Source organism: Pezoporus wallicus, unplaced genomic scaffold (assembly GCF_028554395.1).
Source record: "Pezoporus wallicus isolate ANWC-B61680 ecotype Strahan unplaced genomic scaffold, APGP_CSIRO_Pwel_v1 contig_9719, whole genome shotgun sequence".
Taxonomy (NCBI): domain Eukaryota; kingdom Metazoa; phylum Chordata; class Aves; order Psittaciformes; family Psittacidae; genus Pezoporus; species Pezoporus wallicus.
The window spans coordinates 215824-267676 of record NW_026642910.1 but is presented as its reverse complement, the minus strand read 5'-3'; the positions used below and the strand labels follow the sequence as shown (position 1 = coordinate 267676).

The 51853-nt window shown below is 52.4% G+C and overlaps 1 protein-coding gene across 6 annotated transcripts; it reads right to left on the bottom strand.

Moving 5' to 3' along the window:
• Positions 1 to 1924: 1924 nt before the first annotated feature.
• On the bottom strand, positions 1925 to 51017 carry B3GAT1 (beta-1,3-glucuronyltransferase 1). Of its 6 annotated transcripts, XM_057433201.1 has the most exons (8): positions 51001 to 51017; positions 24818 to 24965; positions 10624 to 10742; positions 10323 to 10469; positions 7768 to 8276; positions 5519 to 5815; positions 3521 to 3636; positions 1926 to 2369 (listed from the first exon to the last, which is right to left on the bottom strand). In XM_057433201.1, the coding sequence occupies exons 3-7, from the start codon at positions 10625 to 10627 to the stop codon at positions 3550 to 3552; spliced, it is 1044 nt and encodes a 347-aa protein (XP_057289184.1). In that variant the 5' UTR covers positions 10628 to 10742; positions 24818 to 24965; positions 51001 to 51017; the 3' UTR covers positions 1926 to 2369; positions 3521 to 3549. The 6 variants fall into 6 exon arrangements, with proteins under 6 accessions (XP_057289185.1, XP_057289184.1, XP_057289186.1 ...); XM_057433202.1 differs by lacking the exon at positions 51001 to 51017 and having other exon boundaries at positions 1925 to 2369; positions 7768 to 8240; positions 24818 to 24973; XM_057433203.1 differs by lacking the exon at positions 51001 to 51017 and having other exon boundaries at positions 10607 to 10742; positions 24818 to 24973.
• Between the last annotated feature and the right edge of the window lie 836 nt (positions 51018 to 51853).

Here is a 51853-nt window from a genome sequence, read left to right as displayed (position 1 = left end):
GGAGTGAAACCAAACATACAGCCGGGAGAGGACGCAGCACTTGGAAACGATTCCAGTGGCACGAACACTTGCTGCGGTCCTTTAAGTGTCTCTTTGCACTCTAGGCTTTGCAGACTGAAGTGAACTTGGAGTCAATCTGCTTTAATAGAACACCCCCCAATTCCCATAGAGCAGCCAGCAGCTCTCTAGCCAAGTAGCTCTTCAGCCAGTGCACCTAAAGGAGCATTTCTGTAAGGCTTCGGGAGTGGGAGCTGGGGAATGCCACTCTTCCCAAGGGATGGATACACAGTGGGAGAAAATAACTTACCAAAAATAGATTGTTTGAGATCTGAGGAGATACACCACGTCTGCAGGGTTACTTTTCCCCTCAATTCAAAGGTAAAATTGTGCTTCAGACCTTTTTGAAGGAATTGGGACAACGGTGGGAAGGGTTGATCAAAGGTTTAAATACAGCAGGAAGGGGGAGGTAAGTTCTGGGGGTTGTTAATGGGGAGGAGGGAGGTAGTGTACCTCAAGTGTTCCTCAGCAAGGGTGTCAGTCTATCTCAAACAGAGCTACCCAAGGTAGCAGCACCCAGGTTCTTCTGCAGTGCTCAGTCCTGTGTCTCACTGAGGAGCAGAACACAGTTTCATCAGAGACCACGCTTCCATCAGTGCCATCTCGGGTCCTCTGATGTTCAGAACACACTAGAGGTGACTCACGTTTTACAGGGATAGTTTATCAACCTACCTCGAGCCAGGCGCTGAAGAGCACTAAGCACAGGATCCCTTTACAAGGGTGCTGCTCTATCACAGGTTACCTCTGGAACTGCTCCAGCAGCTCTGCAGTAGTGGGGCCCGGCTCTGAGCAAGGGGCTGGGGCTGAAGCATACATCCCGGTATGCACTAAAATCAGCTTTTATCATTAAATCCCTCATTTTAAGCAGTTAACATTTTTAAGGGTGGAAATTAGGCTTTGGGGAAGAGAATCCCACACCCAACGCTCACGTGAACCAGGATTTGAGACTGGAGCAGGGATTATAGTGTATGGCCACCCCACTCTGGTTAAAACCCACTCCCAACTGCTTTAGCATGGATGAACAGCGAACCACATGCTGTAACCATAAATCCATCCAGGAATGACCCTGGAGCATGAGCAGCAGCTCAGGGAGGGGATCCTGCCCCTCTGCTGTGCTCTGAGACCCCCCCCCTTGCAGCCCTGATCCAGCTCTGGGGCAGCAGCACAAGAGGGACCTGGAGCTGTTGGATGAGCCCAGAGGAGGCCATGGGGATGCTGCAAGGGCTGGAGCAGCTCTGCTCTGGGGCCAGGCTGAGAGAGCTGGGCTGGGGCAGCCTGGACAAGAGAAGGCTCCTGAAGGGGAGACCTGAGAGCAGCTCCAGTGCCTAAAGGGGCTGCAGGAAACCTGGAGAGGGGCTTGGGACAAGGGCCTGTAGGGACAGGCCAAGGGGAATGGTGTAAAATGAGAGGGGAGATTTAGACGAGATAAAAGGAAGAATTTCTTTAACAATGAGGGTGCTGAGGCGCTGGCACAGGGTGCCCAGAGAAGCTGTGGCTGCCCAATCCCTGGCAGTGTTCAAGGCCAGGTTGGACACAGGGGCTTGGAGCAAGCTGCTCCAGTGGAAGGTGTCCCTGCCCGTGGCAGGGGTTGGGACTGGATGAGCTTTAAGGTCCCTTCCAACCCAAACCATTCTATGAACACAGAGGTACATCAGTGCCCCCCAAACCGTGAAACTAATGAAGGGAAAGGAGAGGGAATACAAAGAGAACAGAGATATTTCTTGGGCCTGTTCTAACCTGCCTTGCTTTTCAGCCTCCCTCAAACCCTTCCTGTCTTGTAATGAACACTGATTGAAGTAGGTTTCGAAGGAAGGGCTAAGGTGCCATCTCAGAAGGCGGCTGTCCCCTCCACGAGCAGGGAGCTCTTAGGCACGCACAGCCACAAGGTACACGTGTCTCAGAAACAAGTCACCAGGGGCCAGCATGCTCCTGTGGCCATCCTCACCCTCGCCTTCAGGTCCTGTGGAACAGCCCCTTCGGTCTAACCCACCATCGCAACGGTGCCACGGCCTCAGTGCCTCCTGCCCTGCATCCACTGCTCCCGAACCGAGCATCTCCTCTCGCAAGGCAGTTGCTCTGGTACCAAAGACGATGGCAGTCCTGTGTTTTCTGTGCTTTTTCTCCACCTCCAGTGTCTGGTTGTTCTCAGAGTCCAGGAGGAAGGGCAGGGGAACCTGGGCAGTTCATGGATGCAGTGGTGCTTGTTTGCAGTACACTAAGAACTCCTGGAAGTCAGCAGAGGTCTTGGCTACTGCGCGTCTGGCTGCTTGGATGCTGTAGAGAGGAGCTTTGCAGGCTGTGCATGAAGAGATCTGCAACAGAGACACAAGCAGCATGTATATCACCCTCCTGCCTCGCTGCAGTCAGCTGCCACCCCTTGGAGCTAGCCCAAACCCCATCTCGGATCCGGAGTACTGCTGCTAGGCAACTGGGTGCTGGTGACAAGGAGTTGTGACAGCGCCGGAGAGCTGTGGCCTCTCTGCAAAGCTGCTATATATAGTGCAGCTGATGTGCTCTCCTCTGCTGGCCTGCCAGTGGGCTGCCAAGAGGGCCAGTGCAGCAGGCAGGGCTCCAGCCGCTCAGCCTGAGGGCATGGGCTGTCCGAGAGCTCACTGCTGGGCTAAACACACTGATGCTGAGCACATGGACCCTTCCCTTTGCTGCTGAGCCCATGGACCCTTCCCTTTGCTGCTGAGCCTGGGACCCTTCCCTTTGCTGCTGAGCCCATGGACCCTTCCCTTTGCTGCTGAGCCCATGGACCCTTCCCTTTGCTGCTGAGCCCAACGACCCTTCCCTTTGCTGCTGAGCACAGGGACCCTTCCCTTTGCTGCTGAGCCCAACGACCCTTCCCTTTGCTGCTGAGCACATGGACCCTTCCCTTTGCTGCTGAGCACATGGACCCTTCCCTTTGCTGCTGAGCACAGGGACCCTTCCCTTTGCTGCTGAGCACGGGGACCCTTCCCTTTGCTGTGCTTACTTCCCTGCATTCCAGAGAACAAGAGAACAAGCAGCAGCTCCCTCTCCCCTCAGTCCTGGTGGTGCACTCCAGTTAAAGGGAGCTGTGCATTTATTTTTCCCTATAATCATGAAATGCAGCAATATGGTTTGGATATGGATAGGAGTGAACAGTCCATCCTCCACTTCAGCAAACCAACTGCAGCCTAAGTGCACATCCTGCGCCCTTGTGCTTTGGCTCTATTAGTACAGTTCATAAGGCAACCTTGTTGTTTGGGCAGAGGTTTGGTTATTTAAGCAAGTAACCTGTGCCTAAGCTCTCCTGCCCTGGTTTTCTCCCCCCTTCAGCAGCTTGTCTTGAAGATCAAATAGAGATTCTCTACTTGTCTCAGGACGTTCTGCACAAGGGGAAGGTCAGAATGTGAGAAATGGCACTGAAAAAGCACGTTTAGAAGAGTCACTGCCTGGTGTTCTCCTCCCGTTAGGGTCCAGATCCGAGAGCTCTCACCTCCCGTTGGTCTCCGTTCAGCCACGCAGTCAGATTTCCACGTTGGGATCTGTGAATCCTTTCTTCCCCTCATTCACCAGCACCGGCTTCTCTGTCCTCGTGTGCCAGACCAGGATCTGAGGAAGCAACAGAAGTCATTGCCTGCGCTAACAACTCTTCCTGCGCCTTCCATCAATGGTGCGGTTTCACCGCCTGCCCTGGTGCACCCAGAGCCCCGGAACAGCGCATCTCACAGCATGCTGCCTTGGGACATTAACCTGCTCCTTCCAGGGAGCCAGCAACCAAGAGGCTCAGCATCCCTCGCAGTGATGTAGGGCAGCTCCCTCATAAGCACGTGTGCTCCCCACGTGTCGGTCCCCTCCTTCCTCCTGTTACTACACCCTTGGCCAGTGTGGAAACAGTAAAGGGAGTTTTTCAGTGCATCCTGATCATCCATCGCTGCAGGGAAGCCCTGGATGCAGGAGGTAGGTGCAGAACGCTCCCCACCTTCCACGTGCACGTGGCCCTTCCAGAACCCAGCAAGCATTTGTCTGCCAGATCACCCCAAAACCCCGTACACGTCTCTTGGTGTGCTGGCCTCGCACTGCCGCTATCTGTACCATGTACAATGCGTCGCTTAAAGCCCCTCTCCAGCTTAAACCAGAACTGAAGCTTCTGCTAAAGCATCCATACGGTCTTAGCAGCAAAACGCAATATGGAATCACGACATGGTTCGGATTGAAGCCCCTCTCCAGGTTTCCTGTAGGCCCTTTAGGCACTGGAAGACTGTTTAGGGATGACCCTCTGTGGATGAGAGCTGGAATCCATATAAACTGAAGAGGAGGGTTACAGGTAAGCAGCCTCAGGCAGCTGTGCCGTTCTGCTGCATGGAAGCTCATGGAACCCTCTCCCGTCACCGGACTCAATTACACTCATTGCTTTGCTCCCAGAACCTGGATTGCTGGGAGCAGCCCCATCCCTTCACTTACAGCTTCCTGCTTCCCTTCACCTGCTCTCGCTGATGTTTGCTGCCTTGCCGGGGTTTCCCCTTGTTGCTATGACAATGCTCTGCACGGTTAATCCAGGGATGTGCAATCCCATACCCAGGCCCTGCTCTTCGGGAGGAAACAAGGGCATGTTCTGCTTCTAAAGGATGAACAAAGCCCTTTGAAAACCCCTCAGTTAAACAGGAGCACCCCAAGAACCTGTTGGGCCTCTGGCACGAGCCATCACCTCCTGTGCAGGGCTCAGATCTCACCAACTGGGGCAATAGAGACCGGCTGCTGCCTGGAGCTGGTCCAAAGCCCTGTTTTATTGCTCCCCACAAGCCTGTTCATCCATGGCAGACGTTGCCTTCTAACAGGAAATGAGAAAGCCGACAGGCAAGTTGACCTGGAGGGGTTGCAGTGGCTCTTGTTTGAGATGGGGACTATACAGCATGAAGGAAAAGAGACACCGAGGTGCAGTGACAGCTCAGCTTCCTCCCAGCTTGTGCTAACCCGAGTTCCTGCATCTCTAAGGCTCTCTTCAGCATTGTGGAGATCCTCTTCCCCCAGAGCACACCCACTGGTGTAACAAACACAGCTCACTTCTCCTCTAACTCTTGCTTTTCTTCCGTGTCAAGCGAATCGAGGCCACTGCTATTAAATGAGCTCAAACTAATCTTGAGCTGCGCTTTGTGCCTTGGGATGGGTGTTAGAGACGGAACACACTGGACCACGAGAGAAGAAAAGGTTACAGCAGCCTGATTCGAGCTACTGCAGCTGCAGCATAGAGCTCCATGTCGAGTGCAGGCAGAGAGGGCTGCAGCATCCGAGCTCCTCGGGTGTAAATGACAGCTTTACAGGGGACGGCATTGCAGAGCAGCGCTGCTGGTCCCCAAGCACGTCAAGGCAAGGCCAAGAGAACCCTCCACGCCTGCCATTCACACCCACCTACATGAAAGGGGAGGGGGGAGCCAAGTGATGGAAGGATGGGGCCGACGAGGCTTTGTGCGCTGGGGTGAGGAGCAGACCGTACCTTGGTGCAGTTGGCAGCTTTGGGCTCCAGGTCGTTGAGGGTGACGAGCTCCCGGAGCAGGCTGCTCTCCTGGTAGCCCCCCTTGACTCCCCGCAGCTTGAAGTACGCCTGAGGTCTGTGGAGGATGAGCCTGAGGTTCACAGCGAAGCCGGCCATGTCTATAGCGAAGGGGCGGTGCGGGTCGAACACCGTCTTCCAGCCATAGACCTTGCCGGCGGCGTTCACGCGGGGCGACTCGTAGCGCAGCCCTCCAACAAAGGCCACCGGCCACACCGACACCTTCCTGGTGCTGCGCATCTGCAGGGGCACAGATGGGTGAGCTGCAGGGGCTGCCAGCACCCCGCAGGGAGCACGCATCCCGCTCGGCACCGCCTCGAGAGACGAGAACCTGGGCTGTGCTCCCGAGCCGCGGAGCTCGACGCTCACCGGTACGAGGATGAGCACCGGGAGCTGCAGAAGCAAAGTGGCACCATAGGAATGGAGCTGAAACGAGCATAGAACCATGGAATGGGTTGGGGTGGCTTAAAGCTCATCCAGTTCCAACCGTGGACACCTCCCACTAGAGCAGCTTGCTCCAAGCCCTGGCCGTGATGCTGAGCACTAACCCCTGAGCTGCCAATAATAAACGTAACAGACTGAAGAGTGGGGTTTTGTCTAAAGGCTTTAGAGCTGTGGGGCATCATTGCCCCGCACGGACAGCACAGGGCACATAGGAGGGAAGCAGGAGTGGCATATGGAGGAAGCAGGGTGATAGCTAAGGAGTCTGAGCTGCAGTCTCAGCCCGTGATGCAGAGCAAGACTCAAAGCATCTCTAGAGTGAGGCACTGCAGCTGCAGCCCACACCTCAGGGCCAGCTGAGCCTCTCCAGAAGCTCCCAGCCTGCAGGATAGGGCTTTGTACCTGCTCCTACCTGCATTGGAATGGTGCTGGATGCCTCCCCGCCCTGCAGAGTCAACAGGCACAGACAGGAGCCACGAGGGGCCACTCGAGATGCCTGCACTTGCCAGGGCAGATGCTCTGAATGCCAGGCTGCCCCCTCACCCAGGCCCTCTCTGCTGGCAGGCTCAGCCTCCAGCCTGCTCTCAGCCCAGCCTCTCAGCTCAGGGATCTCCCAGAGCTAATCTCATCACTGCCAATGGCAGCAAACAAGACCAGAGGAGCTCTGGCGCTTGCCCTCCCGCGTTATAGACAGGCTAAGAGCAGCCCCTGCCCACGGGGGACGCTGGTGCGTGTCTTCTGCATTTCACAGCACGTTCCAGCAGCTCCGTGTGACCTTAAACTGCAGCTCCGCATGGGAGACAAACCTCTGCAAGCAGAGCCCGCAGGGGAATGGAGGAACCCTTCCTGCTTTATTCACGTGTGGTGTCTGTCCCGAGATGCTGCCAGAGCCAGGCTCAAAGGGGACCGTGGAAGAAAGGCATTCATCTGGATTTGTTTCCAGCTTTAAAAGCTGCATATTCCTGCGGCTATCGAAGCTAAAGTGAAAGGCACCAGGGGAGGGAAAGGAGGCAGGTGTGGAGCAAACAAACAGCAGCTCCCTGCTATGGAGCTTGGCAGCTGCTGGGGAAGGAAGCAGTCCCCCGTTCTCCTCCCTTGCTGCAACACAGCCCTTTCCAAGGCAGTGTGAAGGGCTCCACCTCCCCGGGAGAAGGACCAAGCCCAAACCCGTGCTCCAGGTGTGTGCAGCAAGGCAGAGCCATTGGGGAAGATGTCCTGCATGACGCCACGCAAGCATAGCGCTGAAAGGGCACTGGTGCCTTTCAGGGCAGAGCAGGCACCGTGCTCCTGACGGCTCCAGGATTCAACCAGTGGGCACTGTGGGATGAGAGCAAGGATGTGCAAAGAGCAAGCAGGGAGGAGAAACCCCAGGAGCTCCTCAGACAAGAACAAACACCAACTCACAGGCAGGCAAGTGCAATACAGAGGGATGGTGGAGGAGAAAAGTGGGTAACATCAGCCCAGGAACCAGCTGGGAATCTGCTCCAGGGTGGTGCACGGAAGGAGGGTGGATGTATGTGTTGTGATGTTCCACTCCTCCAATACACCCCGCAGGGGAAGGCAGCTCCTCCTTAGCTTTCTTTACAGTAAAACCTACCCGATTTCATGGCACCGGGGTTCCCATCACTTCCCACAGGACGACCGTGGTCCAAGAGCTCAGGAGAGGACGCACACAGCATCCCCTCGGCTCAATACACAGCATCCTTTACCCGCCACGTCCCAGGCTGCTTGTGAGCCCAGCAGGGTCTTACCTCCTCAAAGAGCTCCAGGCTGTAGGTGTTGTCGTCGTCGGCGAAGTACACGATGCCGGGCTGGCTGCTGTTCTTGTTGAAGGTCTCCCTGAGCCACCTCAGGGCGAGGTTCCTCTGCATGGTCCCGCGGGGGATGCGGGGGTCCCGCATGTCCCCCCGCAGCTTGTAGTTGCGCGGGGTCTCCACGTTGAGGTGGGTGTAGTTGAGCCCCGTGTCCCGCAGCAGGCGGGTGATGAGGGGCGTGCGGCGCTGGGAGTCCTCCACCAGGATCCAGTGCAGGTTGGGGACGTGCAGGAGGGTGTTGGCCAGGCGGGTCAGCTCTGCCTTCTGCACGGGCCGGCTGTAGGTGGGGGTGACGACGTGGATGGTGGGGAGGGTGTCTGACCACGGGGGCGGGCGGGTGTAAACATACTCTGTCCTCACCACCTCCACTATGTCCCGCTCCGACAGGCAGTATTCCTTGGAGTCCAAGCCTGCAGCGAGATCACGCTGGGAGTCACCACCATCATCTGAGCAAGGGTACGAGAGAGAAGAAAGAGCTGCATGGACTCAGTCCTCCAGCATCCCCCCCCCCAACCCGGCTGAGCCTGCAGGCTGGTTGCTAATAGCAGGTCACCCTCCTGGGTGCAGAGGATGGGAAACAAGCTCGGATGGAGGCTTCCATCAATACACAAATAAATAAAGGCATCGGGGACAAACATACAGGAGGAAAGAGGGTTCTGCTGTTAGAAAAGCAGCACCAAGCAAGGCCTGAGTGCTCAGAGCAACTTCCACAAGCACCCAGAATCAGAGTACCAGGCTGGAAGTGACCTCGAGGACCACCCGGTCCAACGTTTCCAGGCAAAGCTACAGAGAAGACAGGCTTTTGTTGTACAGCACTCAGATCTAGGTAAAGGAAACAGCAACGGGGATGGATGAGGTGTCATTCCCAAAGGGATCCAGTGCTCTGGGCACCACGTTCAGTGGGACAGGACACCGGAACACCTGGACTGGGAGGCAGGGAGCTAACTGGTGGTAATATCAAGGCAGTGAAGATCTCCCAGCAGCATCACCTTGTGCGACTCTGCAGCACTGACAGGCCTGGGATGGGGCATGTGGAAGCAGGGAAAGACACACTTTGAATCCAGAGATGGAGAGGGGAATCAAAGCCTGCAAGTGCAGGCATTGTCCTGCAGAGACCCTCAGGAAGGCCCTCCCAGTCTCTGAGCATCACACTCAGCAGAGCAGAGTGAACAATAGACAGCATGTACATAGGATACAACGATCCAAACCATTCCTTGCAAACAAAACCCTTCTTATTCAGCTAAAGGGAAGAAAAGGTCCTGCCCCTGTTGCTTTCCCAGGGTGTACCACTGCAGAGCAGCAGGAACACCACAGTCTGCAGTCAGGAGCTGCAGAGGTGAAGGGACACTTCCATTCAGTGTCTGAGGCAGCTGCTCTCTAGTGGGCACATCCTACTTGGGTTTGCAAACCGAGCGACCACCAGATGAGAAAGAAGAGGCCAGACATTAGATGTGACCCAGCAGGGTCATAGCATGTTACCCTTCCAGCATCACTGACTTTGATAGCAGCCTTGAACTGAATGAAGGCCCCCAACTCCATGGCGCTGATGGAGGGAATGGACAGGGATGAGGTGCCTGCACATGCTGGTACGAGGCAAAGCGCATCAGCAGACTGAACTGACAATTCCAAGTGTTCAGCCAAGGAAGAAGCATCTTTGGAGGATGGGTGCAAACATGACATTGAAAAGGGGAAAGAATCCTCCATAGAAAAGGACCAGAGAGGGGAAATGAAGTGGCTTTCTTCCCCTCACACAAGCCTCCCCATAATGACCTGCAGCAGAAGGGCAGAGTCAAGAATGAAGCCTGCAAGAGCTCTCACAGCCTATAGGTATTGCTGCTGTGCCAAGAGCAGGGTAAAAACTAGGACCTTCTGGCCAGAGGGGATCCCTCAGAACTTCCTGCATCAATCTGATTTGGGCCAGGGCTCTGTTTAATGCTTTGTGTGACAGGTAGCGTGGGAGCTGATGCTCTCATAGCGTTGGAACTGCACAGACACTCAGGTGAGAGGCTGCCTCTTGCCTTCTTCAAGTGCAGGAGCACCAGCTGGCTGCTTTCCTGAGGACACTTACGGATGCTCTTTGCCTCCCGTCTCCCAGAGCTGTCTCAAGTGGCAGCTTTGTTTCCTCTGCTCTCTTGCTTCTGCAGCTTTCCTGCTCAACTGACTTGTGCGCAGAGACAGCAGGAAGGGACTCCTCTGCTGCGGACCATCATCCAACCAGAGCAAAGAAAAGCATCTTCCTTCAGAACCCTGGATATAGGCCACAGATTGCTCTCCAAGTGCAGTAAGCACACCCCATGGCTTGGAGTTTGATGTGTGTGAAGAACCTCTATGAGCACTGGGCTGCTCCTACAGCACAGGTGGGGAGGCTTCTGCATGAGCATGGACTGGGAGCTGAGATGAGCATGGCTGCCATGGGGAAATGAAATGAGGGAGGAGGTGAAGACGAGGGAGGGATGCACAGACCGGGCATGGGCTGGTTTGAGTTCTCTCACCCTTGTGCACTGCAAGCAGTGGAGCAATGGTGCTCTGGTGCCAGACGGTGATTAGTAGTGTCCAGGGCAGAACTATCAGCACGATAGCCAGGATGTCTCGTCTCTTCGGCATCTCCAAGACTGACTGGACCCACAGCTCCTCATTACCTGACAGTGAGAACCCCAGAGACAGAACAGCAGAGCACATGGAGAATAGAAATAAATGGGCAGGAAGGAACAAGGACACAAGAGAGCGAACGCGAGAAGGAGAGAGCAGCAGCGGCGACACGACTCGTGGGTCTTACCAGTGCTTACAACCCACCCATTGCAGAAGCAGGTTTGGAGGGGCCTCGGCTGCTGACACCCGGAGCAGGAGGGCACTTCTGCAGCGCAGAGCTGGAGCTGGCAGCAGGAGCCTCAGGGACTCACGTGGAATGAAACCTGCAACACAGCACAGAGGTGAGGAGGCAGAGAAGAGCACTGTGGAGCTGCTGCACAGGGCTCGCAGCCCTCCTCAGGAAGAGCAAATCAAAGCTGGGCACTGAGCAGCAGCAGCAGCAGCAGCAGCAGCAGCAGCAGCGTGTCCCAGCCCTCCAGCGTGCTCAGAGCCTTGCTTCCCTTCACATCCACCTCCTCAAGCAGAAGCTGCTCGGTGCTGCATCACTGCTTGACCATGCCCAGCAGAAGAGGACCCTTCATCCCCCAGCCAGCCAAGCCTCACACCACCACGTGCCAGGCCCATGCCCTGGGAGGAAGCAGGGACCATAATGATCCTGGGACCCACCAGACCCCCTCCCTAGGCCAGGCAGAGCACTTGGGCTGCCTGTGCCTGCTCCCTTGGGAATACAGCTCCAGTGAACTGGTGACCCTGTGTTTTGCCCATCACCATCTTCCCCTCAGCTCAGACCATCCCACTGGCATCTCTGAGGCAGCTCAGGCTTCCAATGGCTCATTTCTTCCATCTCAGGGGTGTTGCAACTGGAGCATATTAAGCTGCCACGATGGCTCAGGCTGATTCAGTGTAAGCACATACAACATTTAAGCAGACTGTGTTTTATCCAAGTGTCTCGGCAAGCAAAGTACATCACTTAGGGATACACGCGATGGACACTCTGCAAACATGGGTACCACTTTAGTACCACTGCTCCCATGCGGGGCAAGGCATTAACCTGCTGCTAAAAGGGCTGCAGAGAGATGCTAGAAGAGTGCTGGAGAGATGCAGGCTCAAATCCCTGATTTGGCTAGATGTGGGTTTCCTTGGCTGTGCCTTGACTATAGAGTCAGCCTCTGACACTGAGCCCAGCGGAAGACCTGAAGTGAAGCGGCTCCAACAAGCCATGGCTTGTCCTTTCGGAGTGGGATTCAAGTTGCTGGACACAACCAGATCAGCACTTCAGTCACAGAGGGGTTAACTTACCAGGGAAAACAAGGGGAACCTGCTACCTGCCATAGAGAAACCTGTGCCAGGGATCATCTATGGAGCTGGGGACCCATCCACCTCCCATGCACCCACCCTGGTAGGGTCTCCAGCAGCAAGAAGCCCCCAGACACACCTGGTTCTACAGAGAGGCAGGTTTCCTGCAGGGAAGAACAGGGAAGCAGCAGGGAACAGCTTTCACAGCTCAAGGAGCTGCTCGGTGCAGCCACTTTCAGGGAAGCATCTCTCAGCAATGCGGATTTGTCCCTATTTATGGTCAGGACTGGAGAAAGCAGCCAGGGAGGAAGAAGAGGAGTTATTCCAGCGCATCCCAGCCTGCTGCTGCATCCCTTCTCCAGCTCTGTGAGCCAGAGACATCCCGCTGGCCCCACGCTGCCAAAGCACACAGTGCCCTCAGGAAAGAGCATCCGGCCTCATCCTTGCTGTCCCTGCAGTTGCTGTCAGCGCCCCGACAGAGGACACTGGGAATCCTATTGTGCATCCCTTGGGCATCCCTATAGGGCAGAGCTGGAAGGGGTGGCTTTGACAAGCCTGCCCACCTTAGCTAGCTGCAAATGCATCCAGGGAAGGCCTCGGGCACTTAGAGGGGCTGGGAGGAAAGGACAAGCAAAAAGAGCTGCTCAGAGTCAATGCAGAGCTCTGGCAAGCTGCCACAGTGGCTGGCATGCAGCAAATGGCCCTTTGTCAAGGGCAGCTTCCTCCCAGCACAGCGCTCATACCTTAAAGATGCCTTTTCCCTGCCTCCTGCCAAGCCAGCATCCTCCCACAGGACAAGCCTGAGCCTGGGCTTCCTAGGATGGAGCTTTTCCTCTCCGTGTCCTTCTGGGGCTGGCTGAGCTCCCTTTGCAGCACCAAACCACGGGCTGTAGGGGTGAATGAGGTACCCACACACAGCGACTGTTCCTGATGTTCCTTCCCTGCACACAGCACACTCCGCATGCCCAAAGGGACACAGTAGGGATCCCAACAGCAGATGGTGCTTGTCTGCGCCCCTCACTGGGAGAGAGACATTGAGGGGACCTTGTTGCTCTCTACAACTGCCTGTCAGGAGGATGGAGCCAGGAGGGGGCTGGTCTCTGCTCCCAAGGACCAAGGGAATGGTTTACATCCTGGTTGATCCTATGATTCCATGGCTGGGGAGAACGTGAGGACACAGCCAGTGCCTTCTGTGTGTGGGATCCGCTGCTCTGCAGCAAAGCCGTTTGCTCGCTGTTAATCCCTGGAGTGATCTGAGTGCCTGCACGACCCCGAGAAGCCTGACTGATGGACATGGGGAGAACTCCCATGGGGCTGCCGTGAGCAGCAGCAGCAAACCTGGATCCAAAGTATTTCCAGCGTGAGGCCAGCTCCCACTGTTCCAAAGCCCTGCTCCTGCCTCACCAGCACGTGCTAAGGGGTGAAATCCATTTGCTGCTGTGAACAGCATCAGCCAGGATCCCATGGTTGTACCCTGCTGGTGACAGCAGTCGCAGCTTCACGGTCAGACAATGAGGGCTTGCTCTGCAGCAGAGCCCCAAAGCCCCTGGTGCCCAACTAAATGATGCTTTTTGCTGCTCTTTATGGCCCAAGGGAGGCTTGCCAAGAATTAGAATGGGAAAGACGATGCTCCTCCTCCAGGTATTCGCTCCATCCCTTCCCCATCACGTACAACTCTCCTTTTCCCAGTGCATAGCTTTAAACCCAAACCTGCCTTTGTTCAGATTGTCCATGTGAGGCTCCTGCTACCTCCTCCTCTGCAGGGAAAAGGGGGAACAAAGTGAAACAGGAAGTAACGGAAAGAATACTTCCTTTTGTTTTAGGCAAAAGACACAAATCCCCAGCTTTTGAGTGATTTGGGGTTAAAACACTTCTAACCCAAAGGCGTTTGGGATGGCTGGAGCAGGGATCTCTTCCAACAGGCTGGAAGCAGGAGGGCTGTGGCACACGGTGGCAGAGATTCCCCATTCTCCGGCAGAGGGCAATGGTGTCAAGGCATGACAGTAGGGAAAGGGCGTTCATCTGGTAACGCAGCTGTAATAAACCCTGGAGCCACGCGTTGGGAGCCGGCTGGGTTGTCAAACACCGAAGGTTCGTCTTCAAAATGGAGTGAATTTGCCTCAGTGCTGGCCCTTGCTGTAGGAAACACGGATTCCACCTGCAAGCCGGTTGTAGTTATCCCTTCTTCCGTCCTGTGGGGCTGGTGAGTGTCATTACTCCTTGGTTTTCCCCCCATGGAACAGGAGTGATTTAGAACATGTTCACCTAAAGACTTGCTTGGGTTGAGTTTGTGTGGATGGATGGATGGATGGATGGATGGATGGATGGATGGATGGATGGATAGATAGATAGATAGATAGATAGATAGATAGATAGATAGATAGATAGATGATAAATAGATAGATAAGTAGATAGATGTCACCAGAGTTGACTAGATGCCTAGATGTAAGAAAAACACAGAGAACCCCCCCAAACAAACACAGTCAAACACTTCCTTGCATTACAACCAGCCAGGAAATAGCACACACCGTGGCAGATCCTGCAACAAAAGCTTTACAAAGCAAATGAACACGTCAGGATACAAAGCATGTTCTCACCGATAGCTTTTCCCCCTGAGCAAAGTGTCCCTGAACCTAAACACAGGGTTTCTCTCACCCTGGGGATGGGAACAGGTCTGATCCCTGCTGGACAATGGCCCCTGACCAGGATAAAGTGCATCTCCAGCCCGGCAGACACTGGGGACACGGGCACTGTCACAAAGCCTCTGTCAGAGATGCTGGTGTTTGGCAGCAAAGGTCTGTAAAGCACAGGCTAAGAAGAAAGGCGGTGATAACTCTTGCTCACTAGTTACTCCATAAGCCATTAATGCCAACAACCCCATAACTTTAATGGGGGCTGTTATCAGTGTAGTAGCAAAGCTGCGGAGCTAATTGCTGTTTAGTTATTAAGCAGAACATGGAGCTGAGTAATGAGCACATGGAATTGCTTGTTCTTCCAGGGCTTCTTCCCTGTGAGGGTGCTGAGGCGCTGGCACAGGGTGCCCAGAGGAGCTGTGGCTGCCCCATCCCTGGCAGCGTTCAAGGCCAGGTTGGACACAGGGAGCAAGCTGCTCCAGTGGAAGGTTTCCCTGCCCATGGAACTGGATGAGCTTTAAGGTCCTTTCCAACCCAACCCAGGCTGGGATTCTCTGAGCCCCCCCCCCCCAGAGGGTTGCACATCACCGCGACCAGCCTTGCACCGGAGCTGATTTGCACATCCCAAAGCTGGAATTGCAAGTCAAGAACAAATGGGATCAAACCCACAGATTAGCTCACAAGAAGAAATAACATGAGCCCATCTTCTCAGAGCAACACTTACCATTTACAGCAAGCGTGAGCAAAGTGGATCAAGGGAGCTCAACACCAGCACAATTAGCTTCTGGAACTTATTGCCACAGGATACGAAGAAGAACAAGAACTTAACAGGATTCCAAACAGGATTAGTTGTGTGTGTGAATAAAATGCATATCCAGAATGAGAATGAGACACCCACCAGTTCGGGAAACAGAAACCCTGGAGCTTCAGAGCTTCAGCCATGTTTTAACACACATCAGGAGCTTCCTTTTCTGCAGATTCATCTTCCCCCCATGCCCGAGCTAGGGACAGGACAGGAGACGTGATGCTCTCAGGGGATGCTCTCGTTGTCATTCCGGGTTGGCAATGCTTGCTCCAGGCTCCCTCCCCAGCCAGGCGAGCTGTGGGTGACAGGTCTTGGCTGAGAAAGCATTCCGAGCACTCCATGCTTCTTCATCAACGGCTGCCCTTCACACATGGGTTTTAGAAAGCATCCCCATCACGACGGAAAGCTGTTGGATTTACAGCCCACTTCCAAAGGGAAAGACAAATGGGAGTTGTTTTCTCCAGGGAAATGCTGATGACACCCATGAGAAGCTGTTTGACTTTCTTTAAGCTTGAATGCTGAGTGAGTGCTCCAGCAAGTAGCTCCTTCTCCATCAAGCCTCCTCAAGCTGGTGACACCACGATACCTTGAGTCATACCTTCGCTCAGCTCAGACCACATCCACGCTGTCAGAACCACTCAGAGTCTCTATTTCCACCCCTATGGTTTCCATTGCACCGAGTATTTTGCTCACTGCTACCTTCCATAGATGTTAAAAAGTGACATTAACAAAGGATGACCCAATTTCAACAGGACTGGACTCGTTTCCATAGCTCCATAATACGCTTTGCATATGCTTTGTCCAAAGGGTTGGAAGACTTCCATGATACCCCCTGTGTAAGGGTGGCAGTGGGAACTAAGGACCAAGCCTCACCTTGCCAACCTGCAGGCAGAAGGCTGCTGTCTCAGAAGCTGCAATACCCCAATCTGTTGTTATCGTTCCCTTCTGTTGTTAGTGACGGAGAGAAGCCCCAGGCTTTGACAGTGCCTGAATGAGGGGTGTAGGATCCTGTGGCTCAGTCCAGGTGGTGGGGTACACTGGGGGCTGCCTCTGGCACTGGGACCATCACCCACGAGGAGCTGTGCCCACAAGCCACAAGCCCTCATTGACTCTCCCTGCTGGCTCCGCACGGTGTTCCCGATCCCAGACCTGGAGCTGAGGCTGCTCACCCCACACGCTGCTGCCTCTTGACCCGCTGTGGAGATGGGGCTGGGGGAAGACCCGCTGCCTGGCTGTGGGTCAGGGCACACAGTGGCGCAGAGCTCAGCACCCCCATACCCCAGACCTGCCTCGGCAGCCTCCAGCACTCCCTTTGAATCACTGAGTTCTTGCCTAGCCCTGAAAGGAATTAAATCCTGCTCTATTTAAAAAGAGTTATTAATAACCTGATTCCAATGCATGCAAGGAGAAGGCTGGCAGTGAGCGAGCCAGCTGGCCCTCTCCACTGCAGCAAGCCACCACCGGGCACCTTGACACCTTAAAAAGGGCTTTAGTTTGGGAAAGCATAAATTCCTTTCTTTTCAGGAGCAAAATCCAGGATCTTCAGGGTTGGATTTTGAAGGCTGGAAGCAAAACCAACCTGCTGGCATCCAGCTTCCCCCTGAGCGCTGCAAACACTGTGAGCACCGTAAGCACCAGGCCCTGAAGATGCCACTGAAGGAATACTGCTGTCGCTGAGTTGCCTGATGGGGTGCACATGTCCAGGCTGAGGGGAGCATCCACTGCCATGGTGCAGCTGCTCAGGGGATGCAATGTGTTGTCAATGCATCTCCTCCACGCTCCACACTCAGCAGAGTCCGTGTTAGCTGCTGCCTGAGCAGCAACCCCTCCAGCAGCTCAGCACCGGCACCTCAGCATCCCTCGGAGCTGCAGGATGGATTCCTGTGCCAGCAGCAGCGCTTGCAGGGGCAGGGCTGACTCGCAGCAGCTCTCTCCTGCGGTTTCCTCTCCTCTCCCAGGACAGAGCCAGCAAAGATAAAGCTCCTTGGTCAGCCAAAAAATCCCAACCAAGAGCACCAGGGGAAACCCCAGCTCCCGTTCCCTGCTAGATGGCTTCTTTAAAGAGATGAGCCTCAAATCCAAACGCTGCTCAGCGCTCGGTGTCCCTGAGTGCAGCCACAGCCCTGCTCCTCGGAAGCAGGAAGGTCATTTGGAAGGGATCTCCTGCTGGCTTTGGGCAGGGTCCCCAGGATGCGCTCATCCTGCTTGCCTCACCTCCTGTCTCCACAGTGCACACGAGGCCTCTGCCTGGCCAGGACCCTTTGCCAGGTCAGAATAACATGGACTCATCTCCCACCTGGGAGGCATTTGGAAGGAAACGAGTGCCTTTCCTTTGCCATGCCCCCCTGTGCCAACGCAACAAACCCAGGGCTATTCCAGCCCTGCAAGGAAGCGGGATGCGGCTCTGGGTCTGTCTCTGGGTGGGACAGACTGATTCTACCAGTGTCAGCAGCTTCCAATGGAAGCCTGGACCCAGCTCCATCCTGGGTCATATGGACACAGGAACTCCAGCCTGCAAGAGGCATATGGAATGTGCCACCGAGCTCGCTGATGGACAGACAGACTCCCCTGCAGTGCTTTACTTGCAAGGTGAGGAGCGAGACGAGCCCTTGGGGAGAACCTGGAGGGGTTTGTAATGGCTGCTCTAAGAATACTGTAATCATGCAGTAATTACAGTGCATCTCAAATCAGCCACACAAATTGCAGCCTTATTATGCCTGTCACCTACCTTGTGTGGCAGGGACACAGAGACAGGCCACCCCCTTGCCCAAGGAGGGGACAGGGTTAGGAGACTCCCCGCACAGCCCCATCACACGCCAAGCCATGTGAGTGGCTTCCTCGAGCGAGCAGGAGCACATCTGTGCCTTCCTGCTGCATCTCAAGGTACAACACTCCATTAGCCAGGTTGGTTTTACCTTTATGCGATGAAACAAATACCTGCAAGCACCAGAGCAGCCCTGGGTGTTTGATTGGAGCTGTCAGTCTTTCAAATGGCATTCCTGCAGAGGAGTAAGCTTTAGAAACAAGTTACTGAGCTCTTTGAGTCAGCTGATAATGAGGGAGAGCTGGGATGGGGGGGGGGGGAATCAGTGCTGCCTGCTTCCAGAGGGGCTCAGTGCTACATGGGGCCCTAAAGCAGCGCTGCTGACCAATGCAGAACGCAGGCGGTGAACACGAGGGGTGCAGCACATCTGGGAGGACATCCTGGCACACCTTCCCTCCGTCACGTCGGCATCAAAGAGAAGAATTTCCTCTTTCAGTCCCTCTGGATGTGTTGCTTCCCATCCCGTTCCAAGCCCCTGCCACGGGCAGGGACACCTTCCACTAGAGCAGCTTGCTCCAAGCCCCTGTGTCCAACCTGGCCTTGAAGCGCTGGCCTGAGCCCAGCACTCCTTCACCAGATAACGGTGACAATAACCCCAGCATCCTCACAGTGCCATGGACAATTACTCCTCCACAAAAGGCAGGGATGGGCAGCTCCCCCACTACCATCCTTTGGGCTTTATTTATGGAAAGGCACCTTTTATTGCCGTTTGTGCTGCTTCCTGAGGCTGCTGTGCCAGGCTGGAGGCAGAGACAGGATCTACACCTCCAGCATCCAGACAGCTCCACCTTGCTGCCAAGGGATTCATCTTGGAGTGCTGTTATTCACAGTTATGCCTGCCAGGCCCCTTCTCAATACTCTTGGCTGCTTGCACTCGGAGTGTTTCAGAGCTAAAGTCACTGGTAACTGATAGAATAACGATAAGGTACAAGCCTGAGCCACCCCACAGCTGAACTCTCACCACACCACATCCTCTTTTAGCCATCTCCTGCCATGCCTGAACCCTGCTGCTCCGGCCAGGCTAGCCCATAGAAATCCATCAGCATCCTTCCCTGGGCACACCAACAGCTTCCCACACAGGTAGAGCTGCCCTGGCCTCACCCTTATCCCTCACATTCCACCCAGACTCTTCAGTTTTAGCACTTCCTGATAAGAAGCATGCCAGGAATGATGCTCATCTAACTGAAACCCAGCGACAGCTCCTCCCAAACCCTTGCAGAAGGTCATCCCAGCAAGCTCTCTGGAAAGGAGCATGCTAGAGTCATGTGCCACTGTTACCAGACTCTTCACAAGTGACTCTGCACCTCCAGTCTCCCATTCATCCCAATGGATGAACCCACCTGACTAAACCTTTGCGTGTCCATACAACCCCACATCGCCCAGGCAAAGCCGGCCCCTCCTGGGGCACTGCATCCCTGCAGCTCCTGCAGGAGGCTGGGAAGGACACCGTGTTCCTGTATGTCCGCAGGGCTGCAGGGAGCATGCAGGCTGCAGGGCTGGCAGGCCTGTGCCACATTCCACTCCTCTCTCCCAAATCAGAAGCAAAACGTGCCACTAGAAAGCCAGGGGAAAGCAGAAGGCTGCTTCTCAGTGCCATCGCGTGAGGCAGCATCTCAAAGCATCCCCAGCTCGCGGGGTGCTGCCCATTGCCCCGGCACACACATGGCATGGGTTGCCGTGCTAGGGATTAATCACAGCTCCCCTCTCAGCGTGGCCTCAGCGGGAAGAGAGCAGAGCTGCTCCCATGCTCTGATCCCTGCGGAGGCTGCTCCAGCTTTGTTACCGTGAGGGACAGGAGTTCAGGGCCCCGTCAGGCTGTGTCACCGCTGCCCTGGGATGGGTGACGGCTCCTGCACCCGAGGAAGCACTGGGAATGATGGGTTCCAACAACAAGCAGAGCACAGCAGTGCAGACCACGAGAAAGGCGCTTCCCACGGAACCAATTCCTGCCATTGGAATCGCATCAGCACGAGCCTGGAAGACGTGAGCTGGACAAAGCCCACTCGGATGCACTGCAGGGTGTCGGTGTCTCAGCACAGCTCCAGGTTTCCTCTCCGAGCCCCGGGCTATGGGATTCAGATGGATTTGCACACTGAGAAGCCCCAAGCAGCCTCCAGGAAGTAGAGGCCTGGCCCTCCCAGGCCTCCAGGAGAAATCCATGGATACACATTTCTTCTTTAGCTTTAGAAGCTGCTAAACAGATGGACAAACAAAGGATGGGCTCTAAGGCGCCGAGCCAGAACGCTTCAGCACCACGGTGGTATTTATAGAGGAGCCCAGGGGGAGGTACCCCAGCACCCACTCCGCTGTCACACTGCAGCTCGCTCAGCACCCACACACATATGCACCCAGAGCCACTCATTCCCAACGGAGCACAGGATCGCCTTCACCCTCACTTCGTGCCTCCAGGACAAGAGACTGGGATGTGCAAAGCTGCACCTTATCGGAAGTGATGGGGAGGGGAGCGATGCTTTTGCTGTACTGAGAGCTGGAGTGGGCCCCGAGTCACACTGGCATTATGGTATGATAATGCTGCAGGTATTAGAAATGCTTTGCATGCCAGACGAATCCTGGAGCAGGCTTCCAAATCCCCTCCAAGCCCCACTTGCACCTCTGCAGTCATCCATTCATGAAATCCAGAGCGGAGCCTCGCCATCCATCCTTTTGCTCCTTGGCTCTTCCCAGCTGGGTGGAAGTGAGGCAGAGTCAAGCTGGCTCTTCTGGATTAGCCTCCTCTTGTCTTTCAGGCGCTGAACCTGAGCAGGAAACAGCTGGAGCATTCCAGAATGCACTGAGGAAGGCAGCTGAGCCAAGCCCGTGCCCTTTCCCCGGCAGGAAGTGAAGTGTCTCATTCTCCATGAGCTGTGGCACCGGTGAAACTGGAGCGAGCGCTCACCAGGCTGGAGCAGCCGTGCACACCAGCCTCCGGGTGAATTCCCACTCACCAAAGGTCAGATGGGAGCTGCGCTGGCCTCGCAGTGCCCATCTGCAGGGATTAGGGTAGGAGACACACACCCCTGCCTCCTGCAGTGCCACGGCTGGGCATCCCCATAGCAGAGCTCGCTGGTGGGTTCTGCCTGCAGCCAACAGGGACAATTCCAATTCCCATTGGGAGAATGCCTTCACGTGAGCTCAGCTGCACCCTGGAGGTGCCCATTTCTCTTTGCTGAACTGAGAGCCACGTCTTCAGTACACTCCAGCAGGAAGGGAAGCAGAGGCTCTCAACTCTGCTCTCCACAGCGCACCATCAGGCACAAGCTGATGCTGTTTCAGGGAGGACATCCAGCCTCCAGCAGGCACAGTGGAAGGAATGTGGGGCTCAGTGGACATCTCTCTTCTGTGCTTCTCAACAGCCCCGAGCTGAACAAGGGAGTCCTCAATCACGATGTGAAGATGTAAATCCCCTCCCTGGAGGTTTCAAAGACAGGGTTTAAGCTCCTTTCTGAGGTCAGTCCCACTTTAACTTCTCTCCAGCGTTCCCAGCACCAAGGACTCTGCAGTATCAAACCACATCTCGGGCACTAACAATAAGGAGCATTCCAGGGCAGTGTAGAGGCTGGAGCTGGGCCAGCAGTGACCAATGCATTAGCACACCCTTGGAGAGAGAATACATCACCTGCTCTTAAAGACCAGCACAGGAAGCCTTGCACAGAAGATGAGCTCTTGTTCCACCTTTAGGAAAACAGCTCAGATCCAGGCAGGAAGGGGATTTGGAGCCTTCCTCTCTTTATTCTGCTGTCGCTGCCAGGCACATCAGCTGGATAGGATAGCTGTAGGAGGGGTTTGTGAGCTGGCAAAGCGCTTGAAGCCATGTGCTGCTTGGGCAGGACAGGGCATGGCTTCTCAGAGAGCAGCCCAGGGTATGTGCACATCTGCACACAGCTGTACTGGGGATGGACACACACTGCTACAGGCATGGATACCGGCGGTGCGCATGGATAGAGGAGTGGGAAGTGGGACCTGGTACAGGCTGAGAGAGCAGGAAGGAAGGACTAAAGTGGGACAAAGCCACCAGCACTGCGAGACAGCAGGAAAAGTGTTCCAGTGATTCCTTCAAGCCCCCAGTGCCTCAGCTCCCAGGAGCTGTGGAGTCCCCATTAAAGGATGTGGGAGGCTATATTCAACAGGGACTAACGTGCAGTATCACTTGGGGCTCTTGGGGGTGTCCATGTGTCCAGATGAGGGTGTGAAGACTCATTCACCCTGAGGTCTCCACTCAGCAAAGCCCTTCTTACCTCCTGGAGGTGAATCCAGCCAACCCACACGCAAGCAGCTGGGGCTCACAGGAGGGAAAGGAGACTCTGTTCTCACTCTTCAGCCCTTGTGCTTGGCAAAGATCACTCCCCCTGCCACCAGAGAAGGCAGGGAACTGGTTCAGGATCTCCACGAGCAAAGCTTAGCAGACAACACGATACAGAGAACACGGACTTGTGAAAAAGACACTGCAGATGTCACTGCTTCCAGAAGATGCTTTGCCTTTGGGTTGGTCTGAGCCACACCAAGTGCACCTCCAGCCGTATCCTCAAATGAGACCTAGAGCTACAGCCCCCCTCCCTTTCCCAGGATGCTGCATGCAATGGAGGGTGAGAAAGCCACAGAGGGCATCAGCCACAGGGAAAGATGCTGCCCGAGGCCTGGTGTGTCCCCAGGAATCAGGGGTGTTGCTGGTGAGCCCCTGGAAAGCAGGCGCTGCTCATCCCTGCAAGGCAAACCGCACAGGGAAGCAAGAAAGGACCATCTCCTGTCTGCCCATGGGCTCACATCTGCCCACTGGGTTTGCTTTGAAGACTCCAAACCTGCTGGGTTTGAGCTGATAGAAATAGAACAAGGGCAAGAGAGAGCAAAAGGCAAGTCTCCAAGAAACACCAAACCATCAGGTGCAACACTTGCCCTGCTGTTCATCCCAAGGCTTCCACTGGTGCAGCACGAGGGTGCTGGAGGAGATGAGCAGGGCACACACAGTTTTCCTCTCGGGAAGCATCGCTCTGACGTGGAGCCAGCTCAGGACAGCGTGTGCTCCCACTGGGAGGTTCCTTGGGCAGCTCAGGATGGTTCTCCCAGCTCCAGGCAAAGCCAAGCTGTTCTTCTTGCCTCGGGAGGTGCCCAGCTGTAGAGGGAAGACTGGGAAGATGCAGGTCGGGAAAGGGAAGAGCAAATCCAGGCCTGGCTGCTGGATGGATCCAGGCACTTCTCTTCCTCTGTCTTTCATATTGAAGCAGGAGAATGACACTACTGCTCCGCTTCCTTCCCACTCAAATAGCATCCACTGTCCTGCTGGCTCTGGCCATTTCCAGAGCCTTGTTCCCTGCCACAGAATTAACCCTCGTGGGTGAAATCTCCTTCTCATTCCTTCCCCAGAGCACCTTCTCTATTCCCAGCGCTCTGAAGCTGACACTGAGCTGGTGCTACATACAGCAACATCTTTCACCCTCTCTTCCCCAAGTGCCTCCATTTTCCCACACCTTTCTGATCCCAGTTCTGTCAGCTGAGCCCCAAATCCCAACCACCGTAAGCTTGCAATTGGCATTGGAGAGCTGTGCCCAGAGAAGTACGTGGACAGGGCAAGCAGGAGCCTGGGTGAGCAGGAGAATTCCCTGCTACGAGCAAGGAGGAAACAAAGGAATGTGTTGGAGCTCCACAGCCCTTATTCCATTTCCATGGGCACCCCCTCCCCCCCATTTACACAAGTTCCCTGCAGTTTAGACAAGCACGGACAGAGCCACCCAGCACACTGCAAAGGCTCCCCCAGTCCCAGCACTGGACCATCGGCTCCTTCAGTGTGCAGAGACGCCAAGGGATGGCTCCCGACTTCCTGCGCTGGGTGCACCCAAGTGGGTACTTGTGTGATGCGTCACTAAACCCCAAAGCAAATGCTTCCTAACCTCATGCCAAGAGCCGTCAGGAAGCCCCTGAAGGCAAGGGGAGGATGGACAGCACAGAACAAATGCTTATTGCAGCAGCAAGACAGAGGGACACCCAGCCGAGACCTCCACTGGCTGGGATTAACCGGATCTGGGCCCCACAGCTGTCAACATCAGGCTGTCCTCAGTGCTTTCCCAAACATCTGGGCTGAACCACCTCCCGGTAGGAGCTGAACTTGTTTCTGGTCTGGGAGAGGAATCAGGACTCTCAGGGTCAGAGAGCCCAGAACTGAGTCAGACAGAGGCCCAGCCGGGGAAAGGGAAGCAACATTTGGTGAGGGCTTCATTGGTCACCATGGGCTTCCTCCCCCATAATCACTGTTTTTCACTCACACAGCATAAGACGACACAGAGATCACCTCTCAGCTGGCAAAGCATTGCCCAGCCATCTCCTATTCCTGCACAAGACAGCACTCAGAAAGCTTTTCCCTTTAAGCAGCCTCAAAGTTGGCTCTCGCCACCACTGGCACGAATGAAAGGGATTTCAGTTCTCCCTCCTCCTAAACCCATCCCTTTCTGTAGCGAAGAAAAGGCAGAGGATGACCAAGGGGAGGGAAAAGCAACTCTCCCTGTGGCTTCTCACCTCTCATCCTCCTGCACGGAGGCACTGGAGAGCTGGAAGGGCGCGGGGCCATTGTATTCCCCATGGGAGGAAGCCCACGGAGCGAGTGCAGGTCTGGGAGCACAGCGTATATTATCCATATCCCAGCCTGAAAAAGGGGGGGGGGGGGGAAGTAAAGTGATCTCCAGCAGCTCCCGGAACCCCTCTCAATACACGGCGAGGGGGAGAGGAATGAGTCTTCCCTGCTTCCTCCCAGCCCCTGCCCGCTGCATGCACGCATCCACACACACCCTGTGCATAAAGGAGCTCTGTCCTGCCCAGCTCAGCCATGCAATGCCTGCAAGAGGCAGGAGTTACCTTATTCCCACAGCCTGAGCCTCCTCCTCCTCTCTCCATCGTGGCTGGGAAGCTGCTCCCATTCATGCTTTAATCCCTGGGAACAGAGGCACGATTCACAGCGGCTCTTCGCCCACCGGAGCGGGCTCCCCGCAGCCACCTCCTCCTCCTCCTCCTCCTCCTCCTCCTCTCCTTCCTGCCTTGTTCTCTCGGGTACGTGTTCCTCTCAATCCAGGCAGCCACCAAGACCTTCCTGCGCTGCCTCTGCCTCCCGTTCCGCTCGCCAAGCAGCAGCGCTGGAGAGCTCCTTCCTCCTGCTCCGGGCACCTCCGCTTCCCAGGTCTGCAGCGTAGGGAAGAGAGTGGGAGAGGGGGGGGGGACGTGCAAACAGGGAGGAGGAGGAGGAGGAAGAAGGAGCCGGAGCGTGGCTGCTTTGTATCCAGAGCAGTGCCCTCCCCCCTGCCAGAGGAGGACCTGTGCCGCTAATGGTCTGTACCAATTGATTCCACTTGGGCAGGGGCGGCGGGAGAAGGGCGGGCAAGGCAGGGATGGCTCCGAGCGGGCCCCTTCGGGAACTGCTTCCTGCCCTCCGCACTCCAAGCATCACCCACGAAGGGAGGGGACGGAGGTGCTCCCCAGCCCAGCAGGCAGAGGGGAAGTGAGAGGGAAGGGGCTTGGAGAGGGAAAGCGGCGCCCGGATGAGGGGTGGAGAGCCAGGCTCTCCTCCAGCCCCGCTGCTCCACCTTCTGCACACACACAGCTCTTGGTGGGTGCCTCCATTCCCCACCTGGGCTTTGGGAGTCCCCCATGTCTTTCCATGCCTCCCCTCAGCCATCCCAACCCCGACAGCAGCTGACTGAGGGTCTTGGCACTAGGAACGTGATTCCCCCATGAGAAGGAGGCTCTGGATGTGCCGAGGGCTGTCCCTCAACTGGGGACAATTGCAGACAGGACCCCTGGACCTCTGACAGTGCAGCAGGACCTTGTGTATCCCCTCCTTCAGAGGGACCACTTGGAGGATGCGGGAAAGAGCTCGCCTCCTGGTACTGCCCATCAGTGGTTAACGCAGGCAGGGCTGCCTCATGCTCACAGCACAGCTCTCCAGGCTGCCTCAGCACTACAGTCCCTGTGTCTCTGAAGGCCACACTCACATCTGGACAGTCTAACAGGAGCCAAAAGTCAGTGCTGGCGATGGGGGTGAGTTACCTTTCAGCTGTCCTGCTCCTGCTGCCTTCCAACCCCATCAGCCCCTCCGCGTCCCACCATCTCCTCCTGCCTACGTGTTCCACAGAGGACATGCACAGATCCACAGCTACTCCCCTGTTACTCCCTCTCTTCCAGATCGGGTAAGGTTACAGTGCCATGGTAACCTGTAGGTATACACACGTTTACTTATGCTTTACCCAAAAAAAGGAACAGCAAAGGAAAACCACAACCTTCCAGTTACTGTGGAAAGCTTCAGCACGCGAGGAGCTGAGGTCCCCGCTGGGGAGCCTTCTCAGGGATATTCCACAGTGATTCCCATCGTTGCCAGGGCCAGCAGCTCCCATTGCTCTTCTCTCCTCAAGTGCAGCAAGCTGGGGGACCCCACGTGTGGCTCCAAGCCACTGCTTCAGGTCTGCACTGCACAAACCAGGGAGACGATGCCTCCATCCACAGAGGGCGATGCTTGAAGGAGCTGCTTTACAAGCCTGTGGATGGACGAGCATCAGCTGCCAAGCCAGAATCCTTCCTGCACAGCCAGGCCAGCTCCTGCTGCAGAGCAAGGCAGTTCTTGCAATCAAAGGGAATGTGGCCTTTTTGTCCTTGGTCTCATTTCCTGCGAGGCACAGAGGGAGAGCTCAGCTCCAAAGCCTGGGAATGTCGTGCCAATTGAGCTAGTATTAAAGGTTTCACTGAACCCCCTGCCTGTTAAAAATCCACAATGCCCACTTGCATCAGAAGGGGGGGTTCAGACCAAGCGCTTCTCCAGTATGTCCCAGGCTACCTGCTGTTGTGGAGGAGATGAATAGGAAGGAACTGTCCCTTGAGGAGAAAAGAAAGGGCCTCTTCTTTGTTTACTTCAGGGCTGGGTGAGAAAACAAGGGAGAAGAGACTTAAGGATGTTCTTGCCATAGAACCTGAGCCCATCCAGACTCAGGGAGGAGGGCAAGGGGATGTGCTACACCTGTGAGATGCGGAAACACGACGGGTGAGCAGTAACACTCGAGGCTCAGCTCCTCATCAGCGTCTCTGGAGGCTCACAAAGGTGAAAGGTGTTGGGGAAAGCATCAGAGGCTCTGGAGGGACACAGACAGAGGGAGGCAGTGCTGTGTCCCTCCCCGGCTGCACACCACAGCCTGCCTCCCCCGGAACACTGCTGCAGAGCCGCTGCTCTGACACTTCCCTTCGCGTAGCCACGTGTTAGCAATGCCGGCGATGGAGTGGGCCACATGCCCCAGGGCCGTGTGCCAGCAGAGAGGGATGGAGGAGAGGCTCGGGCAATGCAGCCGAAGGATCTGGGATGAAGGTGGGAAGGGAAGGGTGTTGTATGCCTGGAATCCAGCGTGCTTCCCAGAGGATGCGCCTGCGAAGCAGCAGCCTCGCTGTTGACAGCAGTGTACGCAAACAGAGCAGCGTTTGCCTATCCCTCCCTCTCCTTATTGTAGCACAAACCACCCCGAGTAAAACACACAAACACGACAACCCACTGTAAATGGAAAGCAAAGCCCCAGGCGCAGGCACACGCACCCGTGGGTGCTCTTCTGGAGAGCACAGCGCACATCCAGCACCTGAAACGCCGTTTTTAACCACGAATGCTGTGCCCCTGTCAGGGATACTGCCGCACGTGTGGGGACGTGGGGGAACCTGACCTAGCCTGCCTCAAGCCTGCTCCTTGCCCACGCTCCATCTCCCCATCCCAGGCTCTCCATCCCAGCCCCACAGCAGCAGAGCCCCCAGGCTGTGTTACCAGGAGGAGGCAGAGCTGCAGCTCCTTTCCCCCTCTTCCCACCATCTGGCACTGCCAGGATGATCCCTGCCTGGAATCACGCTGCAGCCAGGCAGGAACACGAGAGTCTCCAGCTCATGCTGAGGCAGCGCAGGCAAGGGCAGAGCACGAGGGCTCACCATGGAGGTGTGCTTCCATGTGCACAGGGCTGGCAAGGAGCACAGCTATCCACAGGAACAGGGTGAGGGAGGAGATGGGCCAGTTTATGTCAGAGCCAAGCTGAGCACTAGGTAGGGAGAGCCTCATCTGAGATCCCATTTCCCAGATAGCCCCAATGCACTGGGAGAGGCCACGGAGAAAAGCCCCTCCAAGTCTGTCTCCTTTGCCAAACTAAGACAATTCCCGTTCTTCCCACAGGAGGCTGAGCGTGTAACCACAACTCAAACTACACCCATGATAGCTCTCAGTGCAACAAAACCTCTCAGCCCTGGTGCTCCCTTTAAGCACCATGGTCCATGCCACCCTCTGGCACGGATCCTTGCTCCTACATGTACGTACTGGTCACAAAGATCCCACCCGAATTCTCTTTATGATCCGCTCAATGAGTCCATCTCATGGGCTTCACCGACACAAGCCATCAGAGATGCTTCCTCATCCCTCAGCTCCACCTTGTGCAGCTCCACTTGACACGATGATGTCCAAAAGGACCTTTGGAGGAAAAGCACTCCCTGAGTACAGCCCATCTTTCCCTTGGAGCCGGGGCAGGGAGATCCTCTCTTCCCTGGCAGCAGTGCAGTGATGCTTCTTAACACCTTGGCAGGAGCTCTTCACGGGCTAAAGACCCAGCGCAGGTAACCTCACCCAGGGGAACACCGAACAGGGGATGCTTTAGCACACTGCTGGGAGCTGGCAGCAGTGATTCAATAACCCCTCACCTCCTTGTCCAGCTACAGCCCTGCTCCGATCGATGCCCTGGCCGGACTCCAAGGCAGAGACTGATCAGAGACCGGCACAAGGCAGACAGTGCTAAATCACACGCATCCCAAGTGTTCCCTGAGCGATTGCAATTCACTGGGAAGCACCCTCTTAGCAAACAAGCAGCAGCAGCGATCCAGCTCTCCCCGCATGGCTTTGTAACCAAGCTCTGGTTCTAAACCCTCCGTCACAGAGGTCAGAAACTCTTGTCTTGGCTCTGGATGCCGTCACTTGAGGCCAGAAGAGAGGAGAGGAAGCAGAACCATGCAGGGGTTAATGCTGGGTCTCTCAGTGTGTTGAGACAACCCCACTACAGAAGCACAGGCCTTTTTGGATTTCAGGGCTCAGGAGACTCCCCAGCACGTCCAAGCCAAAGACCTGCATTTCTCTCTGCCTTTATCCTTCCGCTGTGCTGTTCACACGTGCTCTGCCCCATTTCCAACCCTGCTGTCCCCACGTTTCCTACCACTGCTTCACCAGGCAGCTTTGGACCTTACAGAGAGAGCCAGGATCACACAAGCTATCGAGGCTCTTTTGCCCTGTCCTGCTCATTTCAGATGTTTCAAACCAGCAGAGCCTGCTGCAGAATGCCCCAAAAGCAAAGCAAGCCTCACCTCACCCCGCAGGTCGGCATGGTCCTGCTGCCTCTTGCCTGCAGGTATTCATGATAACACAGCACAAAAGAAGCTGCAGCAAATCTCAGCTGTGGCAGTCGTGTCCTTGCCAGATGCCCATTCCCTGCTACTAATCTCCATCTCTGAACTAGGATGTGGGAATCACGTCACCTTGCCTGGGTTTCCCAACCAGCATCAATTGGATCTGTGAAGAGCCGTTGTGTTCATGCCTAGGAAGGAAAAATGAGGATGCAACCAGAGCGATAAATCCTCTGCTGTGCATGTTTCTGGTTTTATCATGTAGTTAATCAGGAAGGAGTATGTTCAGTTTAGCCACAGCTCCACGCTCTGCCTCTATAATCTGAATCCCAGAAGGGCCTTATAAAACCATAATCTGCAATGCAAAATGGCAAAGCATATGGGAGTGTCTATAGATTTTCCAAATCACCTGTGCCCTAATTTAATCTGAATAACAATTAGTTTACTCTTATCAGTTAATTGTGCCCCTTGTGGATTCAGCAACACTGCAGCTCCTCACCAAACACCTTTGTCTGAGCACGCTGTGATTACACTCCAGCTCTTCCAAGCCTCCTCGCAGCTTTGGCAACAAAGGCAAAGCTGCTGCTAAACACAGCCCCAGCGCCACTGACAGCAAACCTGGGCTGATAGAGCCGGAGAACTAAGCAAAGCAGGCTGGGGTTAACAGCAGGTTACGCCAGTCCCTCCAGCTCAGCAAGGGCAGCGTCCCCACAGCATCCCGGATGAAGGACATGGAGCTGTGGGAGCAAGTCTGGAGGAGGCCACGAGGATGCTCAGGAGCTGGAGCACCTCCTGTATGGAGCCAGGCTGAGAACATTGGGGCTGTTCAGCCTGGAGAAGAGAAGCTGCGTGGAGACCTCAGAGCAGCTTCCAGTGCCTGAAGGGGGCTACAAGGATGCTGGAGAGAGGCTCTTCATCGGGGACTGCAGTGATAGGACAAGGGGTGATGGGTTCAAACTGGAACAGGGCAAGTTCAGGTTGGAGATAAGGAAGTTCTTCCCTGTGAGGGTGCTGAGGGCTGGCACCTACTAGATTCAGGCACCAGAGGCATCTCAGCAGCAGAATTAGATGCTGAAGCCACAGAAGATGAGCATCTTCACACTAAGGAAGCTGAAAGGCTTCTCCATCACCTGTGCTGATGCCTGCTCCTGCACAGCCCTGCACACAGACAGAAAGGACACTCACCCGGCTGGAGTCAGGGAATCCATCACCTGCCACATCAAATATGCTCATCATCCTTCTATAGAGTGACCTCTGCTCCTCTCCAAAATGGGATATCTCCACCCTCACCAAGGAATAAGCTGCTGTGAAAACTTAAGCACTTTTATTACTCTCCTGTAACTGTTACCATGACCTTTCCGTGCTCTGTTTTGGTGTGCCTCTCACCAGGTCATTGTTTCTGAGCCATAGGCTCCATTGGAACAGCACCATTCATCTCCCACAGACAGCAGACGCAGAGCTCATGGTGTTTGACCTCTCCTGGGAAGAGATGATGCCACAAGCAGGGCCGGGTTGAGCTCTGGCATTGTGGCAATGCCATGAAAGATCTCTGATGCTCCCCAATGGATCCTCCCTCTCGCGTTGACCAACTCACCAGCTTGGTAAGCAGCAAAGAAGGTTTTAAACAAGGCCAAGTGTCACTTGAGTAGCAACACCAGCGTGAGTCCAGGCTGCAGTGGCTGGGATAATCCTCAGGCAGCATCAGCTATTCTGGCAGCAGTGAGTCACTCGCCAGACTAATTCCCAGCTAAAGACAGGAATCAGGCTTTGATTCTCTATGGAGCTTCGAGCAACACCACCTGTGCAGCCCTCATTGCTGCTCCAGCCATCGCACACAGGAAAACACATGCAGCACCAGCCAGGGTGAGCTGGCAGGTGAGGACAGGGCCTCTCTTTTGACCATCTCATGCTCCTCAGAGCAACGCTTGCAGCTCAGGCACTTGGGCAGGAGGAAGAAGCTGGAAGCACAAAGCAAACCAAAGGTTGTTCTGGCAGCTAAAGCAATCTTACCCGCAGCACACACTGGCGACACCGGCAGCAAAAGGCACTGGGACATGAGCACAGAGCGCAGCCGTGCTCTCCTCCTGCAGGAACACAGACCTGAGCCTTGCAAGCCGGGCTGCCTCCAGCACATGGAACATCTCTGCCTGCGGACGTGTGGGCTGTGCGTGGCACTGACCCCCAGCAGCACCCTCTGCCAAGGGGCTGAGCACCAGGAGGAAAACAACAACCGTCTCCCTGCTAAATAACCCCTTTGTTGCTGAATCTCAAAGCCTTTGGCACAGCTGCTGCAGTGCTCTCTCCCACAGGCAGAGACAGGAACGGGATCTGCACCCTGCATGGGGGCTTCCATTTGCACAGAGGATGCTTTCAAACTGGCCCAAAGTGTGCCTAGAACTGCCTAAACCTGGGTCTGCCCATGCCCAGTTTAACGCTGTGCTCGATGCTGACCTGCTTTCTCACCCCTGTAGCTGTTCAGTGCCAGCATAAGGCATTGAACATAGAGGCTTCTCCTGTCCTCTCCTCTCCTCTTCTGTCCTCTCCTCTCCATGCTCGGAGCAAGACATCCACTATATGAATAATGGAATAGTCTGTAGCAGCTCCATGTTCAGGTTCGCACAGACATTTGCACTTAAAGCAGCCTAAAATCCCTCTGCTTCACACTTCCCTGATTGAATCCCTCATCCCAACTCAGCACAGTGATTCCAAGGGCACTGAAATGTCTCATGCAACTGAAGTAAAATATTAACTGATATTTGTAGATGATTGCTCTCTAAACGTCCACGAGAAACAGCTCTGTTGCCCTGCATCTTTTAGCTCTCCCCCGGTTCAAACATCACACTGGATCAGGCTGCAGCTGAAGCAGCAGCAGCCAACAGAGAAGTTTTCCCTCTGTTCTTCCTTTCTACTATGGTAACAGCTCAGGAGCTGCTGGTCCTGAGAAGGGGAAGTCTGTGTGTGCAACACATCAGCTTGTACGGAGAGAGGAAGGACCCAGCTCCACGCTGCATGCTCCTACCTGCCACTCTTTGTCCCAGGCCAGTGTCCTGCAGCAGCACCCTCAATGCTCATGTGGTTCTTTTCCCCCATCTATTTTGTGTGTTTCACAACCCCAACCCATCTCACCAGCGCTGAGCAGGGCTCAGCAACCTCTTTTCCTTGCTGAAGATACCCAGAGTCAAGCTTGCGCAGGCAGGATCTCTGTCACCATCAAATGCCACCCACAAAGGATGAGAGCAAGGAACGGTGCAAAAGCAAAGAAAGAACTTTATTCATACCGACTCTAAGCATGTGTGTGTCAGCATCTCTATCTGAAGCACCAAGGCTCTGCGGGCTCTTTGCAGGTATTACGCCTCTGCTGTTTTAAAGGGAAATAGAATTTGCTCTTAAAAATAATGAGATTTAAAATTAATAAGCTTGGGGCTTTCAGCTCTCTGGACTGGGGCTCCACAGCCTGCGCTTGTAACACACTGCTGCATTGCTTCCTATAGCCACCAGCTCTAGGAGCTTATTTCCAAGCAAAAGCTTCAGCTTCCTGTGTTTCAGGACCAGAAGCTCTACAGAGAAACACCAAATAGCATTAGATCCACAGTCACACCGCAAAAAACGACAGAGTACATAAGCTCAACAGGATTGCTGCTTACTTCCTGAGCTGAGGTATTGAGCAGTGATACAGGTCAGCAGCATGGGTTGTTCCACCCAGGAGCAACTGCCTTGCACCACTGCATGTAGGAGCAATACACATCATGCACACTCAGAGCTGTCGTTCTTTGAGCTAGAAGGTGCTGGAAGGATGATGATTGCACATGGCTGCAAACACTGGGAAACTCCAAGAGCAGCAGATAAGTAAATGCTTCCTACGGGTACCTTGCAACTCCTTGTAGAAAGATGGAAGAAGAAGAAAACTGCTCCATGTGTGGAAAGTGAACTGTGTTCCTGTTCGGGGCGCAAGGACATCAGCTCTCGGAGAAGGTATCGAATAAAGTCAAGGAGATTAGGGAAGATGACCATGGAAATTGTAATTCACAGGATCCCTTTTCTGCAGACAGATGGTCATTTCAGCTTTCTGTTCTCTAATCCCTTGTTCTGCAAAGCAAACATCCTAAATCCCAGATAATGCAGGTTTTACCATCTCCTACATTTCCCACAGCATTAAAGCTGGCCCCAGTGATAGGATACATATGCTTAAACATCTGCATGCCGTAGGAATCTCCTACCTGGATTCAGCACAGGGGTGAGCTCTGCATCCTGACTCCAGCCCCAGAAGCCCCTGATAAAGCAGCCACCTTTTCCAGTAGGCATCATAGGGATTAAAGGGAGCCTTTAACTGGGAATGGCCTTTCTCTGGCACAGCCAGGATTCCTCAGCCCTGCCTCTAAATAGGAGGAAGGTTGAAAGTATTACAAGTACCATGGAGACCTTAAATCCATCTTTTATCTTCTCATACGACCCAAAGAAGAACCTGTGTGCCAAGTGGCCCTTCTGGAAACAAACAGCAAGGGATGCAGGAAGCAGTGAGCAGTTTGGTACAGCACGACAAGAATGAGGTTGTACATCACCTATTTATCCTCCTAGCTCTGGAGGTGAACACTTGCTGGTGTTCACATGTAGCACATCCCATCTTGGGGCTGCTGTTCCTGACAGGCTCCCTAATCTCATGGCTAACAGCTCATTATTTGTATTCATGCAGGAGGAGGAATTCTTCATTATTGGAGAGATGGGACACGTACAAATTGGAGTATACTGATTGTATTTTCCAAATGATCACACAGACTCTAATTCCATCTGCAAGGAGCACTAATTGGCACTGGAATTACCTCCTGAAGTAGGAATTGGAGCTTCTGACAGGGAAGAGCAATGACTGTCCTTGTGTTGTGAGCAGAAGGGTGCAGGTCCCTTCCCAGCTCACACTGCAAGAGACCTTTTGTCTACTCTAGGAGTTTACTGTAATGTGGGCAAGGAGATTAAGTGAGCGTTCCAGAGAGGTATTTCCCTGCTTTAGCTGCACATCTGAAAGGAACACAGTATGTCAGTTTAATTGCTCTATACCCAGAGCAGGCAACTGAGGCTCTCCTGATCCCTTGGAACCTGGACAACTTTGTCTGAGGATGCTCAGTACCGCACCACTGAAAAACAAATCTCAGAACATCCAGAAAGTGCCTTTGCTCCTGCTGGAGGCACTGTGCTCTTCCAGACATGAGGTCATCTGTGCTAATCCCAGAGGGAATGCTGCACCAGCTCCTTTAGATGGGAAAGATGCTCAATCATTAACTTGAATCATGCACCCAAGGAGCATCTCTGTCTGCAGGGAGGGAAGGGATCAGGGTGTTAAGCACTGAATGCCAGACACAAGGTGTGTTTCTCTATCTGAAGTACAGCAGAATTTATACTACTTCCAGTCCTCAGATGCTCCTTCCTCAGGGTTGGGGAGAACAAATGGTGTGGTAGATGCCTGTTGCATTGTTAAACAGTGAAAGGAAAGCTACATATGCAAGTCTGTAGTGCCCAGGTCACCCAGTGAGCAGTGGAATCAGAGAACTCTGACTGTCCTATGGCAATGGATCGAGGTTTAGGCACTGTCAGTCAGTGAGATGCACGCTCGCAAGCAGCTTTATTCCTGTTCTTGGGACAGTTGCAACGTCTCCCACCCTGATCCTGGTTTCTAATAAGGGCGACCTTACAGCACAGGCCCCAGTAGTGGGATGAAGTCTTTTCTCTGTCTGTGTTTCCAAAGCCTATGGACATACAGGGCTCTGCGGGTCCCTCTGGGTAACACAAGTAACATTCTCTTTGAGCTCTCTTTGAGACTGACACACTCTTCTTGTTCCAGAGCCATCCGAGGGCCAGGGACAGCAGGATCTCCTGTTTGCAAACCCAATGGAAAGCATCTCAGAGGAATAAATGTAATTATCAGCACAGCCCAGAGAATGCTCCGAACTGAAGCTGAACCTGGCACAAAGGAACAGGCAAGTAATGGAGAGGGAAGGGAGAAAGCAGCTTCGCCTCTCTTAGGTATGCAAAACCAGGCAGCTAAACCCCAGGGAGCCACAAGAGTGACTTTGTAAAGGCATGATTAAAGACAAAGCAAACACTAGGAGCTGGGATTTGCCTTTGCCTTTCAACTCCAGCAATTATAGCAACTTAACCTGAAGCATGCTCCATCTGCAACCAGTTGCTCTCCATAACCATGCTCTTAATTTGGATGGAGAGCTGAGTTCTTCACACCCTGTGCAGTGCTAGAGACTGGAGATGGGGGGGGGGGAAAGAGATCCTGTGTGACTCTTGTAGTGTTTGATGAAACAAGAAGGCACTGGGGCAGGGAGAAGAACCCGTGACATGACTGCAAGCCAGCGCTCTGGCTTTAATGCCCCTTAGCAGTGTGGCTTGGTTTGGTTCCTGTATTCTTCTGCTTATGCAGATACAATCTCTCACATTGTTCTGGAGACCGGGTTGGAGCCGGAGGGATGCTGCAGCTGCGGCGCGCTCACAGCCACACATCACTGCTGCCTTTTATGAGCAGGAAAATGGGCCGCTGGTGCTGCTGCAACAAGCAGCTGTTATTTGTTGTTCTCGGGTGGTTGTTGGGGTTGGGGTTCTCATTTGGAGCTATTATGATGAGTTTGCCTTCTCTTCCCACTTAACTGAATTACAGTGTTGACGTGCCAAGCCTCTCGTGGAGCCGCACGGATGCTGCTTCCCTGGAGCAAAAGCACACCTCTGGCTCCCCTCGCAGGGAAGAGCTGCTTTATATCCAACCTGAATCTCCCCTTCAGGTACCACTGCAGAGCATCTGTGTGCAGACAGAGCCTCAGCTGCCTCCACACAAACCCAAATGATCACAGCCAGCCGCTGCTTCCCGAAACAGGGATGGGGGAAACCAGGCAGATTTACCTCCTACTGTCGAACAGAAATACAGCCACAGTCGTCCCTCCCAGACGTTCCTTTTCAATAGAGCCACCTCATTCGTTCTATAAAAGCAACTTGTTTTAAAATAGCACTACTTTGGCATTAAAAATGTTTCCCCTTCATAAACCACCACTGCTAGATGCCTAATAGCAGCTCACACTCTCTAGAAGTATGCTGTAGCTTATACTTAAAGGGATCTTAAACATGTTTCCAAGGCAGAGTTGCTATTCAAAGGCATCCTTCCCCTTGTTTATCCCACTTAGGGGATAAAAAAGCTTTTAAACCCCCCACAAAGGATGTTTGCTTTTGAAATCACAACTGATGCCCACTTTGCAGCCAGGATTATACAAGTCATCTATATCAAACCCACAGAAGGTATGGAGCCCAAGCCACAGAATGCTGGATTTCCTTTCTGTGTGTTCCTGCTTCAGTTCCTGACGTGTCCACCCAGATTCAAACTCCAGATCACACACGAGAAAGGCAGGAGAAGTGAAGAGTCTCAGATCCTGGTTCTGCACCCACCTTCCTGCACCCAGATGCGCACACAAACTTGAACAGGGTATGATGCTGCCAGGCGCTGGCAGACACGTAGAGATTTGGCTGCAAATCAGGGTCTATTCTTTTCTTTCCCAAGAAACAGGATGTTTCATTAACTAAAAGCAGGTCATTAAGGAAACAACAACTGAAAAGCAAAGATAAGAAATGGGAAATCCCAGAGGATTTAGTTCCTTTTTTTGAACAGTGCTGCAATCCGTCAATGCACTGGCAGAGAAGAAATGTTGCAAGAAGAAACTCCCCCTCTGCTGCCAGCTGGCTGTGAGACTCAAGCGTGCTGACAGCAATGCCAGGAGCTGGCTGGACCTTAGCACTTGGTGATGGTCAACCCACAGGTCCAAGCTATTGCACAGATCTGCTGCTCCCTGTGAGCCTCTTAATGGTATAGTTCTCATTCGTGTGTTAGATGCTTCAACTCCTCCAGCCTTCTAAGCAAGTCCTTTCTATTTGTGAAGCCTCCTTTCCCTGCCACCGAATCCTGTTCCTGTCCCCAGCCCACACACTCCACAGGCACAACCTGCACCGAACTCCACTGCTATTAATCCCATTTTAGCCATTCCCCAACATTTTAGCCCAGTTTTTTTTTCCCTTATGCAAAGTGCATCCATACCATGGAACACTTTCTGAGGCCACTGCAGAACTCAAGGGCCAGGGAATGGCTGATCTCTATACAAAGCTCTGGACTATGAGGAAAGGGAAGCAGCGCATGCTATCACAGAGCCAGTTTGACACACGTCTGTGGATGGAGCTGTTGTAAAGAGACAGCAGCAAGGTAAATCCAACCAACACACATGCTTAGATGCCTCTTCCCAGATCTTCTCTGTTTTAACAGGAGTAGGGCAAAGCTGGATATACTGGCATTTCTTTTCCTTGTGGGTATAACATGAAGCTGAAAGAGGTGCAGTGATTTGCCTAAGGCATGGGTGACCCCTGATGGAGTGATGCTGAGCCAACCGGGCCATGGCCCCTCTTGCCTGATCTGCAGCACATCTCTTAGCCAGCACCACCACTTTGTTGGGCTTACACAGGCTGAATTGATAGAGCGGTGAGAGAAAGCAAATATTTAGAGCAAGGGATGTAGCATATGCTATGTGGGATTCTGCATTAACTAGGCAGGGATATGGAATTTATCAGACACAGATAAGCACTCAAGGAACCAGGGAAGAAGTGCTCATTAGTTGGTGATATGTATTCTCATGCAGCAGAAATTTGTTCCTTCCCATCAGCAAATCACACCTTTTGCAGCAGGATTAGTTGATGCCTTTCATGATAATATAAGAAGATTATATTTTCCCTTTCTCTTCACGATTCAAAGCACTTGAACGCCGAGAACCAGCTTTCTTGAGATAGCACTATGGAATTACCACTCTCCCCACATAAAAAGCTGGAGAGGCCATCAGAGTGGAGCAAGGGTGTTTGCCTTAAACGCATTTACACCCCAGCTCAGCAAGAGGAAATAGCAGCAGCAGCTGAACCCTTCAGATCTCATCTGCATTGAGGGCCTGGCAATTGCCACATGTCCTGATGCGATGACAGTGCTCAAGAGCCTAAAGGATGCTCTTGGCTTTCTGTTTGAGGCTTGAAGATACGACTCCATCCAAACCAGCACTGCCCTTCAGATGCTGCAGGGCCAGCTGGCCATGGAGCAGGGCAATTGGCAAGCAGAGGAAAACCGTGCTGCATTCCCTATGAAAGGGTTTGGAGCTTTCAGCTCCGGTATCCAGGAGATATTTATATTGGAAGATGCAAATGAACAAACATTTCTCTAACACAGAAAACTCTCATTAGCAAACAGCCCAGCCAGGCCCAGCTTAACCACGTGGCAGAGCTGAGCTGGTCTTGGAAAGGGAGCTTTAATAGCAGGGAGCCTTCCCTTTCAAAGTGTAGATCCAGGAAAGACAAGCCCAAAGGCATAACAGACCATTGGCAGAGGATGGGGCAGTCTAGGGGATGATTTGCAGATATAGGAAGAAACAAAGTGCTGCGTTCCTTCTTCTGCGCACACCTATGTCAGCCTGAGGGCTCTGATTTCATCCCCTTCCTGGGCACTGGGATGCCAGAGCTGTGAATCTCTGTTTCCACTGCTCAGCCCCAGAGTTTTCTTGGAGTTGAGCAACCTGCCAGTGGGTTGTGTGTAATGCAAGAGGGAGCTCTAGGTAAAGATAAAAGGACCTGTTTCCTACCATAGCACCTGGAATAAACCCAAGCTCGACAAAGAGAGTCGTTTCTGGGAAGCCAGACTGGTTGATTTGTCCTCCTATCATTCATCTTCCCTGTTGCTGTACCTCCACTCATGTGTTTCTGCTGATCCCTGAGCCGATGGAATGAATAAAAAACCCAGGTTGAGCCTTTCTTAGTGTGTGTGATGCAAGTCAAGCTGCTCTGAACGTCCTCTTGTTGGGTGTGAATGCAGCACGCTATTTGTTACGCGAGTATTTTGCTGTGGCAGACAGAAAGTGACATTTATGGCTCTATCATGAGAACGAATTTCCCCATCCATTAAAATGATGTACAGGTAAACACTCCATTCATTTTCAATCCATGAGCTTTGGTTTTTTCTTTGCTCGGGTAGATGGGTCCATCAATACAGCTTCTATTAGCCAAACTGTGCTGGGAAGTGAGAACTACTGAGAAATGGTCCAGGCCTGGAATTAAAGGGGTTGTAGCTTGAAGAGGGAGTGCAGAAACTCAGTTTATCAGTGAACTCTCCTCTCCTAGATCTGCATACGATGCATCTCTAGAGCTCTGCTGCTGGAAAGACACTGTCCCATTCAGTGACGAGGAAACACAGCTCCTGGCTCCGGCAACTCCTAGAACTGACCCCAGGATATCTACAGGATAGATGTTACATATTTACCATTCAAAGTGGAAAAACCCCAGGACAATGTCTGGAGAAGCTGTAAATCTGATGGCACAATGCATTTACGAGCATACATCTACTAAAAGAAGAGCTGGACACTGGCTCCTCAGCTCCTGGCTGAAGATGTCACCTAGCAAAGCAGGTTGGTGATAATCAGTCACCAAAGAGCTGAAGGGGAAATCCTGAATATTGTGATGAGTTACAATGCTTCAGAATCCTCTGCTATGATTTACACAGGATTGCTATGAGAAACGCACAAGGTAGAAAGAAAACGTGCTGTCCATGTAAGCCACATCACTTGGGAAATGAAGTACCACTGTTCACCCACTGTGATTGCAGAGATGAAGGGAATAACAATTAGACTGAAGTGACTCATACGTACCACTGTGCAATGTTATTGTGTATTAAATAAAAGCCAAATGATGATATATCAAGTTGTCTCTGTGATTCAGCTGGTTGCGTTGCTCATGTGGACCCAGATCCATGCCATCTGCAGTGCAACGTGATGCTGAAGGAACCTGTGCTTATGGAAGAGGAGGTGCTTCCTCTGAGGTAATACTGAACCATGTTTCTGATGTCCTTCGAGGCATTCAGGAGAGTCACGTTGTTCATCCACCTTTCCGGGGCAAAAGCCAGCCTAGAAGAGTTGTATTGGATCTATTTGAGCCTTGCTCACATCCATTTGCCATCCCTTTTCTTTTGGAGTGTTTTCCTAATCTCAGTTTTAATCATATCAAGCTAAGTTTTGTGCTCTGTTGGACTTCCCATGGGTGAGTCAAACCCAGGGGTCCTTTGATGGCATATTACACAGTATTATTTAGACAGAAATCAGTATTAGTTCACAAGGAAAATATGGGTTCATAGCAAAACGCGTGTCTAGCCCCAGAAATCAGAAGAGAAGGAAAGGTTCAGATGTCTCCTTTTTGCTACATGTCCATAGTCTATATATTTCTAACTAGAGTTTATGACTTACTGCCTGTGTCTCCTCTCCTGCACTAAGATGCAGAGAGAATGGAGAAGTTATGGCAGGAAAACTTTTAGGAGAGAAATAGCTTTCTGTTCATGGTAATATCCTTAAAGGAAGTGAAAAACAGAGCCCAGAAAAACCAATGCAAAAGAAGGATTCCCAAGTAGGATGTGTTACAAAACATTCCTGGAGGCATCCGCAGGTCTGGTCTCCCCATAAATATGTTTTCCATAATTAACACCCAGAAACTGCCTGACAGGATCTAAATGGAAGCTTTCAGACACTTCCTTTAGGAAGCATTGGAATGCATCGGAAGGGGTTCTGCTGGCCTGGCCCCCCAGTTCCTTCTCCCTTACAGAGGCATAAGCTTTATGTCCTGGGCAGCCAGGGTGTGAGTGTGGCAACCTGCAAAGCTACAACTCATTTCCAAATGGAGCTGGTTAGTTCATTCTCCTCTTTCTTTCAGTTCCAGCCCTTGAGGAGAGGAAACCAAAGCTAGGGGCTGAAACAGGAAGCAGCAGGTGAGAAAGGGTTATTTCCTTTTAGGAATAATGACTAAACATGCGCAGCTACATCAGCGTAGTCCTCCTTCTCCTTGCTAATTTCTGTTCATATTCATTTTGCTATGGATGTCTTCAACTGCCTTTGTATCAGCCAAGCTGTTTCTTTGATCTCTTTTGTCTCAGGGGCCCTTAGCAGTGGGTTTGTATTAAAAGCATGCCCTGGAAAATGTTCTGTTCTGAAACCAGTGCTGGTTTGGCAACCGCTGCCTCGCAGCTTCCTGAGCAAGGGTTAAAGCAAGGGGCGAAGAGCACAAGAGATTTGCTTAGCATGTTCAGTGCAAGGAGAAGGGTTCCATTTGCCTGCAGAGCCTTACCAAATCCCCCTGCACATCCACCCTGCCAAAGATGCTTCCTGTCAGAGTGGGTAAAGCCAAACAGGAAGGAGTGTGAGCAGAGGGCACATTGCCCCCCCCCCCCAGCACAACCTCACAGCTTCCAGAGATGCTGTGATTCACAGGTAGCATCTTTGTCTTCCAACAGGCCGTGAAGGATGCTTCTCCCCATCATTTTGTGCAGGCATACCTGTGTGTTTTGTCAAATGATCTAGAAGAAAATCCTGATTGCCTTCGATTCCTGGATTCTCACTGCCTCTTCCAAGTTTGGCCCTGAGTGAGACCCTTGAGACAAGTGAGACCCTTCTCCAGCACCTTCTGATTTCCACTGTTGCAGAGAGCCCTCATTCTAGGCAGGGAGGGAAGGGAGAAGGGAATAGATGTTGTGAACACTGGAGAAACACAGCTCCTGCTCTCATTGGAGGCCCTGCAGCAGGGTTAGCAAAGGGAACAGAAATGCCAGCTGACGTGCACGCAGAGCGGTCCCTAAATAGCAGTTTTCAGAGCTCCCCCTTAGGCTGTGACAGCTCCGGTAGCAAAAGGCACTGCAGAAATGGTGCTGAGCTGAGCCCTGCACTTGGAGACGCACTGACACGGGGCAGTGTGGCTGGACCTACCCTTCCCAGGGCAATACTCACATACTGCTGTGCACACGGCAGGGGAGAATCAGGGCCAGCCCCTTCCAAGCCCCGTTGCTCTCCTTATTCCACCCTCACTGGCACTATTCAGACTCTTGCTCTGGTGGGCATTTGTGCTTTTTGGCTGATTCCCCAGCTCATCTTCAATTGCCATTGCCAAAACACCTGTGTGTTAAAGCACCTCTGCAGCTCCAAAGCAGAGGAGATCATGTAAAGCTGAACAATGTGGCCTCAACAGATCTCCACGACACATTTAACTCTTTGGTGAAGGCCCAGAGTAGCAACTAAAGGTTTTCAGGCACCGTTTCAATGCAGAGGGTATTCTCCTCACACAAAACTGTGGATGTTTGCCCGTTGTTTCTGTGGCAGACAAAGGATGTTTGCAACTGCGTTTGCCACGGTGGTTAAATCCATCTAGACTTTAAACTGATTGCCATGGACACATGATAATGTATCTGTTAGAAAGGTTGGGCTACAATGAAGAATGATTGTTTCCAGCCTTTGGAGTAAGAGTTTGAGAAACAGCAATTCCTATTCTACGGAGAGGGGCACTCATTCCCATTCACAGAATGGCTATAGATAAGAAGAAGCCAGTGTCAGCTGGAAGGAAACCATCTCAGAGACACTCAGAGTGGCCATGGGTGCTCTTCCGTGCTTTGAAAGATCCTGCAAGGCAAGGGTCAGTGCACTTACGCTGAGATGAAAGCCAAGGCCATGGAAGAGTCAGTGAGTTCCTGTGGCACTCAGTGATGAAGGTCCCCAGGGGTAGCTCCAAATTCGCTGCTCAAAGCACAGACAAAAAGCTGTCATCCCAAAGGTGCAAGGTGGGAAACACACCTGCATCATTCTCTAATGCAGTTGGTTCCAAGATTCCTCCTGGAAAGGTACCAACTAAACCCAAAGCACCATTAACAAAGGATGTCTCTTTACAAATTCATTAATTTGTCATGTTTCCTTAATGAGAGCTATTATCTAATGAAGCGAACACCCACCATCAAACAGACACGTGCTATTCAACAGCTAATCCCAACCCGGAGAGTGACAGGAAAATGTCTTTAGGGTGTAACAGGGGAATAACAAACAAACAGGGAAGCACATATGTTTCATTCCATTTAATAGCTGGTATCCGAGTGTGAATAAACATTTCCTATCACACCTTTTGATGGCTGCCACAACAAGATTTCAAAGAGAGAGCTCCTTCTTCCCAACAAAGTGGAAGTTGCTCTTGTGCGAGCAGAGACACATGAAAGAGCTTCGCAGTGTGGTTGCAGCACAGCCCCAGACCTTGTGAGCCACGAGGATTTATATGCCATTAAATAATTAACTGGATGATGCATGAGGGAAAGTAACTCTCTGTAAAGGACCTCAGTTAATTGTGCTCAGTGCAGCAGGCACCGAGTCTTCATGATGAGATATAAAGAGGTGAACTTTGTTTCAGAGATGCTCTGATAAATACAGTCATAAAGAACATGGGAAATGACTTGTTCAGGTAAGACCTTTCTTTGCTGCAGTGGTTTTTGTGTTGCAGTGTCTCTGGCTTAAATTAACTGACATAATCAGCTGCCAAACTAGGAGCCTGGCCCTTGTGCTACTGTATTCCCTCTGTACTGTTCTCTCTCCGCATGCATTCCAGGGACAGTAAGAGGCATATCATGTCTGAACTATGGATTTTTCATCCATGTATTGCCTGCCTTTTATCTTGCAGCATTCACAAGCTGGTCTAAGCAACGTGGTTTAAACTGTCTGCCACATTCTGCCACCTCTCTCGGGATTATCCTTTAGTCTAATAGGATATAATTCCTGTGCGTGTAAACCTCTCTGTGCTTCATTTAATCCCACTAGTTTTATTCAGACTGAGCTGCATCACCCTTAAACCTTCCTATCTTGGTACTCACAGCCTTTCCCAGGCTGCTCCTGCAGAGACTGGGTGGAGGAACTGGAAGGCTCAAACCCTACTCTCAATCCCCAGGGCATCCCACTACACTAAACTCAGTAGCTGGACAAGCCATTGAGAAGAAACAGAGAACAGTCAACAACTCACTCACTGTCCCAGCCTCTTACAAGCCCCAGGCCAGCTCTGAGGTCTGGCAAATAGGATTTCAGCTACATTTAGGGTACAGCTCCCTGTTGTTATTCCAACCCCTTGTCGATTTGGTGACTGAAAACTGCTAATGGTAGAAAAAGGCAGCAGTGAGGTATCCACTAGTTCAGGTTTCTGGTTAAAGATCTTCAGCCAGAAGGGAGGATTTCTAATTCTGGATTTAACATGGGTGGAAATGAAGGCACTTAACAGAGTTGACTTCCAGCTGCGCAATTTCTGTGCCAGTGACCATCAGCCCATGGTGCCCATAACACTGAGGAGGATTAGGATTATATGATCCAGATGGGGCTATTTTAGCCAGGGTGCTGCTTCGTTACTTAAAAGGCTACAAAAAGAGGACTAATCTGATGCCATCTGCTCAGGATGAGGTGAGAAGAACTCTTCCAGCATCTTATGTTGACCCCTGCCCGCTGGGCTCACACTGGTACCCATTCCACTCCCACTTAATTGCATGCTGTCACACTTACTGCTGGTGCCTCTGAACTGGCACCCGAAGGCTGGAGCATGGCTGGAGAGAAATGCTCTTCTCCGTTCAGCAGATGGCACAGCCCTGGCCAGCAGGAGAGACAAGTTGTGGTGAGTGTTGAAGGGGTGCTCTCTGCCCTCTTTCCAGCACTTCCTTTCTGAGAGGATCAGGCATTGGAGGCTGTCTGGGGCTGTGGAGCTCTCACCACTGGGAAGACTGCTTTCCAGTATGACCTCGAAACAAACAGCTTCCCAGTGTGTGTGAGGCAGCACAGCAGGGCACTACCAGCTCTGTACTCATTCTGCTACTGATGATGCAGTAGGAAGAGAGGCAGAGAAAAGCTGATCCTGCAAGACTTGTGCACAGAGGTAGGGAGGAGACACCAGCATCAACTTCCAGACTGGAGGTAGGTGTCTTCCAGCCATGGTCTGGAGAGGACAGCTCGGATCAGAATGGCAGCTTCAGAGCTGGATGCCACGGTGTGGCACAGCACCCACCGGATGATGTGCATGGTGGCATGCTCTGGGTGTTCCTCTGTCCCAGCTCCATAGCAGGAGGCAGGTCCTCACCTTCTAGGAAGCGTGCATTGCCAAGCACTTTATTCTCTCACCTTGGCTACCTTATTAGTAGGCAGCACTGTCGGGTCAGGAATAATGAAGTCATACAGTGAGCTGTAGATAATCATTGCTCACTCTCCACAGTCTCTGCTTCTGTGGTAAAGCCAGAGCTACTTGCAAAGCCAAAAATCACCTTGATCATGACAGTGAAAGGAAAGGGTGCATCTAATGGGCCCTTAATTGGGTGGGATTGACAGGTGGATGAGGTTCTCCCTGCTTGAGGCTTTGGAAACCAAAAGGAACGGGCTCTCCACGCAGGCAGTTGCATCAGCTGTGGTCTTCATGTGGGCTGCTTGGAATGAGCTTCATTAATGTTTCCTGTGGTATAATCCATCATCCCTTCAACAGTGCATTCCTGACAGTTAATTGGACTCCACGGAGTGGAATAAGGAGTGTCGTGTTTGGAATGACAATCCATTACTGAAACCAGGCCACGTGAGGCACATCTCCAGCCCCAGCTCTTGGACATCTTCAGCGGATTTCCTTCCCAAAGCTTGGAAAACTCTTTAGTGAACGGTTCTGCAGCACGTTTCTAAGTGGCTTCATTACAACGAGGAGTCAGGAATCGGGGACCACCCCTTCATTAGCAAAGGCCAAGTGTCTAACTACCCTGGACCAAGTTCACTACATTAGAGAGGAAATCCTTGTCCAGTTGATGCTCCTGCTGACTGCAGTGGGGCCACAACTTGACATGAGAAATCACTTACACGGACCACACTACAACAGGGTGCAAACTGCTGCATCTGGATGACTCAGGGTGTTTGCTCTTTGGAAAGGTGCTGTTATCTTCTGGATATGCAGAAGAAAAGCAGGAATTTGAGAGTGGCTTCGAAGCACAACTTCCATAAAGAATATCACACTGAAAAACACTAATAGTGATGAGGCTGGGTTCAACACCAGTGACTTGGCTAGATTAGGAAATAACTGTGCTGCACAGCAAGTGATGCTAAAAGGGAGGGCAGAACTGGCTCTGTGATGAACATAGAAGACAGGAGAGATGTTCTTCAAGAAGTCCTCTGCCTGCAAGTGCTCAGGTGTCCGCTTGCTTCAGACACACAACAGTGCTGCTACCTTGAGGCCCCTGAGCACAAGCACACTGTTCCTACAGCTGGCAATCACATCCAGTGTGACAGAGTGTCAAGTTTAAACAGACCTTTCCACATCTGGCATCATTTCCCTCTTTCTCCTCAATCTTAACTGTTCTTTTACTTACTGCTTATCTAGGCAGCATTTGAAAGATGCAAATAATCAGTCAAACATGACTGTGAATCTTCCATTTGAAAGCTCATTCAGCCATCTGGAAGTATCCTCATCTCCAGATGTTCAAAGGAGAGCCTGTGCTTCACCTTCTTACCCAGCCAGTCTCTTGCAACTCTGCCCACAGATCCAGATAGAAAGCACAGGGGGATGCTGCCTCAGGAGCACAGTGCTGAGCATCTCCGGTTTTATCAAACTGCTCCGAGTTACAGCTCCTACTTCCAGCACTGATTTCAGTTGTTATGAGGCTTTAAGCAAGCCACTTAGAAGAACAAGGGCTCCCAAAGATCAGATCATTGCATGAAGGGCACATGAGTGATCCCTATGTGTTTTTGTGGGCCAAGCCTGAAGTGGTTTTAAACTACAGTCGTTTTCTTCTTCAAAGATACCTCTTCCCCCAGGCAGAGCTGCCCCACCTGTGAGTGCAGGCCAGGGATCACAGAGAGACAGGGTTCTGGGCAAAAGCCTGCTTCTGATGTCCCTCTTTGCAATGGTCCCTCCGGTGTCAATGAGCTCTCACGGAGAGCCACAGCCTGCCCTCCTACTGCACGAGCAGCGCGTGTGTGTTTAGATGAACAAGCTGTAGCAGCCTCGTTCTGCACAGTGCTCCTTGAATGCGAGCAGGGAGCAGGAGGAAGCTTTTCCACAGCATGGGGCCAGTGGAGCTGATTTGTGCACACAGAGACGTGGCACTGGGGGGGATGCATCAGGTCTCTGTGTGCACAGAGCGTGGCCCGTGCACTCTGCAGAGCTCCGGTGGATGCTGCTCTCCCTGAGCAGTGGCTGGGAAGCTGTGGAGCACTGGCAGAAGGCTGAACCCCCACACAGGGTGTTACAAGAACACTGACAGCAAAAAAAGAGCCCGTTTGAATACTGCCGTTTGTTTGCTGCCACAGATTCAGTGGCTAATTCTCATTTCTCCGTCACCTGCACAGTTATCACCAGAAAGGCACCAAGAACCCGGGTTCTGCCTTTGTACTTGTCCTCTTTTTGGATGGGCTAAAGAAATGTATTACGAAATATGTCTGCAAGAACAGCACGGGCCACAGAAGCTGACACCAAGTGTCTGTATAAGCTGAGCTATCCTGGGAATGTTAAAGGAAGCTGCACCTTCAACTTGGAAACGGAATCTTTGCTTTCATTTTATTATGCTCAACTTCCAGACACAATGTAGAGAAGGGAGTGAGCAGAACTGGAGCAGAAGAGTAGTTACGCAGCTCTCAGTGCTCCTGATGCTCATTCATTGATCATTTTGGGTGTAAATCACATTGATTATGGTAATGAGAAAGCCGAGTGACAAGCCCTGTGAGAGGCAAGCTTCCCAGGCCAGCATCTGCGTGCCTGAAAGCTGGGTGCAAAGCACTGCTGGAATTCACACAACTGATGGAACTGATGCAGTTTTCCCCCCTGAATATCCCAGTACATCTGGACCACTAATGAGGGTGCTAAATCAGACAGAGCTCTGCATTTCACACATGGAAAAGCTGAAGCAGAGGAGGACCTGCTTTGTCCAGGGACACTCTAAGGATGTCTGTGGCAGAGCCCAGACTGAACTCACGTTTTACAACAGGTTTTACAAACTGAACTCGGGTTTTACAGCTCCCTCGTCAAGGCCCGTTACAAAAAGAGCATCTCTGGTAAGACTGAATGCCTCCAATCCCGTTGTATCCGTGCTGGGGAAAGCCAATTTCCCAGTGTAACCTTTGTCAGCAGTGAATCGATGCGGGGTTGATATTGGAAAAGTTATGAACTTCTTTTGCCAATCTCTATTAATAGTCCCCCCTGGGAAAATAGGTCAGCAGCTTTTCACAGGGATGTTCTGAGGACAGATACAGGAAAGATGCTCTGATACAACATACAGGATAGCAAACGACAGCTAAAGTGTAATTGGAATTCCACAGCAAACATTACCAGTACTGCATTTCTTCTGGTGCAATCAAGGATAGCTGCTATTTCTCTTGAAGCCCCAGCTCCTGCATTCATGTCAGTAAGTGTGAATTAGGCTTTCAACTTCTAACCACCAACACATTAGAAACAGAGAGGGTTTTAGCATCTGCTATCAGATTTGAAGCACGAGAGAAGACACCTTTTGTCTTTACATCACTGGTAAATACTTTGTGCCTGTTTTACTTACCACAAGGTTCCACAACATTAGTGCAGAATGGAAATGTCATGCCTGGCAGAGAGAGGACTGTGGCTCCTGTGCAAATCCTTTCCACGCTATAAATACAGATCTTCCCCCATAATTGCAACACAATCTCGATGTGCCTGTGGTGATAAGGGGGAAAAAAAGAGCTGTTTAATTTAATTAGAGTCCATTTGAAAACCCACTAGCATGAAATAATTTGATACACAGAAATAACCCTCCCCAGCTACAGACACCGTTTCATTGTGTCTTATCTTGGGCTAACAGGAGCTGTTACATTTCAGACCTTGAACTGTATAAACAGTGTGACCAGAGATAGCCCCAGGAACATTTCAGATGCTGTCAGGATATCACCGCTTCTTCAGCTCCCTCTTCTCTGCCAGGCAAAGATGCTAAAGCTGCTGCTGGGGTAAGGGAGATTGAAGCTAATTCCTGTCCATGCACACAGCAGCAGCTCTCTGCCCTCCAACGCATCTCCAGGGAAAGGCTCCTTTTCCTGTGCTGGCATAAGGGGGCAATGCTCTGCGGAGAAGGCACTCACACTGTTTGTGGATGCACGTTTCCTTGGAACACGTCCTGCACTTGTTTGCGCACTGCTTTGTTTCTTTGGGGCTAATGGTAACTGCACTGAGGAGAGCAAAGTGTCTGCAAATTCTGCAGATAGCAAAGTTATCTGCTATTCAAAATGAGCCTTTCTTTGTTTTTGATACCATTTGGCTTCCAGCTCCATTGTCTGGTTTTGAAAAGCAGAGGAGCAAATCCTATAACCATACATTCTTCTCTTGCTTTGGCGGCACAAGCTTTCTAGGAAGGGAAGCAGGAGCCAGCTGCTTATCGAGGATGCTCTCTTGTATATCACAAATGTTACATTCACCGTGACATACGTGACGTTTGCCTCTATTAAATCCAGTCATCTCAGCTGCAGTAAAGCATTTCCGTATGCTAGGGGTCAGCTGTGGTTTGGTATCGCAGATCTTGTAATGTGACTTCCAGGAGCATAAACAGGCAACCCCCTCCCACACTTCTTACCCTTCAAAAGGAGCAAACCCTGCTTCTGTGTCACTACAGCTCCAGAAACATGCTTTCATGTATGTGTGCCTGTGAGAGACTATTTATAGACGTGCAAAGTAAAGCTGCAGGAACCTTCTCCATGACAAGGCAGATACACGCGGAGCTAAAGCTATAAAAACAGCTTGTGTGTGCATTTCTGTATATGGGTATTTGCATGGTGAGAAAGATACAGAACTTAAACCTATAAAGGGGGTGCGTGTGAGGAGCAGACAAGGGAAGGGAGGTTTAAGGCTATAGGAAATACTTTGTGTGAATAAAAGGGGGATAGACTCAGAAGTAAAACCACAGAACCTTTCTTCTGTGTGTCATAGGAGAGACCTGGGAATGAGCAGCCTCTGAGACGGGTGAATTGTTCCTCCTCCTTTCTTTCTGCTCCCATCATTTTAGGGTACATCTGAGATGGTTTTCCCCTCGTAGCATAGAAATTCACTGATTTCCAAACGTGGTTTAAAGAGCAGGGAATTTAGGAGCTTGCAATATAGAGCCCAGCACAGCAGACGCACTGAGGAACACTCTGGCAAGGGACTAAGGGTCTTCTTTTGCAAAGCCTGGACAAGAACCTGCAAATGCTGTTTAGGAAATACAGAGCCATCTCCTGGCACTGCCTGTCAATGGGGACGGCACTGAGCAAGGCAGTCTCAGAGAGCCGTGCAGCCATTACTATGCAGTACCAGTATTTACGTTGTCATTGGTATTCAGGAGTCTTAGCCAGGGAATGGAGGTTCCACTGGGCCATCTCCTGCTACAGGTTGTTTTTTGACCAGTCACAGCATAGTTGGGGTAAGGAGATGCTGAAGTGGGTGCGCTGTCCTGGCGGATATTGCTGATTCCTGGTTTAAAAAGAAGAAAGGAAAAAAGCCCGTGGCAAAACCACAAACCAAGCCAGCAGGAACGGCATTAATGTCAGATTTAATGGCTATTAAACTGGGGCTGGGAGGAGTAGGTGATCATACAGCTCTGCTCTTGATTTGAAGCAATTCAAACCATCTGCCAAGAAGAAGGTTCAGGTCAGTACCCAGGTGAGGTGCAGCACAGAGCAGACCGGTGCTGTGTTCTGTTTCTGTCTTGGCCAGAGGCCACAATCAGCATCGACACGATCAGATCATGAACTGTGGCAAAGGCTGAAAGGGGACCCCAGGTCCAGGTACCCCACTGTGCTCATCCCAACTCCTTCCTCTCCTTTCCCAGTCTTCCCAGCCAGCTCCCTTTGGCCCACAGGCTCCAGTGCAATTGCAGCACCTCCACACTCAGGCTGCAAACGTGACCTATCCCTCCTCACCTCCCGTCCAGTTGCATCTCCATAAACCTCCATTGGTCTCTGAGGACAGCCCAGTTTTCTCCCTTTATTTATCTACCTGTCGACTCACTTTACAATCTCTCTCTGGACGGGCACAGAACAAGAGACAGAACCAGATGCTGTGGCATGCACTGAATGCCAACTAGTCTTCATGCAGTGGAAAGGTCCCTCTGCAAACACGCCTGTGATCAAAGGGCTGATGCTCGCTGGTACTTTCAGTATTAATAATCTCCCAGCTGCCTCTCTCCATTCTCTGGCTCCCTCTTTACCTCTCCAGAGTTCACAGAGAGGCAGAGCTTAAAGCAGGGAGTTGCTTGAAGGAAAGGAAGGTTGCTTAAACCAGGACTAAACCACATTGACACTGCACAGAAGTGCATCAAACATGTAAAAAATCATTGTAGCGCCCTATCCTGCACCTGGCACAGGCTGAGGCATCTGAAGATATGTGCCTGCATGCATAAAACATAATGTATATCCACATCCCCACTCCTTCACGATCCAAGCGCTGCTTATGTTCCTGTGCCGCACCTCCCTTCCCATCCGTGTGCAGATATATGGAATCAGGGAATCAAAATGTCGCTGCTCCATCAGTCAGCCCGAAACCTTGCTGCCCAAAGTTAGTGCACAAGCAAGGGACTCCCAGAAGCAGACAAGCAGTTGGCTCTTCCTGGAGATGGTTTGGAGATGTGGAAGAGTGGCAAGGAGGCAAAGGAGCTGTACACAA

What these genes read in the sequence shown, in the direction of transcription:
- B3GAT1 (XM_057433201.1), bottom strand. An exon ending in ACTGCTTGCAGTGCACAAGG is followed by an intron (nt 8,277 to 10,322) that starts GTGAGAGAACTC and finishes ACCCTTGCTCAG; the next exon opens with ATGATGGTGGTGACTCCCAG. An exon ending in AAGCTGCCAACTGCACCAAG is followed by an intron (nt 3,637 to 5,518) that starts GTACGGTCTGCT and finishes TTGCTTCCTCAG; the next exon opens with ATCCTGGTCTGGCACACGAG.